Below are 71887 nucleotides of genomic sequence, written 5' to 3'. Positions count from 1 at the left end.
GGCTGGATTTCTGATTTCTCTCCCTCTTAAGGCTATCATAAAAGTTCTTTGAGACAAAATTAAGATCGCTGGGGGTAGGCAAGAGATCTTCCCATAACACAGCCATGGTTCACTGCAAGTATCCATTAATATAGAATAATGTAACCTTCTATAGAAATGATGCATGAAAAAAGCCCCTGCCAAGTGTCTTTTGCTATTACTACAATAGCAATTGCTATTACTAAGTCTGTTTTTTTAGCGCAAAGAAGCTCCTCAGTACTTGTAAAATGCAGGCCAAGATTCTGGTCTTGTGCGGATTTTGTGTTGGAGAATGTGTACTACTTTTAATGGAGTCGTGCTTGATTTGGACTGATGTGAGATCAGAATCCCGTGGAGTTTTGGACTGTTATGACATCATAATAATATAGTTCGCTCTTTAACAGGACACTGGAACGCTTTGTTTAAGGAACGGTTTGGATAAAATTAGAACTAGACTGAATTTTAGCTACAACTTGAACTGAATCTGAACCCAACTCTGTTTAGGGTTTTTGTTGGGTTTTTTTTTTTTTTTTTTAAGTTCAAAAGAGTTCACTGAAGCATTTTGGATTTTTTTTTATCTTGTTCTTTTTCTGCTCTCGCTGCAGCTTTATTTTCTGGTCTGGACTGGAAAGGCCAGAAAGCTGCCAAGGAATCTCTTCTTGCAATATTTCCAGTTCAACTGGAATTGTTCAGACCTACGGTCTCCTGAGAGAACTGGCTCTCTCCAGATCCACAACTCAGCCGTGCAGACAGTTGCAAACAGCTTCACTCTAACCCAGTTCTTACTTGAAAGCTTTATAGAGCTTCTACCTAAAGCAATCTGCTAGTGAGATGATCATGAGTGGGTGGGAGGATGGGTCTCCAGTCTTTTGCCACCTGTCAGATTTGGGCCTATGGATGAGTGCAGGGGTTCCTGATCCTCTTCCATGCAGGAAAGGATCACAATTTTCTCCACCCCCTTCTGAGAAAGGGCAGAATAAAGGGATGGGTTGTGGATTTAATAATACAGTATATGGGGAAAGCCCCACTCACCTTAAAATCATTGTGAGCAAAATGAGCAGACTTTGACCACTGCTCTGTTAGCTGTACAGTGTCCTGGACACATTCCTGCAAGTGTCTTACCTACTTTTGACCTGACAAATTCTGTGCATATTTCTTGCTTTGAAGGAAACGTTTGTCCTGTTCAGAGCTTAAAAGCTAATTAAAATAGTTGGTCAAATCCTGCTGTCAGCGACACTTGTTCTATACCTGCAACAGCTCCACTGATGTTGCTGGAGTGATTCCAGTTTCAAACCAGAGTGACTGTGAAAGGAGTTTTGGCTCGGGGTAGTTGTCCATGTCGGGGTAAAGTAGTATTTTGTAGCAAACAGTCCAAATGTAGCACCAGTCCTGCTAAGCCTTAGGGCCATGTCGCACAGGATGTGTGTTTTATCTGAGATCATAGTAAGTATAACCGTGCTGTATTAAAAGTTAGAACAGGTTCTGATCAGTCACATGGCGATGCTTTCAGTGATCACAAATGGTCGGTCTCAGCCTCCACACCACACTTGGACCCAGCCCTACAATGAGCTGCTTGTCAGTCCCAGCCTCTGCACTTCACCTGAGTTTTGAATGGTGCTGGGCAAGGATGACAATCAAGTGACTTTCAGTCCCAGCCCTGGAGACAGATCAAGACTGTGATCAGTGGCCCAACCCCAGCATTGCCTGACAGCCAGCTGGACTCTCTGGTGTGGTGCCAGGGTTTGGACCAAAAATCAGCTGATTTTCCATCTTAGCCACAAAACTGCACCGCAGCCAGTTCAACACGCCCATGCAATCCTGGACCTGGGACCTCCAATCAACAGATTACGGGTCCCACCCCCAGGACCGCAGTTGATCATATTATGTCCATGGAGCAGTCCTGTGTGTTAGCTCCTCGCTGAAAAAGGCAATGACTTTGTGAGTCCTCTTGTATCATTTGTATTGTAGCAATGTGTTGTCCTGTTTGAACATGTGGACACTGGTGCTTTAAGTGCATTTGCATGTTCTGAATGTCCCATGTAATATGGCCATTAGACCTTAGCAGGAAGTAACGGGTAACTAAGAATCACTTTTGGATGTTCAAAATCATTCCTAAGAATTGTGGTCAAAAAGGACCGTGTTGTGTCCCCATAATGGTATAATACTGCCAATGCCGAGCACTGTTTAAAGCCCAGTCTTTTGTCACTGTGACAAGTGGTGTAACAAAATCAAGAAAGAGCACAGATCTGGGGTAAAAAGCTTTCCATCTCTGTACATGGGCAGACAGATAGGTAGTACATATATCTATTGAAAAACATATCTTAGGTGAATGTGAAGCTATGAATTGCCACATGGCCTGGACATGACTTTAATTTTCTGGTATCTGGGACACCCCAGAAAGTTGCATCCTTGAATTAGCTTCTTTCTTGAGAAATCTTGAGACTTCTTTCTTGAAGCCTTCAGCCTCATCTCTTCCCTTTCATTCAGCCCTTTGGCTGGAAACTTTTTGGCTTCCCCTGACATCTTTGGTAGCAATTTTCAACTCCCTTTCTTCCAAGCTCACACTGAGTACTCTAGGTCCCTCTCCTGGTCCCCCTAATGCAGTTGTCCTGTTCTCAGCAGAGTTCTTCCAAGGTGCACAATGAGAGAGAGGGGCCGTCGAGGAGGAGACAGCCTTGCGGGATCTCAAGAGCCAAACTGTATAAGCAGTATGTGAGGATGGACAACAGTCTGGTAGGCCTCATTCCCACTACAAATAAAACCACGACTTTATAGCCAGTCCAATCCTCTCAACCACACAGGCAACATGGCTGAGTTCATGCCATCTACCATGGCTCTCTTGCACGGCATCCTGATGCAGGTTAAAAGCCATGGGAGCCCTATGGCCAGCCATGCTTCAGTAGCCTCCTATCTTGCCACTGTTCTGTGATGGCTGGAATAGGAGCAGCCTCATCCCTTGTTTTATGAAGGACTGAGCCTTTTCTCAAGGACTGAGCTCCCACAAAACAGGGAAAGGAAGCTGCTGCTGTAGGCTCTCAAACTGGAGAAGTTTGAACTGGACTGGGGAGCCTATGCTATGATGGGATTCTCATATAAATTAATCTAGCCCTTTAAGGAATCCAGCCCTTACCTAATCAAAGTTATAGCCCCTATTAAATAATTAAAGTAAAGGAAGAAAATAATTAAAATCTGGTTAACTGTTACAGTGTTAACAATAATAGTAGATGGGAAATTAGCATACAGTGGGATGTTTCCTGTTCTCAGCCCACTCCTACTTGGTGACTTTACTGACGATCTGGAAGATACATAATATAAAGATATAAAATATAAAATCATCTTCTAATAAGAAATGGGTGGAGGGTCACAAAAACTGGAGGATCAAACAGTCGTGAAGACAGGCCAGTTATCCAAGCCTGTTTTGCATGGAGATATCGCATGGCTCCTTTTGAATAACATGAGTTTTAGTACAGCCAAATGCTTGGTTGTGAAAATTAGGACATAGCGTAACAGTTATAGTGATAGTAAAAGAGGAGGAGGAAAAAGACGTAGCAGAAGATTTTCCTGAGGTGCCTGCCTCTGTCCCAGTTGCTTTCACACCCCAAAGCAAGGCCCTGCTTGCTCAGGGTTAGCAGCTAACAAGGGCATCTTGGTGCTGTCATCATCTTCCTGTTCTCCCAACATCTGGCTCTGATAACGGTGTGGAATGAGAAGAGAAGCCACTTGCTGATTATTTATGTTTCGTTTCACTCATCGCAGGTTGCGTGTTGTGACAGGTATAACTCGCAGTATTTCCTTTAGTGGGTGATTTGCGACTCCCTCGAGAGAGAAGCCTGCGTCTGGAAGAGAGATGAAATGGCAGCAGCTGCTGCAGCAGGGATGATGGTACATGGAGTGCACAACAGGTAAGCGAGGTGATGGATGGGGCTGCGGTTTCATCTGCGGGGGCTGGATGAAGTTGTCACGCTCAGGGAATTTAGGTAACCCTGGTTGGGGACAGTACTATCTTATGGCGGGGTCATTAACTGTGATTAAACACATGTGAAATGCTGACCACAGGCATAAATTGTGCCTGGTCAGCCCAGAGCGGGCGGCCAGGCTCCTGCCTGCTGCCTAGCCACGTGGCTCCACACTTTTAACACCCTTGTGCTCCAGCCAGCCCGCCACTGCCACCCGGAGCCAGGGCTGACCTTCTACCCCCAGCCCTGGTGTAAACAGCTCCATCCTGGCTCAAATTGCTGCTGTTCCCAGTGCACATGTATACATACTACACTGGGGAGCAGTTTACTCCGGGTCCAACTGCCCCAGAGTTTATCGCTTCACATGAATTGCTCATGTAGATGTACCCAGGGAGGATGTGAGACTTAGCTGGTGGCACACCTGCCAAAACAGTTGGCTCCCAGAGCACAGGGTGCCTGGTGCTGAACAAAGCTCCTGGGTGCACAGTGTTCCTCCTGGGAACGATGCGTCTCTCTCCTGCCCCGGTGCCTTGGTGGCAGAGCTCAGAACTCAATCCAGGGCTGTAACCACAACTCTTAGACACGTTATGTGCTTCACAGCACGATCTCGTTGGCCTCCACAGCCAACAAAACGCTGCTTGATACCAGAAATATGCCATGCTAAACGTATGAGTTGCATTTAGCTCAGCCGCATTCTCACTCCACCTTCACAGCGAGCTGAGTTTGCTGGTCATGAATGTTACCAAAGCAGCGCTCCTAGAAAATGAACTGCTCTCTTTATCTGCTATGCAGCACAGGCCAGGAGAAATGCCCATCAAAGGATTTTTACTGTGACAATGAAGGGCTACTTTTTAGTATAAGAGAACAGCAAAATATCCCTGCCCATCCAGCCTTTCCTTGTCTACTGAGGATGTCAGCAGGTGGATCAATGACTCCTAACGGGCAACCACTCCTGATGATCTGTGATGCTGTTTTTTTGCAACAGCACTGGGTTATTCATGCAGTATCAAAATATGCTCCACCAAATTCATTTTACACAATCGGTTTAAAGGCCACAAGACAGTAATAACATTTCAGTCCCTACTGACCCGGCCTGGGTTGAAATCAACCACCAAGAACGGAAAGGAGCTGCAAAACATTTGTTTTCACCCCAACAACAAAATCTGAGCAGGGTCTGATTTGGCCTTTTCCACGTAACTCTGACCACTCGGCCGATGGGTCGTCCCCATTTGGGCTAGGAATGTGATTTGCTGTTTGTGCCGCCCCGTTGCATTTGCACATTTCTAACCTAACCCTTAATGCACTTTTAAAGAGACTGTCAGCCATGCCTCATTTCCTATGAGTTTTACTAGAGATGCATTTCTCAGAGACCAGAATTTGTCGTCCAGGAAAAGATGTGAAACTTACAGCTTGGTTGGTTCACCTCCTAAATTACCCAACAATTATTAGAAAGCTGACTGAAAGGGACGCTCTAATGTTAACAAAGGGGACTGTGGCAGTAATAGCACCGTTAGGGAATACACGTGACAAAGCAGACTCATTTCCTGCAGTCAGAGACACTGGGGGAAAGATCCTTCTGAAGCTGCCTCCTAACTATGACACATTTCCCAACAATTTCAAGACCACTGGGAAATGCGTGTAATGTTGTGCCCACACAACTTCCCCATACGGTTTCTTCCCTGAGTCTGTCATTCTGCTCAGGGCAATAAACACAAATAATGTCCCTGATTCGGGATGTCAGTTGGTGGGATTTTCACAAGTGCCCAGGTCCTACTTTCAGAAGTGGTTTATGGCTTGTCTACACCATCTCTTGCCAAGCCCAGGGACACTGTGGAGGGCACACTGTCCTCTCACCCCTACTTTGCACAGGCCAAATCCTGGAATAAGGTAGGGCGGTGCCCAGCCACTGCTCTCAGGCACTCTGCCTCGGGCACTTACTGCCACGTTCTCCGTGCCGCTCCAAGGCTATGTACTTGACTCATTGCCAGGTTTTTACATGCGTCATGTGGGAGGTTCATGTGTACTGCCAGGCATGGCATGGAAACAGGGGACACAAGCCCTCAGACACCAAGAGACCTAAGGATTGGCTGACGCACCAATTTTGTACCGTATGGCCCCAACCATTAGGCATGGGATTTTTGTTCCCAATAGAGCTACACCGACATAACCCATAGCATGTATAAATTGTGTCAAGATACCTTATAAATTATTCTCCTTCCCATACAGGAGTAAACTATACCAGTATAAGCATATTTATGTCTATTAACTCCATCTATAGCAAATAGCAATGTAGTTAACACAATAAAACTGATGAGTGTAACAAACCCTAGCACATAAGTCTTTCCAGCTTGTGCCCCTAAGTCATCAAGAGGCTTTTGCAATTCCTACCCCATAAAAGCTGCAGATGCTCAGGATGTGGGAAAATCAGACTAGCTGGCAGTGATTTCCTATAATGAGCTGGTGACAAAACTCAGGAGTCATGGTGCTGAACTGATGTCAACCAAGAGATTTGCATGCCCCTCTGGTTGTTCACACTCTTGCCCTGGCCACTGGGCAAGCTCCACCCTTACCACTTGGGCTGACCTAAGTTTTGGGAGTAGGGTAATTTCCTCTCCAGCTCATGCAAAATCCTGGCATATGAAATTATTTTGGCTTGGGTTTATCACTTCACGTAGCCTCCACACAGCTCCCATCTCATAGGTGCTTCAGCTGATAATGAAGGGGCTGCATGCCTGTGCATCTGCAAGGGAGGTTCGTGTCTGCCCTAGATCGGTATCATTGACACACACGGTTATTTTATTATTCTCGCTGTGTTTTTTCCTGGCCTCGTTGCTCTGGCTGATCGGATTTCCAATGGTAACCCAAATAGATGTGTTGCTCTGAGGAGTTCAGGCCAGTACATGAGCAACAGTCTGCAAGTTTCTCTGCTAGGTGCATTATGTAGAGCTCAAAGCTGAGTGCATGGGAGCTGTAGCTTTAAACGAGGGCATCTCTCAGCCTTCCTGTTCATTGCGTCGCCCATGACTGTTTCCCAGGGTCGCCACAGGTTGCCGAGGTCTCTCTCTCTTTTGTTGTGCCTTGGAGGTGTCAGATATGATCTCGGTGTTTGCTGGCCCACATCCAGCTCACTGATTCTTGGTCTGTTTTGCAAGCAGAGGAGGAACCCTGTGCTGCAGAGGGCTTTATCTCTCTGATCTCAGCCTTCTCCGCGTCTGCGAGTTGTTTCTAGGAGTCCTGGCCCAAGAGCTCCGTTTCCAGGAAACGACATGATGTTATCAGCCACCCTCATCGGAGGCTCCATTTTGAGCAGCGAGACGTTGCAGCGACCTCGGTCTAGAAGCACATGTTTCAAATCCAATTTCTAGTGGAAGCAGATAACAGGGAGGAAGGAGATAAGGACAAGCCGGCCAATTCAGCTGGCCCAGCTGCCTCGCTCTGTTCAGCTGGACTCCTTGGAAGGGCCAGACTCCAGCAGGAAGAGTGAGTTTGGGGGACACCCAGACAGCTGGTTCCTAATCAACCGTCTATCAGTGGCTCAAAGTAAAGTCTCTTCCATTTCCTGCCAAGCATATTCGATGCATCCGATGTGCACTTCTGTGCTCATCTTCAGCTTTCTTTGTGGAGCGAGGCAGAGAAACTGGAACTGGGGTGTCAGTCACCCCATGCTTGCACCCCATGAACGTGAATAGGCACATGCCATTGTGTGTCCAGGGTTTAATTCCCCCTGCGTAGTACTAGTGCTATCAGGTCTTTCTTCTCCTTCTTACTCAGGCTTTCTGGTTAGCAAGCTTCCGGATAGCTATGTCCATAGAGATGAGAGGCTTGTCCAATTCAACCTCTGTTCCTCATGTCTCCCCCACCCTGGACCAAAGGGCAATTAATAATAATAACCCTTTGCATATTCAGTGTACTGCAGCAATATTTGCCTGTGGCAAGTAGAGAAGCTTGAAGATTGAATAGACAGGGGGTCATGACTCTGGTCTCCTCTTCAAGCAGAAGAGCACTTAGCCAGGGGGGTTGATACTGAAGATACAAAATGATATACTGGAGTCGATTTGAACTCCAGGCACTGGAAAGGAATAAGCTTTTGAAGAAGAATTCTTATTATTGTTCACACATCCCCCCTGTTAATTTACTCTTTTGCCTCTGATCTCCCTGTGAAATGAAGTCTTCCTCCAGAACAAGGAGCCCTTATCAGCAAAAGACACTGCCATGACTGACTGTCTGAAAAAAATCCCTATTTGTACGGGCTTTGGAGACCTGGTAACCTTTAACTCTAGTGGGAGAATGGTTTGCATTGAGCTCACAGGCCTGAACTTGGATCTCCACCCTGAACCTGATCCAAAATCATGTGAAAAAAGTCCCACTGACATCCCAAAAGCCCTCTACCAACTCCTGCACACTCTTGGGCAAGTCACTCAGTGATGTCCTGCTTCCACGTGCCTCTCTAAGGCTAATGCAATTTTTCCCCACCTTCCGGGATATGAGTTTTTGGACGCTGACTTAATAGAGAGCTCTGAGATCCCATCACAAAAGTTGAAAGGGAACACAAATGCTGAGTAGAAGAGGTTCTTCCAGCTCAGCCCTGAAGCGCAGGTCCCAGCGCAGCTCGGGGAATTGCAGACTGCTCGCTGCCGATTCTGTGTCAGATCTGGGTCTGCACGCGGGCCACGCAACTCCAGACCTACCATAGTGCCTTATACAATCCCTTTCTACAGGAATAAACCACTCTGCAAGTTCAAGTGTGAGAATTATATTGGCTACTTTGAAAAGGGTAATTCCCAAAAAAGAGGAAGATTTAAGACTCCCTTTGCCTAGTTCTGGACTGATGTGGGTTGGATGCAGGCAAATGGCCAAGACGTTTCTGATTAATGTAATAAATCTGATACACTGACTACAACAGCGGAAAAAATGGATTAATCTGTCACAAAAGTATCTGGACATGAAGGTTATAGACTTCTCATTTAGTCCAACAGCTAACAGGGACAGGAGAGAAATCCAGCCAGTAACAACTGACTCATAAATGCCTTTAATTAAAATTAAATGGTCAAAATTAAAGCTTAGTAAAGATCTCCTGCCCACAAGGCAGGTGCCAAAGAAAATCATTCTGATGGGCTAAAATTTTCAGTGTCATTAAAGAAACCTCCTCCGTATCCCCACAGACTGCCCACAGGCAGATTCATGGACTGGGAGGGAAATCGCCTCTTTTGATCTTTCCTGGTGTAACATCATCCATGCTTGAAGTCATTCAGCAAATGTTCCCTGAAGATGAACTTTATGGGCTTGTTTTCAAAGGCTGTTTCCCTGCCGAAGAAGAGCAGCAGCCTGCGCTCCTTTGCCCCTTTGGATCTACCAAGACAAGGAAAGGTAGAGAGAAAAAATATAGAAATTAGAGGTTTGCAAAAGGAGGGAGGGATTAAGGTTTGCAGAACCTCATCAGCCATTCACTGAGTTTTGCAAAACCAAAGCCAAGGAATGGTTCAAATCCAAGCCCCAAAGTCAAATGTATTTGGACTGTGGTTGTGCACACCATTCTCCCAGGGGTTCAGAGAAAGTCAGACTTTTTGAGAATGCAGGCCACATTTTAATGGCAATTTCTGTCAAGGACTCCTTCCTCCTCTCCGTGGACGGTCTCCCACCGCGCACCCACACAAACAGTCTCCTTAAGGGATTTACACCAGCTGCTCACACAGGAGTGGTATTAGGTCACAGTGCACCTGAGCTTAGAGGAGTGACCCAGCAAGAATGGCAAAGATATTTCAGGTTCGGTAACTGATGGCATGCAAGGGAGTGATGGCACTAGCAGTCATATCCAGCCACCTTTGACTCGGCAGTCTAAGTGAGCAGGTGCCCATTTACACCTGGGCTGCTGGGCAATGACCTTTGGCACAAGTCCAGAGCAAGAGTCTCATTCACACCTCTCGAGCTGTAGCAAGACACTTGAACCACTCTATCACCGCATCCTTATCAAGAAAGCACAGGTGGAACTTGGACTCTTTTTAAGTGTTTTGTCCTGTTGGAAAAAGACGTGATTGGTACAAATCCTTTCTGCTTTCATGTCTCCTCCCCTCCTTAATTTTCTGTCTCGACACTGGAAACATAAGGGAGAGTATGTGCAATATTGCCCAGCCATTGAGAAGTGTCATGTAGCCCGTCAGTGGCCCATGGCACCTCTGATCTAGTGACTGAGGCTAGGCCTGCTCGGAAGTGGCAGGGTGCTTGGCCTCACTGCTACTCCCTCTCCATGCAGTCAACTCGAGAAATCAAGTGATGAGGATGCCCTGAGGACACCTCACTACCTCGTTTGCAAAACTGATGCAAGAAGAGAAGGAAGGTGTGGGCTGAGTTTCTGCCTTGGTGCAGAGACTCTGCTGCCAGCCAGCAGACATAGCCACGTGCCCTTGGGTGACTCCAAGGAAGCAGTGGGTTCTACTCCTGCCTCTTCCTCTGAGCAAGTAACTTAACTCTTCACTTTCAAAGCAAGAGGGCAGGATTTTTTCCCACCTTGGCTTCTGGATGACCCCAGCCTTGGGCTATTGCAAGGGTTAACTGGATTGAATTTGCAAAGTTCTTGGTAATTATATTGCATTGGCATCTAGATGAGGGTCTCATAGTATTTGACACTGAATTTACCCATTGGTAAAGGCATTTCCTACCCCAAAGCACTTACAATCAGAACCAGATCAAGTCTAGGAAGGATTTGCCGGTATCGGTATCCTGCCATAGGTATTCCAGCCAGCTCTCCTAGAAAGGGCACAGCTTATATTGAGAAAGGAGCTTTGCTGCTTTACCTCATTCTGTTTCTCCAAGCAAAATAAGCTGTACCAGCCAAGGCATTTCCATGTTGGTGCAACCACTTGTTCCAGGGCAGAAGGCAATTGGGCTGTCTGGCCCCATTTCCTTAAAGGAGTAACAGACAGAAAGCCAGTGCCCATATCCCAGGAGGGACAAGGCAGAACCCGGTTTCGCTGCCTATCTGGGCTTTTGACAAACAATGGCACCGCTCCCCTAACCCCAAAAAGTAACTAATACAGACCTGGGCCTACATAAAAACAGCCACTGCACTTTATAACCTTTGACTGAAATTGGGATCTGTCTATAAGTGTCCTGTAGGCTGAACGCCCCATTTCAGGAACAGGGAGTATCTGTCCTTGCTGTTGTCCCGCAACTTTTGCTGAAATTGCAGAGGGCGATGGCATTGGGCTAACTACAGAAGCTGGTTAAACATTGGTGATTGCCTGTTTAAGGCCTTGTTACCCTTTATGCTTAGCATGTGTTACATTTAGACTGTAGTAAGCATTGATACGACTCAAAAAGGTTTCTGAGCAGTCACACATTACTACTGACTATAATCTAAATCTAGATGGTAATATCATGCAAGTCTTGAACCAACTCCCATAGGATCCCGGATGATTCAGCTGATTTCTGGTCTCAACCTGGGGACCCGCTGGAGCTGGCTGGGGACTCCCATGCAGTCCTGGGGCTGGGACACCACAATCAATGGATCCCTGCCCCGGTACCACGACTGATCATATTCTCTCCAGAGAGCTGTCCTACGTTAAGGCAACACATATTACCTAACATGACTGGCAGATACCTTTCCTTCAAAAAGGTGTAACTGTACTATGATATGAGAGGACTTGGCATGTGTTATCCTGCATGACACTAGCCTTGTGAGTGCACTTAATGTGTGCTAAATGTAATGAGTAACAATCCCTTGAGATGCGGCTCAGAGTTGGGTGCTGCTCCCAACAAACCAGTATGTTCAAGTCTGAGCCCCAGGTGGGATGTTAACCAACCTAAGGAGTTTCTGGTGGGACACTTGGATGACTTGATGAGGCTGATCTGAAAGCCCCTCTTTTAGATCAAAGGGAACCAGCGGTCATAAAAGAAAGACAGTGGAAGACAATGTGAGCATGAGCATCATTCCAGGAGCAGAAACAGAAATCTGGTTGCAGAAAGGAGAACCTGGACGCAAGAGGAACCTGCCAAAGAAGTGAAGATTTTCTCTCTGTATATATTTCTTGGGTCAGCTGAAGTAAAGAGCGATTGTTTTCTGGAATCCTTACAAGTCTGCGCGCCTGTTTGCTTCCACTATCACGTCCCTAAATAGGTCAGCTGTGTGCTAACAAACCTGACGCCCTGATAAAGTCTGTGCTATCATACAGAGAGTAGGGATCCAGTACTTGAGCCAGGGTCTAGGTGCTGGGACCAGGGAGTCCTGTCTCCATGAGGGGGCTGCAAACAAAGAGCCTGTGCCCAGGAAGCGTGCTACGGAAAGAGTCAATGCTGCCGCCGTCTCAGACTAGGGGAAGGTTCAGAGCACGTTGATAGGACCCAAACCTGGCCGCCTGATGGGGGTCAGCTGTAGGAGTTGTTACCAAGGCTTTGCAACCTTATGGGTTAAAATTCTTCCAATATATCGTTCCATTTTCTCTGTCTCTGGACTCTGACGGAGATGGGTCCTTCCTCTCTCTTTTTTGTTACTGTCCCTCAAATATTTTTAGACTCTTATCACTTGTGTCCCCTCTTTGGCGCCTCTTTCCCAGGCGGTGCATATCCATTTCCTTCACTTGCTCTTTGTAGGACATGCCCTCTAACTCTTCTGTCTTTTTCTCTGCCCTTCTACGGACTTTCTCAGGAGTTTATCTGCCTTGTGCTGGCAGGAGTCATGAATTACACACAGGACCAATTGTGCTCTTTATGAAGACTGTCTCAACGTTATCTCCTCCCGAGCATTTCAAATGATACCTCCAGATACCTACTTCTGACTGTGTGTGCAACACTATCACACTTCCCAGGGACAGCTCATTTGCTAGCTCCTGCCATCCCTTGTACTGCTGCCTTCTACAGGCACGAGACCCATTCCTACCCTCAGCTTGCTTTTCTTTCCTTCCTAGAGCCGGTTATTTCCATTTTTACACCTCTCACTTCATCTTCTTGGCTTTAATTTTGTCTGTGAAAACTCACGGCTCAATCTTGTGCCCCTTAAGTTCAGGGCTAGCTTTTATTCATTGAACTTGATGAGAAGAGAAGCAGACTTTCGTATTTCAGAGCTCCCCCCTTACGACTTGAAGGCAAAGAATGGAAGCATTGGAGGGATCTGTAGGTTTTCATACTGGCACGAAAGCTGATGAAATTGGTGGTGCCTCTTTCTGAAGCTGTGGGTCGGAGAGAAGGTAGATCCCGGTCCTGACCAGATGAAGCTCTTGGCTGGTGTGATCCTGTAGCCCAGTCCTTCTCCTTCAGGGGGCACTTACTGTTCCTCCTGCTAAATGCACTCAAACAACTGCTGCTCTCACTTTACACCAGGAAATCCCTTTTTGTTATGGAAGTAACCAGCTTTAGGCCCTGTCCTCAGTAGAAGAGGTCTCACTGGTGCGCCAGAGCTGCGTCAATCTTTCTCCCGGGTGAACAATTGACCAAAAAAAATCATTTTGGGTTGACCCAAAACCTTTCCTTTGATCCAAAACAAAATATTTGGTTTAGTTTTAAGTGAGAATCCTCCCCCCCCACCCCCGTTTTGTTGGACTAAAACCCAAAACAGTCATTTAGCCATCTCTGTCATTTAGCCCAACTTTTAAATCAGTCATTTAGCCCAATTAATTTTGACACAGTCGTTTAGCCCACCTAATTTTGACATGAAAAATATTCAAAAAACAACAAATAGAATTTCCTTTAGAAAATATTGTCTTGACTTTTTAAAATAATTTTCCCCATTTTTACCTGAAACTAGCTACTGAATTTGATGTACATTCACAAACAGCTCCCTTCCCAACCCCCAACACTTTATTTTTTAGCTGAATTTGTTATTCAGGGGGAAAAAAAAGCCACGTCAGTGTGACTTCTTCCAGTAATTTATCAGGGAATATTAATATAGTGCATCCACATACAGTTTTGACCTTGAGAAATACAGATTTATGCTCTGTCTGAAGAAGAACTTAAAGCTGTGGCTTGAGTTCATAGCAGGGAGCTTCATCAGATATTACCGAACACCTTAACCGAGGCAAGGTGAGTTGTATTTTGGCATGTACTGAACTGGCTGAGTTAAAACCTGAAGTGACAAAGATGATCTTCACCAAAAAACAAAACAAAACCCCACCAAAAAAACCCTTCAAACCCTGCTGTTTATGGAGAAATTATCAAAGCTAATGAGCTGCAGCAAAAAGTAGTATTTTTTTTCTAAATATTTGCCTGCCATTCAGAAATCCTTAATGGAAACAAGCTGCCTGTGCACAATTAGTACTGCCAGATTTTGAAGATTCGGGGCCATACTGACTGCAACCAAACCGCCACTTTATACCAGCTGAGGACCTGGTCGTTCTTCTATAGCACAGTCAGTCCAGATATAGTTAATGGAAATATATGTTATGCAGATGACTTGATTATTTCATCTGTGACTCTCTGTCTACACTGGAGGTAACTTGACTGTTAATGGGGCTCTATCATATGCAAAGAACTAGTATCTATCAAAACATAAAGCACTTTCTCTTTTTCCAAAAATCTATCCGATCCACCCCCATTTTTTTCCTGACTTACAAAACGTTTTACGCATGAGAAGTACTGCTCAGCCCCCCACCACCTCCCCCCACTTTAAACCCAACCAGGCTGTCCTTTTGTGCAATGGGATAGTAAAATAAATAAATAAATGCCAACGAGCTCTGAGAGCAATAATACCAACGTTATTGGCCTCAGGGGAATTAATGGCTCCCAAGATTCTGCATGGTTTTATGCACCATGTTGGGAACTAATTTTTTCCCCGTGGCATTTCATAGGTTTAATAGATTTTAAGGCCAGATGAGACCATTCTGATTATCTAGTCTGCCTGCCTGCATAACAAAAGCCATCATATTTCCCCCAACAATTCTCACATGGGGCCCAGCAATATGTGGTTGAATAAGTGCATCTCTCTTAAAAGAGCCAGGTGATCAATGTTACGCAGATATTGCTCCCTGGGAAAATGGAGACGAGAGTGTGAGCCAGGGGGACAACAGCTGGACACTAGAGTAGGTTGCATGCTTTGATTTGATTTGATTGAATTGTGGAACGTAATAAAATATTTGCAAAGGTTTTTCTCCTCTCTTCCTTATTCACTGGTCCATGTGTGTAACCAGCATCTGTTCTTCTGCAGCAGGGCTATAATAACCCCTGTGAACAGCAGTGGGACATACTTGCTCCAGTGCAAAAGCAGGCCATAAGGGAGGCTGCAGTAAAGGAATATTGGCCAAACCCCACCAGGCAAACCTCTGCTCCCGCTGTGCCAATCGCAGCGATGTGATCAGCCACCACTGCAGCCTCATGCTGATGGACTAAGGCACCTATGCCTCTGAGAAAGGTAGGAAACGCTGTCCTCCACATTTCCTTCTGAGGAAGACCTTGGTGGAAGACCTTGTCTGTGAATGCTGCCAGGCCTCAGGTATGAGATAGACAGCCAGGTGTTTGGACTGGCAAGACAGGCTTGCTTCTGGGAGCACCCAGAAGCAGCATTTCAAATGCCTGGGAAACTTAATCATCATGAGAAACTGAAGCTCTGATTGTTAGGAGCCTCCACAGTTAGGTGACAGCTTACTGGGGCTTCAGAGGATCAAAATGTTGGACTTCAGGTGTTAGAGTCCCACCTGAATTCTACTGCAAATCTAACCCGACCAGCCCCTGTTGCTTTTCACTTGGCCTCAGTTTCCTGCCTCCTAATTGGGATCATAAGGTAGGATATGTAATAGGAAAATAATTAGGTAAATAAGGTATGAAAAATAATAGGAAATCTTACTATACAGGAGAAATGTAAGGAGGAATGTCTTAAAGAGTGGGAGGCACAAGGTACCAGATTAATAGTGTCCATATAAATACCCCAAAGAGTTTCTGTTGCAGCAATGTGCTTGCCCTAATCTTGAACCAGAACGCCAGTGTTAGGATCTATCTAAACACAGAGTAACAAGACAATTCCTTCATCATCCTCTCCCCCAGCATCCAAAAGCTAACAAACAAAATCCATTGAAACCTGTGGGAATACTTTGGATGTTAAGAGATCTATCCATATTATCAGGGAGCAGGATGGGAAAACCTGTGCTTCAGAGATGTCTGGGTACATACCATGCCAGCCTTGTATGGTTAAGTTCTCCCCGTGTTTCGACTTGTCAGTGGGGCTGTGTAGAGCGATGACATAATTACAGGTTCAATTATGGATTAATAAGAAGTGGTTCTAGCAAACTGAGGCAAGTCTGCACTAGAAGCGCATTTCACCTCCCCTTTGCCTGCTAGCAAAGGGTGCCACAATCTGTCTGATGTCTGGAAGAACACCTGTTTTCCAATTAGCAGCAGTAGCAACACCAATACTATAATAATAATAATCCTGCTGAGCATATTACTCCCATTGGGCAGTCACTCAGCTTTTGCCTTTGATGGACTGTTGGGCACCGGGTGTATAAATGGGACGTCTCATGATCTCCCTGCCACTTGCACTGGCAGGAGGGGTGATTTCCATTTGCTATGAGAAGTACCCATACTTTGCTCAGATGAAGCATGCAGTGACAACTGCCACTGGGTAATAGGAGCATGGGCCGAGAACGAGCTTCCTGAGCCCGCTACATTTTCAGGCACCCATCTCTGCAACGGATCCATCCACTCTGACCCTCCTCGCACAGAACAGTCACCAAGCAGTGTATTCAGAACAAGCACAACACCCCAACACCGAGCAATAAAAAAAGGAGAGACAAGAGGTTTTGCTTTGTGTGGAAGTGGCAGGGAGTTTGTTAGGTTAATTAGTGCTCAGATCCTAGGAAGAGGACCAGGGCAGAGGAAGCCAAAACCCCTATAGCCTTTGCCAATCCACCCGGGGCATTGAGGGACAGGGGCACCTATACACGTGCCAGATGTCTGCTCCAACACATGCTCATAAGCATCCGTCACAGCAGACTCGATTAAGCAAGTCTTCCAGAGCATGCTAATGAGCAAGCTCCAGCAGCCTCTGTGTCACATCTATTCATGTTTCAAAAAGGGGGGGGGGGGCGCTTTAACCAAAACTTGTCAAATGAGCTTTAGTTAAAGTGTTCCACCACCATTTTGAAGCATGCGATGCTGAATACATGTGATATTGTGGGTGCTTTAATTAGAGCAGCGTTTTCAGGCCGCTCTAATTAAAGTGCCCCCCCACAACCCCAGTGCATGTGTATAGACAGCGAGGGAGAGCAGTGCAGTATGTCTGAAGGTGCTAGTGTTGCCACAGTAGGTCCACCACGTAGACAAGGCCCATGTGGACTATGGTGGTCCGGCTCTGGGTTTACATATTGTGTTTAAGGCAGGAATCATTATTTCCAAGGCAGCCCACCTGCTAAACACCACCGCTGCTACACAGACGGTCAGGCTTCTCACCTGTCTCAGGTAAGGCACAGGATTGCCTTCCTTTGTAAATTTGTCTCACTGTTTATGTCTGAAAAAATTTACTCTCTAGGCTGTAAGCCCAGGAATCAATGATGCTTCATTTGTTTGGTGGATTAAAGTGCTCAGGTCCACTAATGAAGCACATCACTAACAGTATAAGCTTGTAGGTAACAAAGGAACCTAACTGGATCTTCCATGCCTCCTTCATGTGACATTCGGCAGGGCTTCAATCTGCTGCTCTCAGTTACTTCAGCTTGACACCAATATCATTCCACTGGTTCCTGAGTTTTGCCTGGCTTGCGCCAGCAAAAGAAAAGTGTTTTTTTCAGTATCCCCCTAACCAGAGGGACACCATGGCCCCAGTGAAAGCAACAGTGTCCTGCTGACTCAGGTAGACAGAGGGGTTCAGTTCTACCCGCCGTGGCTAAATCCAGCATCCAGGCTCCAAGACTGAAGGATAGCAGGGGAGTGGTTGGGAGAGGGCAACCTGCCTCTGTGGAGAAATCCCTGTATCCTGACATGCCTCTTCTACTTTGCAGATGGGATGAGGTCATGAAAAGGAAAGGGGCGACAGCATCGTACTGCTAAACAGCCAGGCAATTCATATGCAGACCGGCTACTGTTCCTACCTTCCTGTTGAGTTCTTTGCATAATGACATGGGGCACTTCGATACAGACAAAATTATTGATCTGGACAAGATTAGCTTCTAGTGACTGTCTGGCTGCCGAAAGAAAACATTAAAGACCTGTGGGAGATGGGAACAGAAGAAATGTCTCTCCTTTCACAATTGACTACAGTTGTGCATGGAATGAAGTCAAGGGCTGTCCATCTGACTGCCCCATGTTTGCCCAAGAAGCTCATCTGCTTGTGAACGCTTGTTTAGGAGTTTCTGCTGCTGGGCCCCAAACTGATGTGCACTGTTAGCATCCTGCCCATGTGATAAAACAGTCCCGAGAGGCTTCCTACCAGGCCACGAGGAGAAACTGCCAGTCATGTCAGTCTCTCAGCTTATAGAAGAGAGAGGGCTGGGTCCTTGCAAGGCCCTTCCAGTGGCCGAGCATGCTGGCCAGCCCCCCCTCACCTCGCCACTCAGCAATCAGCTGTCAGCAGGGCCCTAGTACCATCGTCCCTTGGATTTCCTGCTCTTCCTGAGAGGTCAGCACAAGATTGTAATTACCCTATGTCAGGGATGTCAAACTCACCCAGACCCGGACCATGAGGTTCCTCCGCAGCCTACATCTGGTGGTGGCAGCAAGGGTCCAGGGGCAGCAGTGGGGTCTGGCAGTGGAGGGGGGGCAGGGACATGTGCAGGGTCAACAGGTGGCAGTGAGGGTTTAGCACTGGCGGAGGTACAGCAGCATCAGTAGGGGTCCAGTGACTGCAGTGTATCTCACTCAACCCCTGCCACCAACAGACCCACAGAGACCCAGGGCCCTGTATTCGGTGGCAGGCCGTGCCCCCTAGCCTTGCCCCCCCCCTGCCCGTAACCCAGTAGGCTGTTTGCAACAGCACCACAGGTTGGATCTGGCTCACGGGCCATACGTTTCACACTGCTGCCCTATTCTTCCTGAAAGAGGAGAAGGAGGAGGAGGATGCTGGTGAAGTAAACCCTCAGGTTCCTTACAGCATCCTGGAGCAGGAAGGCATGGAGAAAGGAGATGGGAGATTCCCCAGGAAGAGGGATTCAGATGAAAACACTTGCCGAGACAGGCTGCTTAAGTAATTGAGGGAATAGTGAGGCAAAAACGAAAAGTCAGGCTCGTTCAGCCTAGGAAAACAAGGGCGCAGAGGGCATATGGCTGCTTTCCATAAGTATCCAGAAAGAGAGAAGAGACTTTTAAACTAAAGGGCAATCATGGCACACCAGTAAATGGGTATGTACCAACCACAAGTAAATTTGGGCTGGAATTTAGGTGAAGGCTTCCAACCATCATCTCAGTGTGATTTTTTAGCAGTCTCCCAATAGGAGCAGCAAAGGCAACTGGACTAGCAGTTTTAAAGATGGAGTTTGATCAGTTTATTAAAGTAATTATAGGATGTGTAGGCTGTGACAGCACAGGACTGGACATGATGACCTCCTAGTCCTGTGTTCTGATGGTATTCTGGCCTCAGTAGCAAAACTATTGACTTCAATGGGGTTTGAATTTCACCCCCGGGAGGCTACATATTGGGTGCATCTACATGTACAATTAATGAGACTGAATTAACTCCAGTGCAATTTGAGCCACAGTAAACTAATCCTTATATCACCATGTATGTGTGCTTCTAAGTGCAGTAATTTACTCCACCATTAGATAGCACCTGGGCCTGACCGAACAATCCAAGGGTGCTGTAAACTCATCTACACTGGCATGTGTAGACAGTGACACTTTACTATACAGTAAATTAGTCTATTGTGCAGTAAAGTACAAATGTAGATGTGCCCAGTATGTACAAATAAAGCAGCATATCTGAGGCCTGGTCCTTCCCCAAATGGTGCACAGGGGTGGGGTGGAAATAGCCTGCTAACCAGGCTCTTGCAGAGACGGGCATATCCCTGGGTGCACAACACAAAGCCAACCCTGAACCCCCCAAGCACAGATCCTGCCCCCTGTACATTGTGGGGCTCTCTCCTCTCCTTCTGCCCCGGGATGGCCCTCTATCAACAGTCAAAGTGCTTCTGTCTCAAGGGCGTGTTGTAGTCTCATGCTTGTGCTCTCTCTATTTTTACAGCTCATACTGGGGAACTAGCAAGTCAAGTGATACAAACCCTTCTCTCCCAGCTGAAGGCCTCAGTCAGTTGGTTCCCGTTGGCCTGTTTCTTTTAACCATCTACTTGTGTGTTTAACAAAAACAGGACACAGAAGGAACCCTTCTCTCCCATCAAGTAAATCATCTGCTTGAGAGGGGCTGTGCAACGGGCAATCCAATGGTAGAGCTGCTTGAATCACAGCACTGGGCAGGACGCTGTGGAGGGTCAGACTCCTGTGGCCTTTGCAAGAAAAAAAATGGACAACAAAAAAATTGACATTGTGACCTATGCTGTAGTTGTATTGCTCAGGCCTCCCCTCCCCTGCTTCAGTGCCCAACCTTTGTGAGTAAATATGGACCAGTCTCTGAGGGCTGGGCTGCTTTACAAGAAACTGGCTTGTTGGAAGAATGAACTAAACTTGGTCCAATGTTGTTTTTTTTAAACATGATACCGGGCATTGCTCTGGATTGCTTGTTAAGAGCTGACAATGCGATCCATGCTATATGAGACAGAAATGCAGTTGGCCAGTCCCACCCTGTCCCTGCAGAAAGCTGGAGCACAGACCTGGGAGTCGGGACACAGGAGTCTGTTCTTGGCTCTGCTACTGACTTGCTCTGTGATCCTGGGCAGGTCACTTCACCCCTCTCAGCCTCTCTTTGCTTTCCCTGCCCCGGTCTGTCTTGCCTTTTAATACTGCAAGTTCATCAGGTCAGGGACCATCTTTATTTGGGTGTGTGCTGCACCTAACACGGTGGGGACACTAGGTGCTATCATAATGTTGGTAACAAATGTTGATGTCCTGCCGTTTTCAAAAGTTACTAGAATTCTGGGTGCTCGACTTAAGACCAGGTTGCCATGTGCTGTTTGATAATTTCTTGTTACTTTTGAACAAGCATGTGGCAGAGGGTGGCAGAGTGAATAGGAGGCACTGGGAAGCCCTGAGCAGCGACACATGGATTACTACTGGGCTTTGCAGCAGTAATGAGACTACATGAGGGCAATGGAGGAGGAAACTCAGCTTGGTCTTTTGCTAGGTTCACCGCAGACGCATGGTGCAGCGTGGAAGTAGATTTGGAGATGGTTATAGGCCAGGTAGACCAGAATGGTTGACGGAGCGGAGGTGGTGGGGAGAGGACAGGAAGAAAGGCCCTATCAGAAGTGCTGTCCAGTGAAGGATTAGGTAAGACCCCAAAGGAAGGACATGCACATCAGTGCACCCTGGCCTACCTGTCACTCTCCTCTCTTGTACAGTAATGTACTGCCTGGCTCGAGGAAGGTGTTCTTCTCCAGGGCCCCAATCCTGCCAGCACGGGCAAACCTTTGTGCCCATCCAGCACCCCACAAAGGCTATGTGAGTGCTATGTGAGGCACAGGGACCTGCCTGCACTGACTGGCTTGCAGAATTAGTCCTCAGGCCATCCAGCAAGCGTGTGAGGAAACCTGTGAGCAGCTAGCCAAACAAGGAAGCTGTGGAGACGTGCTAGGCTATTCCGAAATAGTTCGAATAGCCGGCAAATCACTCCTCAGATGCCACGGATGCTTTGGGCCTTGCACCCTGGGGCGGTTTGGCATGGACTTGATGCCAGGTATCCAGTGTGAGAACCTGCTTTAGATGCCAGGCCCCCATGCTGGGTTATGTAATGCAACACCATGCAGGAGCACGGGCTGAATCAGGAAATGGGGGTGGGTGGGCCATGCGCCAGTCAGGGGGATTTTAGTCTGAGGTGCTCTTGGATGACCTCTTTGTCCTTTAAAGGCCGGATCCTGCCAGCCTTGTTCCGGCAATGCTCCTGTTGGCTTCAGGGGGAGACTGCCCTGAGTTAGGCCCCTCCAGAATCAAGTCATCATTGGACCCAAGAGCGCAGCACCAAGAGCTGCTGGCAGATCTCTGCTCCGCTGTGTGCAGTTGTGCAGGAGATCAGGGAGGAGACCCCCTCCAACAGCTGTATGCTTTTGTCCTGTGTCTTCAGACAGTGGTGCTCAGGTGTTTGGCCCCATGGGCCACATGAGTGGCATGAGGCCAGTCCCAGATCGAGCCCTGAATGCCAGGATTGAACCCAGCACTGGGGGTACAACCACTCCCCCAGTGCCGAATTCCCAGACCTGTGGGGAGCCCCATGGGCCCGAGGACATGGCACCAAGGACCAGATCTGGCTCACAAGTCGCCAGCCCTGGCCTAAAGCGTTAGCTTTTTGAGGCAGGGGCTACCTGTTCATTATGTGTCTGCCACAAAAGGACTCTGGTCCCTGGCAGCAGAAGCAAACAACGCCAAATTGCCCTTTCCCTTCAACAGCACAGGAGCTGAGGGGCCGGTTCGGTTAAATCAGTGCCACACTCTGTGTAGACATGCCTCTTGGGGCTGAAGAAGCCCTTATATTGATTCAGCCTAAGCCCATTAGTTTAGAAGTCAACCTAACTCCCAAGAAGCCAAGATCAGGGTGACTACACAGGGCTTTGCATTCATGTCATTAAATTGTTATTCACATCTGTTTAAACTGGAATGGTGCAACTTTCTTGAATACCAAGATCTCAGCTAATAATGAATCATATAATGTAATTATTTTAATAGCCATTAGTCCTTTGACTTGAGATACCTCCAAGGAGCCAGTCTAAGCCCCCACTGTGCTAAATGTGTGCAAATACAGAAGGCTCCGTCCTCAAGGTGCTTCCAGTATAAGGCAAAAGACATCAGGTGGCCACAAACCAAGAGGGGATCTCCACTAAAAATAGTGCTCAATGCTTACTCAGACAGGGCCTGTTTTGTGATTTCGCTGCAGTCTCAAACTGCTCAAGCTGGGACAATAGGGTCATGAGGGAGCTCTCTAGAGGGGAGCCCGGTTGTGGAAAGACCCCCGCGCCCCACGTAAGAACCATAACACAAGTAGTTAGGTCTTCATTTTGGTGTCTTCTCTGAATAACAGTTCTGCCCACAGCACCCCCTGCCCTGCCCTGCCATGGTAGACAATGAAATCAATATGTGACTCCAAGGGAAAGGCAACAATAAAGAGCAGTCCTTGCAGTCCTTGCTTCTAACTTGGAAGTTTTCCATCCAAGACCCAAATTGGCTTAGCATGTGAGATTTGCTAGGTGCATAGCACCAGGCTTAAAATAAAGTTAAATAGCAATAGCACTTTCTCTTCAGCCCACCTCTATCCCTTGCAGTACATGAAACATTATAGACCCTATTCTATTATCAGCAGCTGACAGTTCACATATGATTTATCAGCAAAAAGTTACATGGTTTGTATCTACTTTATTGTGCTCTTCAATTATTGCTCAGCAGAGCTACACTGAAAAAGCCCCAACTGTGCTATAATTTACTGTGTCACAGTATATCATTAGAAGATTTAGTACTGATTATACTGGAGTCTTGGTACAAAGCAAGATTACAGTTAGCAACAGGAAAAGATTGATGTCAGGGATCCCAAATTTCCAGTGAAATCATTTTACAGGAGCAGTGTACATTGCTGTCACAGATTTTAATGCTATCTATAGCTAAACCTGGCGATGTCTGAGCGTCTTAACACTATGACATTTTGGTACAGCAGGATGCACTGTGGCTTCTGGGGATGGGGATGGGGAACGAAGACAGTGAATGAAGTGCAAACCATAGGAGCACATGGATACTCTTAGAGGTATATCTATTTTCATGTCTACCCTATAAAGTGCTTGATCCTCATGTGTCATGCTAGGGCTGCCATCCAGGACATTAAAGAGATGTTGGGAGCAGGTATGCCACAGACAGCCAAGTCATACCAGACAGCCATGGCTGGGCAGCACTAGCCTAGCACCTTCCTTAGAGCCCTTGCAGATTCGGTCCTGCTCAGCACGTCTCGCCCTATCCGCACGGCATGCAGTAGCTGCTCTAGGCAGGAGCAATAGGAATGATCCCCCGGGTGAGCTCCCGTCCCGCCCAGGTCTTACCACCAGAAGGAGATTCGTGCCACTGTCTTCAGTGAATCCTTCAATTGTGACTGGAGTTGGGCTGTCTTCACTTGGACCCGTGGCAGGTTGTGTGCCTTGGGCACACGGGGATGTAGGTATTTCAGTCTTACTTTCATATTAGCTTTGTTAAGCATGAATCCATGTGGCAGTGGGACATGGAGAAAGGCTTGGTTCCGCTAAGGCTTGGAACAACCATGGATGTACTGCTTATTTCCCCACTCCTACAGCTAGGTTGTGATTTAGCCCCATCCTTTAGTTTGACCCAAGGCTGCAAATTAACCTTCAGGATGTGCCTTTGCGGCTTATGCTTACTGCTCAAATCAAGCATCCAAAGCTTGGCCACAGGGTAGGTGAAGGCAAACCAATGTAGGCACCCAAACCATTCCAAGCAAACCCATTACAAATCCTCTCGGGGGGTCTCTGCAAACCCCTGGCTTCACCCTGCAGACCTGACCCTACAGTTCAGCCCTATCTCACGCTCACTGCCCTTTTGTACATTCAGGCTTGCGGGGACAAAAAAAATTGTGGATGCAGGTGCTGATAACTCGCTTTGCAGACAAAAAAAATGAGCTAGTTCCATGCTAGTAATGGAGCTCGCTGCTGTTTTGGAGTGCGCTGCCAGAAGGAAGTGTGAGAAATCTGGCCCTCATGATGAGAGACAGACAGACAGACAGCTGGGAAGTGAACACAGGCTCCTGAGTCAGGAGCTCCTGAGAGCTAATGCTGGGTCGGCCACGGGCCTGCTCTGTCGTTTTTTTGCAAACACTTTAACTTTTCTGTTCATTCCCCTCCACTGTAAAAAAAAGGCTATCATCCACCTAGAAATCTGGTGTGAGGCTTAGATAACTAAATTGTCTGTGATACTTTGCCCATGAACAAACTAAACAAGCAGTAATAAATTAACCCTCAGGAACAGGTAAAAAAACATATGCCCTACTTTCTAGAAAAGTAAACTGAGGCATGGAGCAAGTTAAGTAGCTGAGCCAAATTCTACAGGTGGAGGGCGAAAGAGCAAGAGAGCGAGCGAGAGAGCGCGATATCAAGCAAGTTCAAGAACTGGAAACAATTCTTGGGGCTCCTGATGCCCCAGCGTATGCTTTAACCACTGAGATAAGCTGCTTCTCTCTCTAAAAGTAGCAACATTGTATATGTCCTTACTAACTGGCACCGTTAGGGCCAGATGTTGCAGTAGGTCCTGGCTGCTTTGTGCCACCGTGAGGGTGCAACCCTGCCCTGAAGATACTGAAGGACTCTTCCTGCATAGAGGACCTTCTTCTAAAGGCATAGCTCGGCAGCTTCATGCCCAGGCAGCCAGGATGTGGTAGCATGCTGCTGTAGGAGCAACCATTTCCTGCCCCCCCACCCACACATACATACACAGAGGTTGCCCCAGTTGTCTCCAAGACTGCTCTGGCTTATGATGGGAACTAACCTGATGACGCCTAAAGGAACCAAACACCTTTTAACCCCAGACTGTTATTGTCTGTACTGGGCTACTCCTCAAGCTGTTAAATGCTAAGACAATTCAATGTGATAAGCGGAAAGCTTTGCTTTAAGATGTTCTGTCTTAATATTTCTCTTTGATGGCATGTTACTTGTGTGATATGCTTAGACCTAGGCAGAAATGTAGTTAGGTTTATGCCTCTAGTACAAACCATGATGGTCATCATCAGAGCTCAAGGCATCCCAAGGTGCCTCGGCCCCCCACTTGAGACGACATTGAACTAGTTGTAAGCAAAAGGTTAATTTTTAATGCCTTTTTAAAAAAAAAAAAAAAAAAAAGCTACGAGGTTGATTCTTACAACATGTCCCTATGGCCTGAAGAAAACTCAGCTCACAACTCAGCCTCTTCTGGGCTAAGATCAAGTATAGTCTGCACTGGTCTGATACCCAAGCCAAGATGGATTTAAAATGGCACTGTGTAATGGGGGGGTTCACCCTGGGCCAAATGCAGACAGGCCTCCCTCCAGACATGACCAATTGCCTACCCTGGAAATCTTCAAGAGGAGACTGGACAGTCACCTCCCTGGGGTCACTTGACCCCACTTGTCTTTCCCGCCTGGTGCAGGGGGCTGAACCTGATGATCTTCCAAGGGCCCTTCCAGCCCCTACCATCTATGAATCTGTGCATCATCGGGCTGACCATTGGGCCATGGAAAAGCTGTGATGTGATTACTGAATATTCAGAGTCTGCTGGCGGAGCACACTAAGAAAACAAACTGAATTATAGCCTGGCTCAAGTTTCCACAACATTTGACCTCTGAGACACTGCTTAAGAGCGTATCAAGCAAGACAGCCTGAGTAATAGTATTAGCAACTGAAGAACCGCTGATTTTGATGGTGCGAGCCTGAGGCTGGTATAATGGGCTAGAGAGTGTCTTGTGCCTTGCTCTACAATTGAAAGCCAGCTTATGACCAAAAGCAGCATTGCGGCTAGGGCAAAATAAGGCCCAATGTGGGAACACACAGTTCTTACTGTCCATTCCTCCTAGCCCCCAAATGTTAGTGCTGTATGCAATGCTACAGCGCCTAGACATTTCCTCCAGGGCCATAGGTCCATTGTCATGGAGGCTCTTCAAACGCATAGCAAGGCACAGCTCCTGCCATGAAGGGATGTCCTCCACCAGCCTAGGCATCTATAAAGGACCGCATCATAAAATATGATCTCAGCTAGCACTGCCTAAGCAAAAGAAAAAACTGGGGTTGAAAGTACTCCCATTCCCCAAGCCCAGGCCCAGGGACCAACACACATCAGTAGTCTGTTGGGTCCTAAGCTGTACCTGTTTGAGGCCAGCTTGCTCTCTAGGACTTTTCCATTTGAATTCTCTGTCATAGAAAGGTGGGGACTTGAATCATTCGTAGATTAGCTTCAGTTTGAGAGAGCCAGTTCAAAAGCCATCTGTGATAGTTACTTTTACTGCCCAAGCCAGCAAAACAGTGCCTGCCAAGCTGCGGGGCACACTGGTGTCCCTACAGGGAAGACGAGGTAACCCCCACCCCAACAGGGGCTGGGAGAGGAAGCAGTAGTTTAAAAAGACTAGTGGTGAGAGCCCTCGCATCCTAAGACTCCATTTTCATGGCCAACCCATGACTGCTTCCTCGGGCTTGATGTCCCAAAACAGGCTTATCCCTAGTTTCCTCGCATCTATAATTGCATCCTTACATGTCCCTCCATGTAACTCTCTCAAAAGGACTCTAAATGCTGATTTCCTCCCCATCATGCCCCCAGCCCCTCTCATCCCAGGTAGCTGTCCAATTGCCTATGCTTGGCAGTACCCCAGGACATGCTGCACAAACCCCGCCCTGCCAGTAGGTCTGGCCAGTCCCTACTCTTAGCCTGCTCGCTGGCACCCCACCCCTCACCGGCTACTCTAGCTGCATGACAGTGGACATGGGCACTGGCTGGGGAACGACGTTGTGCTTATCTAGCCGCATGACGGAAGGCTTGTGGGTGACGGCAGGTGAGCCTGGGCACGTCCCTACCAGACTAGGGGCTCCACGTGCTCCAATTCCCACTTCCCCTGAACCCACCTGGATGCCCCACCTGTAGATCCCCCAGAGCTGCACTGGACACTGGTCAGTCTGGAAAGGGCTGCCTTGTATTGAATGAACTCATCTCCCTAGAAGCACAAATGCTCCTTTCAACCAGTTCTTATCCGGGATTATTTTAATTTTTTTTGGTTAGTTGCCCAATGTTTCATTGTCCCATGATATATCACACCATTTATTAACCCAGAAGCAGCTGTGCAGCCATCTCTACCCAGGCTCTAATGGACAGTGTGAGAAAGAAACAAACCTTTGGAAGTTGTGCCCGATTGCTGTGCGCCTGGTCTGCATGTACAGCCTTGGGGACAGGGAGGGGGGAATCTGAGTCTAGCTATGCGACTCCCACAGTGGCTGAAGGCCTGTTCCCACCCATAGATTTAGGTAGGAGGTAAGATAGAAACAATACCCAACAGCAATGGAGATCAAGGTCAGTACGGCTCCAGAATACAGCTGGCGGTTGTGAGGAGGCAGGTTAAGTGACTTGCCCAGTATCCCAAAAGTTTGCAGCTGAGCAAGCCTGCATCTCCTGAAACCCAAGAAGCAGAAGCCTATAGGAGCATCCCTCGGGACTGCTCATGCCCCCCTCAACCCCAGATATGTGGCAACGTGTGCTGGAAAGGAACGGGTCCTGGACCTCAGAGCTGGATGTTTAAAGCTACTTTAGTTACATCTACCCAGGCCCAGGCACTAACGAAGTCACTCTGCACAGGATCAGATCAAGTGTACATTTTTATTTTTTAATGGAACATAAACTCCTTTAGAAAAAACATTCATCTGGATGATAACACCCATAGAAAAAAACACCAATCTCGTGTTTGTTTGTTTGTTTTTTTAATTTGGCATTTGTTATTTGCATTTATATTAAAGCAAAGTGCATCTTTCTTATTTTTTCTCGTTTATACACATTGCACAATACATAAATAATGATGCTTATAAAACGTCTTTATATTTACAAGTAATAATATATTTATATATAACATAAAATACAATTTTTATTTAATAAATCTCAGGGTTGTTTGTTTTTTTTTTTAGGAGTCCTTTTTTTGTTGTTTTGTTTTATTTCCAAAGCACTACAATGCTAAAGTTCCAATGAGAATGCTCTCTTGTTCATTTAAACCTTTATATTTAGAAAAATAGCTTATGTTAAGGTCTAAACATGCTCATTGAGCTAAGAACAGTGTAAAAGTATCATACGTGCGTATGAATTCAAGACGAAATGAAAGACTGACTGCATTTCTGGATACAAATGGTACCGTTATAACCTGGTCAAGGCAGGTTATGATGGACCAAATATTCTGAATACTTTTTTCCTGTTTGCTTTTGTTTTTTTTAGGCTTATGTTTTCTCACCAAGTCTGCATCTCAGCTCAAATTGAAAAGCGTGGGCCATGCATGTTTTTCTTTTTTTTTTTTTTTCCTGTATCAAGAAACGATAAAAGCACTGAAAGAATGGGCATGCTCCTTCCAAAACCCACGCTCCCACGATGGACTGTCAGCATAACACAGTGGCAAGACGTGATCTTAAATAAACCAACAAGCATACACAAAATAAAATAAAATAAAATAAGAAGGCTAAGTAACTTATTAGCAAGGTTTTCACTTCACTGCGTTCACTCCTGGTGCTGCCTGTGTGCGTGGGCACGTACATTCGTTGCGTGTCAGTGGCAACATGGCGTTGTCACTGTGGGGGCAGTGGGAAAGGGGGGAGAGGGACTCAGTTTGACTTCACATGAGCGAAGTGTGCCATGCTTTGACAAGTAGCATCTGGAATGTGCCACCTCGAGGCAGAAACGAGAGAGAGAGATGGCCCTTGTGTGGGTGAGACAGGGAGAGAAAGAGCGAGGAGAGAGAAAGGGGGCACGTGCACACTCCTCATCACAAAAGGGAAGACGAGATGTCTTGCAGTAGTAGGACTCAGGTCTGTATAAAATCTAGGTATCTTGTTTTGGTATCCGTGAGCGGGAGCTATAAGAAACGGCAAGTAACTCTGAATGCCACTCATCACATAGGGGAATAATTTCAGAGGCATGAAATGATTATCTGATGTAATCCCCTCCCATACCTTCTCCTTCCGAGTTGTTGGTCATTCACACTTTTAAAAAATATATATATATATATTCATCAAAATACCAAGGCAAAAAAAAAAAAAAAAAATCTTTCCATAAGCTATTTCTCAAAACAGAAAAGAAAAACAAAAACAAAAAAACAAAACAAACAAAAAAGTTTGCATGAAAAGCAAGCACTCAGAAGGAAATATTAGCAGCAAAGTAGTTATAAATGTCATGAGTCCACTCTGTCTCGAGTCATCGGTTATTAAAAATAACCTCCAACCAGCACGGGCAACTGCTGATAAACTGTCTTGTGTAGCACTGGCCCCAGCCCTTCACAAAGCTGATCTGAACAGTAAAGCCGGTCCATGGTTGCTGCATGAACTCATGGTCGTTAGGCCTCTGTAAGCTGTACGCCTTCTCATAGTCAAAAGCCTTGATGGAAAATCCTGGAAACACTTTGTGAACCAGCAACGTCCTGGAGTCGGGGTTGTCCAGTGTGGCCGACTTGATAAAGATTGGGTAACTGCTGCGGTTGTATACCCATACGCCGTCCACTTCCTTGGTCAGCTGGATGCCGTAACCAATTTTGCTGCGGACTTTCTGCACCAGCTGGCTTTTGTTGTCTGAATTGAGCTGTCCGAGGCAGAAACCGTTCCCCTGAGGTAGATCATAGAAGATATCCAGGGAGGGCTCTTGGACAGAATACAGCCGACCCACGCGCGTTTTCTCTTCCCAGTATGCCACCACGCACCAGTGTGACCGATCCCCCGGCTCCTGAAGAACTTGGGAATCTAGAGAAAGGGGCAGAAAAAATGTGAAATTTAATAAAGCAGGGAAAATATAATCCAATAAATACACAGCATTGATGGTACACTGCCTCCAGAAAGGTTGTTAAAGTACACAAGAGATCCAAGGAAGAGAGACACACGTCCCCCACTAGAGGAAGACAACCCCCCTCCAAGTCTGTATCCATCTACCTAGGGGGTAAAATTCTTTCCAACTATCCGTAGCCCAGGCTTTCAGAGGTGAATTCTGGATGCCCAACCCAAGACAACCAAAAGGACCCCAATTTTCCAAAAATGCTATCGACTTGTCCACTAGAAGTACAGCTCCTTGAAGTATCTCAGACTGGACCTACAGAAATGGATATGTCCCAAAGAAGTTTGGGACATCTCCCAAATGTGGCAGGGGCCTTTGAGATGATTCTCTCCGTTAGGCTCCGTTTCCCAAAAAGTAACATAGGCTCAGACTCCCATGATGTATTTAGGCACCCATTTGGTGCATATTAGGTGCCTACATGTCTCTGAAGACCTGGGGGCTTCACCCAAGTCACTTGCCCAAAACCACTTAGATAACATTGTCAAGAGCCCAGGCCATAATCCCTCTGAAGCAGATTCCCAAGGGCTCTTCAGGTGCCTCAAGACACAGCAAGGCACCTGGCCAGGTTTTCAGAAGCAATTTAGGCATCTAACTTGATGCCCACCTACTTCAGTGCTAATTGTTTTCAGTGGGAATCAGGCTCCCAATCTGCTTTGGCACCTCAGAAAAACTCCATTAAGTACCTGTCTGCATCTTTAAGCACTTTAACACCTTTGAAAATCTGGCCCTTCAGGCACAGTGCCCAGGAGAGAAAGAGGAAGAGTCAGCACTGTGTGCTCACACACAGACTGTGTTTGCAGCACAACCATTCCAGTCAAGCATGTTTAATAATCAGCCAAACCATGTCTCCACTGTGGGCTTGTATCGCTCTAATGATGCCAATGGGGTTAAAAGTTCCAACTAGCACATTTGGGGCACGGCCTAGTGAAAAGGGACTTTAGGAACTCCTCTGACACACGCCTGCTCCTTCCCATCTCTAGCCTCATTAGCAGCCCTAGAGTGTAGATGAGAACAATGTATGTAGCTGGGGCACCCCAGACAGCAGTTAGTTGATGCCTAGGGATATGTCTTCACTGCACAATGAAACTAAGCTCTTACTTGAATGCTGCACTCAGCTTTCCCCATATCTACAGCGTCTTCATAAAGTCTTGGTGCACAGCTTAAGTTATTAAAGTTTAAAAGTGCACCAGGACTTTATGAAGACCCTGTACGTACAAAACCCTGCGACTCCCAAGCGTGGTGGTACGTTACACCTAGACTTGGCGGCCCACACTGGAGCAAACTAAAGCCCGCGGATGGGGGCCCTGTAACTCAAGCAGGACTTTGTCAAGCGGGCACTCGCATCCCGGCAGGCTACCCCAGGTGCCCATCACCAGACATACTCTGCAGTGAAGACGCTCTCTCTGAAGTCTTCTGAAGCCGAAAACTGCTGAGTGCTGAACCTACGGACTTCTGAACGCAGCAACTGATTCCCTCCTCACCATCAACCCCTAGCTGCAGATAATCAATTTTGGCAACAGTAAATCAGTGCAGATAACGTAATACTGGAGTCGCTAATCAGCTGCAGAAATCTTCTCTATGTGAAGTGTGGGTAAGCCAGGAGGCCAAAGGTACCCACAGTCTCGCATGCATCATACATCACTCTGCTCTGAAAACACTTTCAACCAGATGAGCTTTGCTTCATGTATAATTCCCCCCCACCCCCAAAAGGGGAGCCATAAAAGGAGAGTTAAATATGGCTTAGCAGGAATGGAGGGGATGGCAGATCATCTGCTGTAATTTACTGAGCCTATTTACGCCTATAGCCGGAGCCCTGGTAATAAATGCTATGATTCAGACATCAGATGAACTATAAATCTGCCTGAGCTGCAGTTAAGACTGTGGTTTGTGGTGGCAGGGTGGAGACCGGAAGTCTTGCATTTGTTAACAAAAACGGAAAAAAAACCCTCGGTTCCTTTCGGCCTTCCCTCCTGGCTGCTTCTCTCTCTTTCAACAGTATCACGAGGCCTAAGACACCGGGGTGAAAATGGGGGTGACAGGAGAGAAAGGGAGCGAGCTCTCTCCTCCTCCTTGGTGTGTGGTGTAATGCACCTCGGCTTTGTGCTGCTTTGGTAACAGCTCCTTCCAGCTCTTTTACAGACATGTTAAGACCTGGGAACTATTAATCTCCAAATGCTGAAAGCAAACAAGCTCAGGACTGAAAGTTCACAAAAAAAAATCACACCAATCCCCCCAGATCAACCTGGGGAAGACGGCAACCAGGAGCCAGCAAACCAACAAGCCGGCCACATTCCCCACACCCATCCCGGCGGCCGGGGTTACGGCGCCTGCTATTTCTTCCTCGCAGACCTCCACCCACCGAACAGAGCCCGGGAAAATCCCAAAGCAAGGAGGGTGGAAACACAGTGGTTAAATCAGCGAGTCCATCCGCTCCACTTTCTTAGTGCCTTTTCACCATTAAAAAGTCTCTTCCCCGCTCAACCGTGCATTTTACAGTCCTCCAAGTCTGTTTAGTACAGCGCTGTGCTCTTCAAAAGGAAAAAAAAAAAAAAATCCAGCCACACACTTTTAAATTTCCTCATTTCTATGCCAGCGAGGAAAATATTTCTCCACTTGCTGGAGGCAGCTACTAAAAATGGGCCCCACTGCACATGCTAGAAAACTGGGAAGATAAGCGACTGCTGATCATTGCCCACCACAACCGGGACTGGAGGGGGCCGGGGCGGAGAGGACTGGGAGTCCCGTCGATTTAGGGGGCTCCAGAAAGAGAGAAACTGCCTCCCAGGTTTGCAAGAGTCAATCTGCCTCCTTTTAGGTGTGCCTTGGTTTGTCTTTCAGCCTCCCCCTTCTGGTGCCTCACAATACTTTGTTTCATATAACTCTATCCCACTGAAACCTGGCACCAAATAAGCAGCAAGCAGGGGAAAAAAAGCTGAGTGAGGGAAGGGGAGGGAGGAGAGGAGGTAGTAGTGGGGTTGGGAAGAGACCAAGCCACGATCAAATTACCTTTAACCTAACCTTCTGCAGCTTGCCTCCGCGTACAGTCTTGGGGAAGGAAAGGGGGGAGAGCTCACACTTGACTACGTCCCTGTGTGAGGAGACAGAAAAGGCATTTGCTTCCCTGAAGGAGAAATTAAAAGGGGGGGGAACAATTTTGAGAAAGAGGGGGGGACCCCAAAACCAGGAAGCACAGCTGAACCAAATGCCCTGCCTGTAGCCACCCTATTTTGTGAAAGAAAATCCCTCAGACTGCATTTTTCCCTTTCATCTTTGCAGCCTGCCAGTCCACCCAGCAATTTGCAGAGAGACGTCAGTACAGAGAAGTTTGCAGATTATGTTAATTGCCGAGCCCAGATAAATTGCAGCCCGTGTGCGCACGCGCCTCTCACTCTCCCCCTGCATGGCCTGTAAAACTGTAATCTCATCACACACTGGGGGTTTCCAGACTCTCTGGATCCTGCTTTGCTTTTAAAACAGCCCCTTGCGCGGTGCCCTGGGGGTCAGACCCTGCAGGTCCCCTGCAGGCGGTGGGGACCAAGGTTCATTGCGGAAAGTTAAGAGTTAACACCGGAGCTGGTCCCAGTTACACTGGTGTAACCTGGAGGTGACTGCACCGAAGGCCAGACTGAATCGGGGCTGAAACAGATACGGGTGTAAACCCGTGTGGCGGCAGAACTGGGTTGACTCTGGATTCACGCTGGCAGAGCGCACATGAGAATCAAGCCTGCCACACTCTGGAGCACAGGGAGTTATAAAATGTTATGTGTATGCATCCAAGTTTGTTTTTTTTTTTAAAGATATTTTAACTGGCTGTTTGTTTAAAGAGGCAGGAAAGAAAACCCATGCTGTAAAAAAATTTTTTTAAAAAAAAAGCTAATCAGATGCCTGGAGCTCACATTTTTTTGTTTTACTGCAGTTAAGGGAATTTTGGAACAACCCGCATGGAACATGCTGAATCTCACTGACATTTCTTTAAGTTTTTATTTATTTTCTCTAACATAAAAGCACCCCTTTCAGAGGAGGGTGGCAGGAGGGGGGATTTAAAAAAAAATAAAAAAGCCCATTTCACCTCATGTTTGCACTTGCATTAGAGAAGACCACTTAACAAGCAGCTCATTGCCACTTACAAAGAGATATTTAATTGCCAGCACGCAAAAAAAGCTGCCCTGGCTATGAATGAACAGACCTTTATGGAAGCCGGGAAGTTCATGAATGAATCCCACTAGGCTTTTCAATGACATGGGGTGACCAGACCTCAAGGACAAGTTTTAGGTAATCAGGAATTTTTTTTCAATGAGCTAGTGCCAAAGCACAGTATAAATATGTCAAAGTGCCTTCCGTTCGAGGGGCCGAGCTGTTGACTGGCCGTCTGGTCGTGAAGCCATGAGGATACATGGGGAGGGCTCAGATAAACAGGGTTAGTCCTTGCTGCTGGCCAAGCTACAAAGTCACCAAAGATGCTTTTCGCAATTATTTTTGTCCATCACTATGGGCTGATACTTCCTCCGTTCTCCACACTATCTTGGCACTCCTGCTAAAAGGTCTTGTAAGCCTGTAACGAGCTTGGCTACATCTTTTGACTCGTGTCCGTAAGAGGAAGATTTGACGAGGGGATGAAAATTTTCCACGGTGAACTCTAGGGGAAGCTTCAAAAAGTCACCCAAAGCTTCACCGATTTGTAGTGTTGTTGCCCCTTGCCCCCCCCCCCCCCCCCAGCCAGGCTGTAGCCCCATGCCTTGCAGCTGGTGCAGAAATCTGGGGCAAGGGGGCATGTCCCCCCCCCACACGCGTCCCCCACACTTCGCCTATACAGGCAAGTACAACTGGCCTCAGTTTTACAGAGGCATGGTAGTATTTCAAGATTTGACAGAGACAGCCGAAACTTAGAATCCAGGTGCCCTGCCATACGCACCCAAGGGGCTGCCAACTGCATCGCTGAAGGCCCTTAAAGGCCACATTTGCGGGCTCCACTCCTACTAAGGCACCACAATCATGGACCAGTTTCAACCTGTGCGGTGTTGGGAGCTTTAAAACATCTGGCCCCCACTAGCCAAGCCAGAGCCCTGGGCTCCAAAATACTCCCCGTAACTTCAGGACGTGTCAGGATCCCGATTCAGCCTTTGCAGCACAGGCACCATTAGCATGAACCTGGCAAATGCAGTTACATGACTGCACCAAGTAACTCACCCCCAGAGATGCTTCCTTCAGTAACAAATTGGTGTAGGTTGCAGCACCTCTCCCTCTGCAGATATTCCTGCCACAAATTCAAAGAGGACAGAGGTGCCAGCAACCTAATAGCAGGCTCACCCACCATCCAGCCTCATCCACAAACTCCCCCTCCTGCCAGCCAGGGTGCTTTTATGCAGTGTCTGCTTCCCCACTGTCAGTTGTATCCGAGGTCTGCAACGCATAAATGGCTGAGACATGCTATAGGATCCTCATTCAGAATTAAAAGCACTCCATCCCAGCACCTTTCTTAAACGCCTGGAAAGCTCCCAACCCATTCTGGGACCTAGCATAATCCACCAAACAATGCTACTTAATAATACAAACATGTGTAGCGTTATTATTTTGTTATTAAGCACCCTTCAATTTTCTGCCATCGTGGATGATTATTATTTTTTATGGTCTGCATTATAGCATGCCCAGCGGCTCAGTCAAGATTAAGGGCCATGCTTTGCTGGGTATTTTGCAAAGCTATGGTAAAAAGGCAGTATTTGCCCCAGGAGCTTCCATACTAGCATCGTGCATAGATATAATTATTCGGAGCACTCCTATAGAAGTTTTCATCCCAAATACACGCAGAAGGGAGACAGATATCTAAAGACATATTGCTTTAGCCACACCTAAAGCACAAAGCTAAGTTGAAACGGCAATGTTTCTCATCCTCTTCATGGTCGCTCTCATAATCCTTCTTGTTATGCACAAAGTTATCAGCTTGCTTGATAAAGCCCAAAGCCAGGGCTTCTCTAGCTACTACTAGAGATTATTGACAACATCCTTAGTACTACATAAGGCTTGGAAGTTCAGCTGGGCTCTTGCGACGGGGAAAAAATGTCACCTCACTTTTCATCAAGCCTTACATTCAGAGAGAGGAAACCCAAAAGAGCTGGGAAGAAAACCAGAAGTGATAGTCCAGAGAAATCAGAAGCTGTAGAAACCAAGCAAGTTAGAATGAAAATGCATGGGGGAGTCTTCAATCAAGACAATGCCCAACCTTCACGGGAAGACTGAAACACTAGAATTTCTTGCTCAGATCGATAAATACACGCCTGTGTTGGGTTTTCCCCAGGGCTCTGACGAGGAGGACTTGCACGTAAGAGTATAAGTAATCTCTAGAGCTGGGGCTATGCTATTTCTGCTCTCAAAATAATTGACAAAAATGAAAAGGTTTTGTTGGCATCTACAATCAAAAGTTTTTCTACAACTGAAAACGTGAAAAAACAAGTTTTTTCAGACACTGAAACATTTTGGCCAAAAAGCCCAAACATTTTTGCTTTTCTTTTGGGCAGGGTGGGGTTCCTTTCACAAAAAAGCTAAGGAAATCTGAGATTTGGCATCAAAATTTCCCTTTTCATGAACACAGCCATTTTTGCGGGGGGAGAGGGGGAGACGAAGTGTTGAAAAAATTCTGACCAGTCACACTAATTTTTAAAAGAAAATTCTAAATTTTCAGTTGCTCCCACCTAAAGCTAAGTCTTTTCACACCCTAGTAAAGGATGCTGCGTGTGTACCTAATGGAGTATGCTGCAGCTTGGAAAAGTTCATGCATTTCTGATTCACATCGCTCTAGAAGGTGTAACTCTACCCTGCCTTCTGTGTACTCTCAGCCAGGACCAGCACACTCACCAGGAGGAAGGAAGGTCTTTTATTCAAGTCACTGGCCTGGGTTCATGAATTCCACTTCACACCTGGCTTTGCCACAGGCTTGCTGAATGACCTGGGGCAAGTCAGGTTATTCTCGGTGCCTCCATTCCCCGGCTCTCCAAGCTGGACAGTATCCGCTCCTTTCCCCCACCCGCATTTGTCTATTGAGACCTCGAACTTTGGGCAAGAACTAACCCGTCTTATGTGCATGTACAGTGGGACTCCAAGCACTCCTATTAAAAAATCAAACAGGAATCGGTAATAATTGTTCATTTCTATTAATACCTTTTGTTTGGGGTGGGAAAAAGAAATAACCTTTAGTCCCAAAACAAGAGTCAATATATATCCACTAGAGAAGCCAAAGAAATGCTCGATGTGATTGGAAATCGTACCTTCAGCTGTTGAGCCCTGGATTGTGTTTTTTACGCAAACTCCACAAACATGGGAAAAAACTGACAAAGCTACGCCTTTTCCTCTGTAGTAAAAACAGCATTTAAAGAAAATGCCGAGTCTTGTATGGAGGACAAGGTACCTCCTCATTTGAGTCTAAATCTATAAAAAATATTATCAATTTCTGCATAAATAACCATTCTGGTCTGAAATCAGCTATATGACTTCGCTTGTGATGGTTTCAACTGGATTTTTCACTGCCAATGGCACTGCACTCTTTAGTACATGACCAGTTGTTTTTAACTTCTTTTTAAAGTTATATTGTGACCCAAAGTATTTAGATGACGTTTTTCTAAATCTTTATGGCTCTACTTAGTTTTTCCTTCCTTTCTCTTCAATACTGTGGTTGGATTTTACACTGGAGTATTTTTTAAATATTTCTTATGAAGTAACATATCCTGAGATGATAAATAAAATGCCAGCAAGGAAAGACTCTGAGTTCTGCCGTGTCCTACATGAATCACTGCTCTGTGGACATCAAGCACACCCGTGCAAGCACAGGTGTAACACCGGGGACCAGGTGTTAGAAAATAGCATGCAAAACAGCTAAATGAGCAGCCATAAGTCACCAGTAGACTCAGGCTGAGGAGTCCTGACTTCCTGGACTTTCTTCTCAGCCACAGGTGACAGTCATGGAGAAGTAGCCCAGAAAAGAGAAGGCTGAGGAAGGACTTGATAACAGTCTTCAGATACCTGAAGGGTGATTATACAGAGGATGGAAATGGACTTTTGTCTGTAGCTCTTGGGGACAGGACTAGGAACAATGACCACAAGCTGCAACCGGGAAAAAACTTGGGCAGGAGCTATGAGTGGTCAGGCATTGGAGCAGGATGCCCAGAGAAGCATTGGATTTTCCGTGCTTGGAAACTTTCAAAAGCAGGTTAGACAGACACTCGGGTGGGACGGTTTATTCAGGGAGGCCCCTGCCTTGAGCCAGGGGTTGGAGTGGATGACCCTCTGAGGTTCCTTCCAGCCCCACTTTGCAATGATTCCTACATTTCAAGGGATTGTGGTTCCCTTCCCTTGTTATATGGCTATTTGGAAGACAAATCTGAAATTTATCTGTTGTAAACTGAGGCTAAGGCATACAGAAAACTTGGAGAACAAAACCATTAAATGATGCTCATTCTCTTATCAGCATATGGCAAGCTAATCTGAGGTTTAAAAAAGCAGCTGGACTACAGTAATTGCAATATATTGCTTCCCCAGGGGACCCAAAACAGACTAAACGCAGACCGCTACCCAACAGGCTGGGAAAAACTCAAGTAACCCCTTTGGTCTGACCTTAAGTGGTTGGTCAAGTGCTCTGGACAGAGCCACAACCCCCATTTTTAACTGGCTATAAGGATGGACACATTCAACACACAAACCACAGACAGAGATGGAAAGGAGATCAAGATCTAACAGATTTCTCCCCCTCTGGACAAGAAGTCCACACAAAAAATCCTACTGGAACTACTTATTCCAACGCACACACATGTTCTTCTTCCCCGCACGCACAAATATCTTCCACGAACAGCCTTGTCAAATAGAAGGCAACATGAATTCATTGAAATTAATGTACTGTGAAATAGTCCACCTTCCCCAGAGAGCAGCCTTTTAAAAAAAAAAAAAAAAAGCATCTAAGGGGTTTTTTAGACTCTTCAGCTGTGTTTATACATAAGGATCTTTCAGGAAGGCCAGAGGACAACCTTGTCAAACACACCTGCCTGCTGCCTCTTCGCTTTCGGTTTTGTTGCTGTTACTGGTAAAGAACCTTTTGCAGATTCTGGCAGAAAATCATGCGCGTGAGCTCCTGCTGGAGAGCTGCACAGACACAGCGCATTTGTCATCGTGGTGGGAACGCAGGATAGGAAGTGCACCTCACCATCCACAAATGAGAACTGAGTATTTGCAACGTAAATAAATAGGAAGATCAGAGAGAACGTTGTTCTGTTCTCTCTAAAGCTTCTCGTAATTTGAAGAAGCTAAAGAAGAAAAAAAAAAAAAAAAAATCAGATTTCCCAGGGCAAGGGTGCTCCCTTTAAACACGTGCTCTGGACGCAGGACAGCCAAAAGGCAATCCAGAGTAAAAGAGAAATTCCACTCTAAGCATGATACACTGGTCCCTCCCAATGAAGACATCTGGATCCAAGAGCAGGGTTTGCCTCTAAAGGCTTGCCTCTCAAACTTTTATACTCCTCACTATACCCCAGGGCAGGGCAGTAGCTCTAAATCAGGGGTGGGCAATTATTTTGGGCGGAGGGCCGCTTACTGAGTTTTGGCAAGCCATGGAGGGCCACATGACAGGCAGCCAGGGGCAGATAAATATTAATTTTCTAAACTTTTAGGGGCCCCACGGGCCAGGTAGAATGGCCTGGCGGGCTGCATGCAGCCCGTGGGCCACATTTTGCCCACCCCTGCTCTAAATGCAACGTTTCCACGCTCCTTCCGGTTCAGATCGTTTGAGACCTGTGTTCTGTTGTCGTTGCTGTTTCCACAGAAGACTTTTAAAAAATTAAAAAGAAAGCTACATCTTTATATAGCTAGATTTCGGCTCCCAAACCGCATCACAAGGGAAGTGTCATGAAGACGAAGCAGCTGCAGTTCTTTCACTGGGACTGTCCAGAACTGACCAGACGCCAAAGAGCTCCTATCGTCTGTTGTGTCAATGCCTACTTAGGGAGCCCTTAATCTGTGAATTATTGACACGATAGAGCACAGCATCTCTTTAGGAGCTATAATAGCCCTTCATGTCAGTGGACACTTATGGAGGCCTTAATCCATGGATTGACAGGCTAGACCATAAATTTGTGTCCACATCTAATTAGACAGATCTTATTACGCAGCATAGACAGTAGCACTACAAATTTAAGAGCCTGAACTATTGTCTTAACTATATTAATAAGTTGCCCATCCAATGAAGTCGCATATGTCCAGCCCAAGCAAATAAACTGTTTTTCTTTTTGGTCTTCATGAACCTAAAATCTCTCACCTTCTTCCTCCCAGTGACACTCTGGGCCTGAAATTCCTAGTCAAGCAAAACCAACTTTTGCTGTTACTTAAGGAAGATGTCTTATGCCAGAGGAAGGAGTTTAGGATTTTTATTACCAGAATATCAAAAATTAACAGTAGTTGCTCTCGGTATGTGGAACATGAGTCAAGTCTACACTGAGACCTGAAGCCTGAGCGGGACACGTTCAGATGAAGCTTTCCTTCAAGCTATTATGAAAGAAGAGGCCAGGCACAATGTGACGAGTTGGACAGGCACTTCCCCCAATGTACAGAGGCTCTGGTTCATGACTCTTATTCGACGTTTGCCGGTTATGTGCCAAAAGAGCCCCCAAAATCTTGCCAAACAAAACGAGATGAACTCTGCTCAGTTCGGGAGGTTGTTGCAATCCTGAAACCATGTTTAGTGAAGCCACCATGGTTAGTGAAGTCAACATCCTCTTTCTTGTGAAGTCTCAGGCAAACTTCAGGCAAAGCTGTGCCGATTTCCAAGCACAATTGGGCCGAGATACGATATTAGGGAGAAGGTGTTGGGCATGCCCTGGGGTTCTCCAAGGTCTCTCCACCAAATCTGGTGCAACGTGATGGTCTGGGGCGAATCCCCCTTTCTTTCTGAGTTCTTGGCACCAAAATCAAACCCCAAACTCTATTAAGTCATGATGAGGCTGGGCTGACACTCGCAGCAAACACATTCACCCGAGGGCAGCTGGGAATGAGGTCCTTGGAGCTCTGGCTAAGACCCCTGGAGAGCAAGATCTCATCCTAGAAACACCGAGACAGTCTGGACCAGACCAGGGTTATCACACCGGCTGCTCTTGCATCACTGACTTCTCTAGGACTTCAACCCTAGGAAGACTAGGCCTGGAAGGAAATTAAAGCCTCCGCAACACAGCATATTTAAAACACATCTGTATATACTACACATGTGTGTACACACACACACACACACACACACACACACACACACACACAGATGTCCTAGGTCAAATTCTGACCTACTTTCTTAACATTAGTTTACTGATCTATTTTTTCAATGTACAAATTAAAGAAAAGGGAGGGGAAAAAAAGAAACTGAAACTGTAAAATCTGCACAGTTCAGACTCCACTGCACAAGAAACTGGATTCAGAAATGTCCCATGAGTTATTGCTCTTGCCCAATTATGATGATTAATCAATTACCAGCACTAAAAATTACCCAAGAAAAAAATGACAAGCCCTTCTTACACCCAGTTAAATTGTCTTTAACAAGTTAGTAAGCAGTAGCCACCAACCCTCAAGCAAATGTGCCTGCAGCTAAAAGACGCCCCCCCCCCCACATAGGCCTGTCTGCCTGTCTCCAGTGATTAGAGAGGAGCCAGCTGACTCCAGCTTCCTCTGTCCCAGGCTTTGGGCCTCATCAGCCATGCAAATTACAGAGTACTGTGCTGTCTGAATTTCAACTTAGCTCAGAGAAAAGCCTTAGAGGAAGGGTGGAGAAGCAAAAGTCAGCCAAATCCATTCATAATATTTACAGTAAATGGGCCTCTTTGCTGTTGTTTAGTATACAGCCAGGCTAATTATTTTTGAAGTTTTAATTTTAAGAACTCTTCCCCCTTCACCCCTATTTGTCTCCTTTTCCATTCCCCAAAGGTGCAGGAAACTTCCCTCCCCCCCCCAGTATTTTGCTTTTTAACTCCAGAATGAAGGTTGTAGGTAGGAACCTGGCTCCCACCAGAAGTGAACCCTCCTAGCAATATTTTGCAAACTTTAGAAGCACTCCTAGCAATATTTTGCCAAAAGAAAACAACCATTCACAGTCTCGGGCTAACTTATTATACATGTTTGGTGATGGGAGGCGGAGGCGGAGATAAATTTTCAAAGATTAAAAAAAACAAGCGATAGGTTCTCAGACACCTGAAGAGAGGCTTCCCCCCCATTACACACCTGGGCACTGCCGCGTGCAAACTCTTGTGCCCATCACACTGCTGGCTGGCAAAGCAGACCAGCAACAAGAGCTGGGAGTAGAAGCGCCCGCTGCAAAGTCCTGCTAGCAATTGTTCTACGCTGTCTGAAGGGAAAACCCACGAAGCCAAAGCTGTTCTAGTTGCAGCAAGTGTCTTTATTTCATGCCCCGTCAAAGAAGCATCAGAAATGACACACACCTTCACTTTTTTCCAATGCCATTCTGCTTTCCAAAAAGTATTTTTGCTCCAAACGATCTGATCCCTGTCGTTGTGTAGCGACCAGCTTACCAGTTTCAAGCCTGGTTGCTCATTTACATCTATGCACTCCCATTTACACGCACAGACCAGATGCATGCGCACATGCACCGGATGCCTGGCCAGAGTTGTTAAAGGCTGCAGCTGCCCCAATCAGGTAGACACAGCCTCTTTTCTCCTGCGCCGTCTCCCTTGCTCGTGTTTCCTCTCCGGAGATCTCTCAGCTTCCCACCCGCTCGCCCCTTGTGTTTCTCCCCCTCGCCCTGTCCTTCTCCTCCTGCACTGCTCTGCACTACACTGTGCTAGTGTGGTAGCTTTCCAGGTAATTTCCTGTTAATCCTCCAAATCCATTTTGGACATGTGGTTTTATTCCGAGAGAACAATAATCTTCTTTTCCAAAAAGAGCCCAGCTCACCCTAGCTTTGCTTGGCCGGAAACTGTCAGTCCCACCTTCTTGCCCCTGCCCTGGGCTTTTCAGTTTGTCTTGCTATTAGTACAACCTGATGTTGTTTCATTTTAATGAGAATCAGCAAGATTTCAGTGGTTTCCCCTGAAAACACAGGGAACCCGAGCCAGCATTAATGAGCGCGCGGCTGTGTGACCGCCAAACGACTCATATCTAGTATCAGCACAGAAAGACCCAAGGAGGGAGGCATGTAGCTTAGTGCCTCATTTGCATGAGGAGCCCATGTCCCCTGGGACACGTCCATCTTCAACCTAATCCCAACCCGTATTTGAACCTGAGCTCTTAAGAGCATGGGAGCAGGCACACACATGACTTAGTACCACACAACACAGAGAGCCACACCTGCAGCTGATTTTGCCAAAATGTATGTCCACATGTATAATGTATAATTACTTCTTCTCAGATTCCCATTGATATCAATGGGTCTGAGTCTCCCTTTCAGTCACACCAGGGTAAATCAGAGCCAAAGGAGCTTGTCTGGCATACAACCAACATAAGCAAACTTTATGTCCAAGGATTTCCAGATTATAGTTACTGGGCTAGGGCTTTTGTGGGATGAAGACAAAGCTTTTTCAGTAAAAAAAGAAATAGAAATGGGGGGGGGGGGGGGATCCCAAAGGAAAAATTCCAACCAAAAAATCCAACAATCCAAATCTAGCCAAAAAGCAACGTCGTGCTGGTGCAGCCCGGTCACCTGCGCTCTTTGTTCATTTTGCAGGTTGGTACTTGGAAGTCTGATCTGCGCTTAGTCCCCTAAAGAAAGGCGGGGGAAAGTTGTGGCTCTGAACTTTCTCTCCTTTCTCTTGACAATATGTAGCTATGTACGTTCCATGTTAAAAGGCTTGTAAAGGCCGCCATAAAAATCAATGCATAGCAGTCTAGTATTTCCAAATTGATACCTAATACTCAGATGTGTATTACAATTTTTTCCTGAGTGCATTTCACGCGCGCACACATCCCCTGTAGCTGCACGCCTAATTTTAATATCGAAAAAAAAATCCTCTCCCAGCAGCACACTGACCTACAGTTCTCCCCAAAGTTATTACAAGACCAAAAACAGACATCTACCAAAAAAAAAAAAAAAAAAGGGGGGGGGGGGGAAGAGAAACCACCCTCGATTAAACACTGTTTTCCTAGAGGGTAGGGAAATGTTTCTTATACTGGTATAAAACATGGAAAAATACAGTGGGGAACAAATGCTCTTTTCATTCCCCCCTCGCCCCCCAGCCCCGTTCCATAACAATTATGAAAACTGTTTAGATGGGATGGCATTTTGAACACTTACTGCATTCCAGCCAATAAATTCCATTCCCGGATCTGATGGAAAAAGCACCCCCCTCCTCCTCCCCTCCCTTCCCCTCCCCTCGCTTTCATTCCTTCTGTCTTTCTTTACAACCTAATACCCTGTCGACTCAGGGCCAGGGCCTACTTAGGGGGAAAAACAACACCAAGCGCCAGACAGCATGCAGACTGAAAAAGTTAATCATTACTTCTGTCTGCCTTCATAATCTAATCACTTCTATTCCTAAACACATGCAGCAAAGCTCTCATGCTTGCTTCTCTCTCTCCTGCTTGCACACACGCAGGGCCGGGCCTGCAAAAAACCCCACAAACGCAAAACCCCTTGCTTTCGGGTGGTCTCTCCTGCCACCCCTCCAATGCAACACCAGTCACCCCCTGTTAAGAATAAAGGCGATTAACCAAATGCTTTAGCAAGGGACATTTAAAAATATTTGGGCTGGGCTCACAAACTAGGAGCTGCTTATCTGTCCCCTGTCCCCTGCAACACTCCCGCTCTGCCTCACCGTTTACTCTGAATTACTCATATTGAGCAATTAAACAGCATATTACATTCACTAGCTAATTAATCTTCCCACCATACCCGCAAAGGAGGTACGTGCTGGCACCCCCATTTTGTAGACAGGCACAAAAGCTGACGGGGGATTAAGCAATTTGCCCTAGGCCGCAGACTGAGACAGTGGCAGCGCCTGGATTAGCATTAAGTTCCTGGCTGGCAGCCTCTGCGCCCAGGACCCGCTCAGCCTCCCATGTCTAACCGAGGGAGGGCACCCAGTTTCGCCATGGCTGTCCCTGACCTAGTTACAGCACAATTAAGAGCGGCAGTCTAGACGAGCCCCGCTCACTGCCCTGTAACTGGGTTAAGCCCCGGGGCAGTCCACGGTTTTAGTTCGGTTGCAGGGACGCATTTAGGTGACTGCACCTTCGAAGCACGGTGCGAGTGGGTCAGAGGACAGCTGGATTATCACCGGGCCACCCGCCAGCTTTGGTGGGGGGCGCCGAACCGAGCGCCGCGGTCTGGCACACGAGACTGATGCTTGCTCCCCCGTGCGCCTCACCGATGCGGCAGCTGACAGGCGCTACAAGGTGCCGGCTTTACTTTCTACTTCCCTTCCTTTCCCCGCCCAGCAGCAAAACCACGGACTGGTATTTGTGTCTTCAAACCCACCTCAGCATTTATCTGTCTGTCTGTGACAAAAAGAAAGGCAGAGAAGGGGGAGGAGACCAGCACTCCCGCTATCACAAGTCACCAAGCTCCCTTATGCTAAATCCCCTCCGTGCCAGAGAGACAATTAGACACAAACCATCTTCCAAGGCATTTCTACAGCCTGGCACGGCACATTTTCCTGGGGCTTCCTTCCTACCTCCTCCCATATTCTCTGTACCCATCCCCTCCCTTGTCCCAACAAAAAAGCATTGCTAGCCAAGGTTAGACTATTAAAAACGGTTTCTCGGGGCCTAATCCCCAAGAGATGTCATCGGGGTCTTCTCGTTGCTATAGCTGTACATTTTATTTGGGCAAGTAACTCCCCCCCAGCTTTGGCGGTGATAAGATGTGTTGGGTGGGTGCAAGCGGAGTCGGGTAAGGGATCTCGGACTGAGCCACTGACACCAGAGATGCATTGTCCATACAGCTCTGCAAGCCTGTGATAAAGCCTAGGAACAGTAACGGCTGCTTTGCGCTAAGATTTATGCATTTGTTCCTGGTAACAAGCTAGAAAGTCTCTGCCCGGCTTCCAAAGAAAATTAATTCATCAGTTCAAACCTGGTGATGTAACATCAAGACTCCCGGCTAGTTTTCCAAATAAAACTTCTGCCCTGTGATTCCTGCATTGCTGCTCAAAGTATGATTTTTTATTTTATTTTTTTATGATTATGTATTTACTCTGTCCAGACTGGTGCTGCAGAACTGAAACACCCCTGTCAAACAGGACATTAATCAGCCAGCAGCACTGAACTCTCCTATCAGTAGGGCAAACTCTTTCTGCTTGGGTGGGGTTCCTTTCTTTCATGGTGGGGGAGGTCTTCAACGCCAGTTAAGTGCTGGCCTAAATGCAATCCTCCCACTGCTCCTGCAAGAGGCAGATTAACGCTGCACCCCCCTGCTCTGCAAACCCAGTCACATGTCAAAGTCCAAAGAGAAAAAAAGGTAACCCCCCAAATTTGCCTACTAACTTTGCCTTTAGAGTCTCTACCTCGGAAAGACTGGGAACTTCCACCCTCAGCAGTAATGCTTTGTAATTTGTAGTATCGATACACGGAGGGCATCCCTATCAGCACACAGGCCATTCGCTCTGCAGCCAAGGGAAGCCAACTTTGCCTTTATAAAGTGAAGGATGGTTAAACATTCACCACCTCTCCAGCAATGACATTTGCCAGGTATGAGCAAGATTGCTTCAGAAGCTAATGGACACCTGAGTACAAAACTGGGGAGACCAGCATGTGTGTTTGCATGATCTTAAAAACTAGAAAGGGCTGATCAGATCCCCAGAGATGGGAAGTCTGTCTTAAAAAGCAGGACATGCAAGTCACATGCACCCATGGGAGGCTGGCATAGTGCTCACCTCTAAAAAGGTGATGCTCTACTTAACTTATCTAACCTTAGAAGTTAGTTAATTAAATGTCTTACCTAACTAACTTTAAAAGCGCTCTCCTGGCGCTATTTTGCAAAAAGAAAACAACCATTCACAATCTTGGGCTAACTTCTTATAGGCACCACCTATGCATATATGTGTAAACATATTTTAAACCGTCAACCACTTGAGCAGTTGTGAATTATTGCTCTAAAACAAAAATTTGCTTTCTTCCTACTTAGACAAATTAGCAAAAACTCAAAAGATCAGTGCAAGCGTTCTGGGGGCCTGCAAGTCATCAGCTCACAACACAGACATAAAGGTTTCTCAGGACATGCCTGATTAAATCATTTACCATGATCTAGCACAATGCTGGATATGCCACTTTGTACAGGAGACCTAATGAGAACGACTACAGGCACAAGGGACTATTTTTACATGTGCACACACACTGCCTCAACCAAGAGGGCAGACAGCTTGCGAAATGAAGTTGAAGGTGGCATTTTGAAATTGTAACAGCAGATCAAAAAGAGAAAAAAAGAGTAGCAAGCCTCGCCTACAAGACTCCTCCAGCCTGCATTCACCCTACCTGCATCACCCTGCTCTGGCGCCACGGTGTATTTTGCCAAGTCACCCTTGCTGCTTCACACACTGGCAATTACAACCGGAGGCTCTCACCGCGTTATGAAAACACAACGCAACAGCAGCAGACGAATAAACTCTGTGCTGTCTCCTGTAATAGCCACTCTCTGAATAACGATAAGGTTACTCAGCTAGGTGGCTGTTTTGTGTACATGTAATCAGGGAAGTGATGCTGAGCCTCCCAGCGAATCCTGCTGGTGCATACAAACCCTGGGGAAGTGGTGAAATCAGGCCGAGAGCGGTCTTGCTCTCAGCAATGTCTAATCCCAACCAGGCCATGCCATCTGCTCTATGTACATATGAAGGCCTTGGTTCTGCAAACCACTGGTGCCAAAGTCTTACTGGTGTAAGTACACCACAAAAAGTTTTAAATGGGACAGGGAGCATGCTGAGCATCAAGAAGAAGCAGCAAGGCTCAAGTCCTCAAAGGTATCTTGATATCCAATTCCTGATACCAATGGGACTCCAGTGAGTCCAGACATTTCAGTACCTTAGAGGGTCTGGGCCCGAAAGACTGATCAGGATGGGGATGGTGGCTCTTAAAATCGTGTCTCTTCACACATGCCTACATCCCATCCTTTGTACCTTGAGCATTAGCAAGTTAAAGCAGAAAACAAGCTAGGAAACCTATTACCACACTCTTTGACAGACTATACTTAGCACTTAACCATACCTGTTCCTCCACTGATGCTTTGGATGATAATAATCCAAGGAACTGCACGATCAAAGCCAAAATATCATTAGGCCCAAATGAGGTGTTCCTATATTAATAAATACAGAAACACATCCTAAATATAGGTGTTCCTATATTTATTACTATAGGAGCACCTCATACTCCCATAGGTGTTCCTATATTAATAAATATAGGAACATCCCCTGCTCTTTCCTGCTCAGGGCAGGGGGTACCTCCATCACCTATAAATTCACGTTCAATTTTAATGTAAGGCCCAACTCATAGTCAGACAACAACTGACATCAAATCTACCAAGGCAGTTCTAAAAGGTATTTTTTTTTCATCCCGATGAATGCACTGGATCTCAGAAAGGACTTCCAAGGAACATCTGAAAACAGGCTAATGACTTAATGTTATTTGGAAAAAACCCAAAACAGCAGGGGGACATGAAGCACAAGCACTAAGGAGGTGGCATTTGGGGAGCTGGAGCTACACTGCTTTTTGAACAGCCAGGTTAAAAGGGTAAGGAAGGGCTGAGCAAACTCTTACAAAGCTTCTCAGGTTTTTTTGCAAGTTAAAACCAAGATAATGACACTGGGTGGGGACCAATTTTGAGGGCTGAGCAGCCAAACCAAAATTAGCCTCCAAGCCAAGAGCTTCCCTGGCCTCCCAGTTTGGGGAAGGAAGCTGAGAGCAGTCATGAAAAGATCCTTCAGTGCGCTGAGAAACAGGCTGAGTGCAGCGCTCCAGCAAAGGTGACCCTGCTAGTAAAATATTTTTCAACATAATACAAATAAAATAAAAGTGCTCAACCAGCCCCTCTCTGAAAAATCAGGCCTCATGAGAACTTCGGATCAAGGGAAGGAAAAAGGCTCTTTTCTTTTCCCCCCTTCCCCTGCTCCCTCTTTCCTCCTTTTTACTAATAGCTATGTTTTCTTTTCTTTTTAACTTAGCCCTTTTCTCATAAAGAAGTGATGTAATTTCCTGTCTTGTCCCAATGTTTCCTGTTAATTAACACGGTGAAAGTTATCATCACGTATTTAAAAGGCTACCCCCCCCCCCACAAAAAAAAAAATGAAGAAAATAGTTCTCTGTTAATAAGCATTGCATCATACAACGCGTGCACGTGTTTGCGTGTGCCCATGTGCGCACACAGATCCAAAAATGTTTTTTAAGCGATGGAGCTGGTCCAGCCCTTCAGGCAGCACACCCGTGGGGCTCGAGCAACCAGAGCTGGCACGCAGTGGTGCGAGCTATGCCCGCCTTCGTCAGCCTTGCCCTCCAACGGGAATCCGCCCCCAGGGTCTTTGTGCTTCTGCAGCTTGCTCCCTCGGGAGACACCCTACCGCTGGGAACATGAGATTCCCCTGCCAGCCTAGACCTGGGGCCGCTCACTGGAACAGGCATTTTGCCTGGCAGAGGACCGGCACGCGTATGCCCGCCACCACCTTACCTACAATGCACTACGTGCATGCACAAGTATGTTTTGAGCAAAAACACTCAGGGGCACAACTCCGCTCTCATGAAAGCGCCGTGCAAGCTTCGCTGTCCATCCAGCAGAAAAGGATTATTTTAAAGGTGTCACCCCCAGAGCCCTTTCCTCTGAAAGCTCTCCCAATAGACTCCACTTGCCGGCTTCAGAAGAACAAAATATTGGGTCAACACCAACACGAGTGGAACCAGCCTTCCTGTGGAGCACGTTAGGCAGGCATGGGGAAGAGTCCTTCCAGACACCAGACATCCCCTCCACCTGAGACGAGCTAAAGGAAATCTTGCATCCTCCATGATCGCATGACCTGCCCTCCTCTGCTCCTTCTTTGTGCTGCCCGGGCCCGCCCGAGGCGAGGGAGCAGAGTCGGGGGAGCGGGATGCTCTCTGTCCATCCCTTCCACTCTCCCATCCCAGCAAAATTAGCTAGACAAGCTACTACTGAACGAACTGCTGCAGTCCCGTTGCGTCCTCCGTTTGCCAGGGCCAGCCGAGACTGCTGCACCCCAGAAGTGCAGAAGACAGTTGCCCAGGCTCGGCGCTGCTGAAGGGGCTCAGGGGCTTCACCCCCGTATCCCACCAGTCCCCAAGGGTGTACCACACCAAAGGAGTGGGAATCCCAAGCCAGCAGAGCTGTTCTCTCCTGGACAACCGCGGAAGATCCCCGGCCAAGGAACCCAAGGAGAGGATTTCTTGCAGACGGTTGTGCTCCTGCAGGAGACAGCCTGGCAGCTGCCAATGAGGTCACTCCACCATCGCTCGAGGTCGGGAGCCAACAACGTTCGAAGAATACATCCAAGACGTTAACACTCGTTTTTTCTTTAAGCAACATCAACAATAATAATAAAAATAAAGGCGAACAAAAGCCAGGAGCCGGAAATCCTGAGGCATCCAGCGCCCTCCATTCCCACTGACCTCAGCACCAGGCAGGATCAGGCCATGTTCTTGTTTCTACTACGCAGTTCCTCGCTCGCAGTCACGATATCACCTATTCCCCAGTTTCACGTTAAACAAGCCCAAGGCAAATGGCCCTTACACAAAGGAGGGTGTGTGGGGAAAGGGGAGGAGGGTGGTTGCAAGGAGGGGAACAAATTTAGGTAAAAAGTGAAGCCGTACGCTTGAACTTTACTTTCTTTGTGTGTTACGGCTAAGTCGAGACCGTGTATCAGCAGTTAATAATATCTTGGAGCTCAAAATAAACTGTAAAGGAAGCTACTTTGTGACAGTAGGCAGGCAGCCAGGCTGCTCTGTGGGTCATTCAATCCTGCTCAAGAAAGATGGTACTGCTGGCAGTGACCTCCGCGTGGCCTGTTACAGTATTATTTTACACGGCTCACGCAGAGGTCACTACAAGCCGGCACCAGCAGGAATGCCATGTTCATCTTTTGAAACCACCCAGTCACACAGCTGATAAGACTGACCCGTCTCCCATTTGGTCAAAGGGAGAGAGAGGTCATTATCAGCGTCTCTCCCGAGTCCTCGGGAGTCCTAGAGGCTTTGGAGATGGGACCCGATAGGCACGGGCTGATAACCCTGCAACAACCTTAGTTAATAGTCAAGCGGCTGGCGGACAGGAGCAGGTCACGCTGCGTGGGCACAAGCGGGGCAGTCTGAGACACGGGCTGAAGGGGTGGTAAGGTCAGCAGGGGCTGTCTGCCCCGCAGCGGTCACCACAGGACATTTTCCTTTGCTGACCACTCTTGAAGAAAGCCCGCATGACTAATATGCTTGCATCGCAATTCAGGAATATCCACAAATTCCAGCCGCTTCTGCTTTGGGGCAGCCCGGCACGAGACGGTGGGCTTGCTACAAGCGCTCTTTCCTGCCCAGGGCAGGGGGTCGGGCTCAATAGTCTATGCAGGTCCCTTCTGACCCTAACGACTATGAAACTATGAAGAGGGAGGTGCTGGTGGTCCATGCTTCTGCAAAACTTGGCCCCTGGTTTCTTGAGCTGGAAATCCAGAAAGCAAAAGAGGTCTAAAGCTAGTGCCCAATTTTGAAAATGTAGGTTGTGACTTCTCTTCTCAGGCCTAAATCCCACCTCGTTCCCTATGAGCCATCCCACCAACACTACCGAGAAAGAGGAAGCAGCTATGAAAAGAAAGCTGAGAGCCCAACACGGGACACATGAATCTACCACCATCAGCAGGCATTTAAGATCTCCCTTTGGCTGCAGTCTCAGCCTCCGCTTGCAGAAGCAGTTTCAACCCCTTTTCCTACTCCCATTATCAGACAAATGCACATGGCAAACGCTATTTGTTCCTGTACTGTAACTGATACAGGCTCATGGAAATCATAGATTTAAGCCCATCTCCCTGCCAACATGGGCTTGTTTCTTATGATACAGTTACTAATATTTTTGTCCTCTCTAATTTTAAATGTCCCAAGTGATTGCATTTTTTTCTGCCACTTTCATTGGGTACATTTTAGTTGGCAGGTAGATACCATTCTGAATCAGACCAAGGCAAACAAGCAGATAAACACATGCATGTTACTGGGGCTAAACTGACTTTAAAATCAATTTTTCTATTTATTCTTCTCCAAATTGTTAGGTTGCTGTAGAAAAAATAATAGCTTAGAAACCTATTTGCCAGCAGCAGTGAAAAGACTAATATACAATAGCCTTGCAAAAATAATGCTACAGTTGGAAGCTGGTTGTATTAGAAATCATTGTGGCATATAATACTAATGTGTTCTTCTGCTTTGCAGAAATTAAAGTAGATTTTGCTCATCAAAGGGAAGTTTTGACAGAGGAAATGCTTTTCCCCATCCACCAGAAAAAGCCCCTCGTGGCAGCCTCTCTTTTGTGCTTTGCTGTCAATTGTTTTCAAGGCAGGATTTCTTGGGAACAATCCTGTAGATTTTAATAGAGATGAAGTGAATAGGGTTTGGGCATGATTACTACAAAAACTATTGAATTTAAATATTGAATCCTTGCCTACAAGCTGTTGTTTCTGTTCTTTTTTTCCAAGAAAACTATCCTCTTAAAACCTTTGAGGGATATCATTATTATATTCTACAGGATGATTGAAATAACCCTATGAAAAGAACCATGTTTTCCATTATATGCTATACATGCTGGAAGTTGGTTCAGTTCCAACACCAGGGCTGTACATATGTATTCAAAACACAAGTACACTGACCACACACACACACGCGCGCGCGCACACACACACACACACACACACACACACACACTCTCTCTCTCTCCCCCCTAACCTTTGCCAGTCAGGTCTGTCCCCACTCCTTTGCCTTTTGAGATTCCTCCTTAAAAAGCCCACCCTGCTCCTGGAAGAAAGTCTAAGACAAGGAGGAGCTAGAATGGGGAAGCAGAGGCCAAAAGCTACAGGGAGTCCTTGCCAAGTCCCAGTCTCTACTTCACTGGCCTGGCTACACTCTGCCATGGTCAGATGATGTGCGAGGGAGCTGCAAGGCTCCTAGCCTGGCAGGCAGCCTGGTTTGCTCCAAAGACTTCAATGCTGTCATCTCAGTGTTAACCCCTGATAACCTTGTCCTTTCGAGGGTGGGACTGAATTTTTAGGTAAGCTATTTAACACACGTGAATACAAGCGAATGCTGCGTATGACCTGTTCTTTTGCAGGGCTAAGAAAGAAAATTTGCGATACAACATGAACATAATAATAAAAAAAAATAACAGTAATAAAAAAAGGCATGTGCTCATGTAAACTAAGTATAAAGGACTACTTAAAAAAAAAAAAAAAAGTTATCTATTGTTTATCCCACAGACAAATATACAACCCTAGTTGCACCGGAAGATTTCCCAATTCCAGATTATAATAGGATGTCGATTTGTAAATACAGGCATTTTGCAGGCGGTTATAAACTCTGTATTGGAGGGAGGGGAATGAGAAAACATCGTTAGGATTTCTTGGGAGCAACCTTTCCGATTCCTGCTTCTGTCCGATTTGCTGGGGGAATTGGGGCTGAGGGGGAACCTGTAAGTCGAGCCAAAAAAACCCCCCAAAAAAACTGTGCTTCTATTGTGAATAGTTCCAGATTTATTTTTTTTTAAAAAGGTGCTTCCCCCGGGTGGACACAGATACCAGCAGGGATCAAAGACATAGTGAAACATTCCAGGCCTGCCCGCTATTTCATAATGAAATGTCAGTCAGCTGCACATCGGAGCTTTTGTAGTAAAGATGAATCAAACTGGAATTAAAGTGCTCCATTAAGTAAGCTGAGGTTTGTTTGGAGGGAAAGGCAGAGGGAGCAGGGACAGAAAGCACCGCCGACATCTCTTCAGACTCTTAAGTGGCTTCCTATCTTTGCAGTCCCTGTCTTCAAAAGAAATCCAAAGTGTTAACCCTGAATGACATGGGAGCTAGAGCTTGTAGGCGCGCAACGCTGCTGTGGCTCAGACATTTCAGGAACGTCTGGCGAAGCTTGGAAGAACAGAGCGGCTCAACCTGCTGAGTTTGCACCCAGAAAGGCCTCGATACAACGGCCCGGGACAAAACTATGAAAAGACTCTTATGGACTTCAATGGGCTTTGCAGCGAGTCCAAAATGAGCGTCTGTCACCAGTGACACCCCTCATTGAGACTGAAATCTGTGATGGGTCTGATATCCCGCTAACAACCCCGTCATAAAAAGTAAGGATGATCAGGATCTGAATCAGCTCAACTTGTTTCCAACTTGCCAGGCAGCTCTGAGTCTCGGAGGACTCCTCCTGGGAAGCAGAGGCTGAGCTGCCCATATACCGCATGGGACTGCAGCTAACGGGCAAGACACTTGGACTCAACCCTCATCGATTCATCTTCTAAGAAAGAGTCAAATTAAAACGTGTTTAAAAATGGTTGCCTCTCCAATACGTGGGGTAAAAGTAGGATCAAGAACCAAATGAACAAAAAAAGACGACAGTTCCCTACTAGCTGGGCAGGGACACCTGTTGATTTGGTGGCAGATTTCTTGAGTGTGAAGTCCTACTAAACTAAGCCGGAGAGAGAGCAGTAAAAAAGAGAGCAGGGCAGAAAAAAAAAAGGGAACAAAATGAATGCAAGGCAGAGATTATGGAAGGAGGTGGGAGAGAGAGAAGAAAGAGGGAGGACTGGAAAGTTTTCCCTCTGGAGTAAAGGATTAACTGATACTGCATTAAAATTGAGCCAAGCCGCATGTTGACTTCATGGGCTCCTCTGTTCAGATTTTAACCTTTGGAAAGATTTTTTTTTTAAAAAAAAAGAAAGTTAACCAGGTCCCGGCAGGTCAGGAGGGCTGTGCTGTCAGGGTTCCCCTCCCTTCCTCTTTGCCCAAACTTCCTTGCCCTCCCACCCGCACTTCACTTCGTCTCACTCCTTTTAAAAGTGCCACAGACAACATGAAAGGGCAGCTCCAGTGAATTAAAGGTCACCTCTGTGCATTTCAGGAGGAACCAGTTCCTTTGTGAGGACCCCCACGGGATTACGTTTTCACATTCAGCTCCCTTTTTTTTTCTTCTTCCCTTGCCAAAAGAATCAAGCCCCTGGCTCCAGGCTCCCGACCTTCCTCCCACCCTGAACTGAGCCCCATTCATTAAGCTGGCTCACTGCAGTGCAGGCCAGGCCAGGAAGAAAAACAGAAAACAGAGCAAGTGAAAGACAGGCTCAGATTGGTTATTTCGAGGGGGAAACACTTGCAGGAGCTCGCTCTATATTACCCACATCGTTCCACGCCGGTCTCCTCTCGATGCTATCCCGGGACCTCTGCCATTCAGCAGTGAACTTGCCCTCAAGAGCAATCAAGAGCAATATAATATTAGTAGCTGAACCTGAGGCTCTTAAAGAAAGGATCCAGCCTGGAGGAGGAATAGTAGTGTGCTGCTTCTTGTTTTAAGCCACTGCTTCCCTTTTTCTATCGCAACGTCTTTGCTCCTACGGGCCCTACCGCACTTCTCCTGTAGGACTAGGAATGTTACGCCCAGCGTCCTGGCCCGCTTCCCAAATCCCCATACATGGCCATCGCACTCTGCCGGACCGTCTCCAACCCTGCCAGCCTCCGCGGACACGCCGCCGTCGCCCCGCTGCCCAGACAGCAGCACGCAGTGCCGGACACCTGGCGGTGGCTGCTGGTGGCCAAAGAGATTCCTCGAGGGAAGGCGGCACGTAGCTCTTTAAAGGGAACCCCAGGTACAGCCACGATCCACCTGATCCCAGCGCTGCCCTGCACTTGCCATCCGCTCAGCTTTCAGATCTCCGGCAACCTGGGGCTCGTGCAGCCCCGTGGTACGAAAGCGTTGAGCCAGAGTCCACACAACTCGCTGGCCCTATGAGAGGCTGCACTCTGCCTGGCACTGGTGAACCACTGTCTGTTCGAACTCAGAGGAGACGGGGCTTTTCCCAAGGACGCCAAGTGCCCCCTTGAACAGCTCATGAAAGCCCCAGTCAATACCTCGTTGTACTACCCGAAGGATGTAAAAAAAAAAAAAAAGAGAGAGAGAGAGAGAGAGAGAGAGAGAGAGAGAAAGTCGGCTTCAGAGAACTGCTGCAAACCCCATTTCTTTGCCCGGGTCTCTCCGGTTGGGATTTGCAGAGCCGCACTCCCGTGCGCGCGGAGAGGAGCTGCCAGTAAATCAGACCAAATTCAAAACAAATGCTCTTTCATGTGGAGGCATTCAGCTTTGTTTCAGGGCTTGTGTAGCTAACCGTATCCCTTCATGAGTCAACACTCCTATCAGCTCCTCATTAAACTAAATGGCTACAATTACACTGGGGAGGAAAAAGGGTGGTTAATGATCGTAAATGGTTCCCCCTGTTTGAAGGGGTTTGGAAAACCTTTGATAAGCAAGACAACCCCCCCCCCCCCCAAAAAAAAAAAAAAAAAAAAAAACAACCCATGCTCCAAAGGAACCAGTGCCGTCTTCTGGGGGCTGGGCAGGAGATTAATAAAACCGTCTCGTTTGGGCCACCTCCACCGGTTCTTGATGTGCTGCGAGACCGAACTACCCCGGTGAGCCCCTTAAGAAAGCATTCATAGGCAAGCCATGTTATTTCCTGCAGCCCAAACCCCCACCTCCCTCCCCCCAGGACCAGACCAGACAGACGAGATGTTATCAATAACGCAAACCTTTCAAAAAGCCCCCTTTTAAAAGCGAGTACTTCCTCTGCTTATTTCATGTGGTATCCTGGGGAACTCGGCTCTCCCCCCTGCTCCACCCCACATATTTCACGGCAAAAAAAACCACGATCTAACAACATCCTTATTGTGTTGTTTTACCTCGTGCTCCTTTGCAGCCTCCCTCTGCCACCCCCTTTCTGCCCCAGACTGGGGGGGGGGGGGGACCAACCACAAGCTCCCCCTCTTCCTTCATTTGATTAATTCTCATTAGGGCCTTTGAACAAACAATATGCTCCCCTCTCGAATAACAGGCAGGGTATATATTACACTGCAAGAAAAACAAACAAGGCTCACTTAAAGACATCCACACCAAATGCAATTCCTGGAGAGAAAGGGGGGAGGAGGGCGGAGGGGGAAGACGCATGCAAAGCAGCAGCCTCCAGATTTCTAAAATGCCAGTCACAGGGCAGCAAACGGAGAAAATGTTCCACAAATCGTAAATCAGCGAGACGCTCTGACAAGGGGCAGCATCTCCCAACACGGACTAGTAGGCAGGGCCCAGCTACGCCTCCTGAAAGCATGATGGACCAGGGAAATGGAAAGGGGACTGGAAGCACTGCACCCCCTGAAAGGCCCACTCTCACTGGAGCTGAGAAGAGCCGTGAGGACGCAGCCCCTCCAGAAAAAAATAAAGCCAATAATGTCTCCTATACGCGGCATACAGCAGATAGGTAAGTTCCCTTTCAGGCACCTGCACACCAGATGCAGTCAGCTGCTCTCCGCACACCCCGCACGCCTGCCAGCTGGACCTTTCACACCATCATGCCCAGCTCTTTCCTGGTCCAAGTCCACACCATACAGTTCCTGGCCCCCAAGTACATCTCTCTGTACCAGTCCCATATAGCTGGAGATGTAATTTAGACCTCAAGTATGTAAAATGCACGTGCACTTGAATGGTTCTCACCTAACTGCTCACCTGCTATAGCTAGTTTGCCTCTCTCAGACAAGACCCCAAGAGTTGGGAATGGAGAACACTTAGTAGCCAAGATGTCCCTGAGCAAGGCCATTATGTCTACTGATGCTATTATTTATTGACTGTACTGTAGCCAGAAAGGTGAACAGACACTAGCTGCATTAAATAACAAAAACCCAGAAGGACTCGAGACCCATGGTCAGACACGGCTCGCCTTACCGACAGAATCAGCTGCGCTTAAGGGTACTTACTACCCGAATCAAGGCAAGGAGCGTTTGACATGCACCTGTCTCCGAGGGTGCAGTTGCAATTTGCCTGCTTAATTAATCTACTTGTAGTGAATTAGCAACAACATTCAACTTTCTCCCCACTGATGTATCCATCCCCAGGCACCAAACCTACTCCACGGGAAGATAGGTCTGTCTCACTGACTTTCAGTGGATGGATTACTTAGACTTGGGCCTCCAACCACACTGAAAAGAATCAGGTGCTCCACTCTCACCGTCAGGGACAGCAATTCTCCTTTTGACATCCCAGCCTAATTGACAGAAAATCTTACAAAGCCTCAGCATCATTCTTACTTCACCCAGAGTCGGGAAATAAAAGGCACTTCAGGTGTAACAAGGAGGAAAGGGACCCGAATGAGTTGATTATACAAGAGCAAATGTAATGAAATGCGTCTTACCTGAAAGCCCCCCAGGGGCTAGACAATTAGTTCCCCCTGTTTCAGTGGAGGAAGGCACAGAGTCTGGACAATCTGCTGCAGCAGGGGGAAAGAGTGAGAAATAGAGAGATATTAGTTCCTTAACACGCTGTAAACAAGGTCAAGAGCAGAAGACACATTCCACAGGGTTTAACAGGAAACTATTACTAATTGTCTGCCCAGTTCATGGTGATACTTCCACCCTAACTCATCACCCTTGTGTAGGCTCCACGCTACCACTTAATCATCAGTCAGGGCATGCAAAAATTATATACTGACTGGAATCTTTTTGTCCCAGTCACTGGGTAATTAGCTGAAGTCTGCCATTCTTGTGCAACTGATTGAACTCCAGAAAGTTGAAACACCGTCTTACACCTTGACCATAGCACAGAACTATATTAGCAAAGTAGAAGTACTAAACCGGAAAATATAAAAACACTTTCTGTCACCGACGGGCTAATGAGGGCTTTGCTCTCTTGCTTACATTTTTGGAGGCCCTTTTTTTTTTTTTGGCCAATTTCAATTACTCAAACACTGAGCCTGCCATTCATGGGAATTTACTTTGCTTTCCATTGTCTTATGTGTACATCAGTGGACTCTAACTGGCTGACTGGACTGAATTCCCTCCATCCACCACTGCAGGGAATTTTTACAAGGAAAAATAAGAAAAAAATAAAGTGTCTCATTAACCATCCCTCTGACCAGATCACAACTTTTTGGTTCAGAGAGGGACAAAGTCTGAAACACTGAAACTATCTTCCCTCTCTACATAACTGTAGCATGAGTTCCACGCTGATCAACCTAGTATTGCTTGTAAACTTGCACTTTTGTTAATCTTCTGTCAAGGGAAATGTAAACATAGAAACACCGGGGTCTCGGTGCATTTAAAAAGTCAGGCGAGCACTCTCCGCGTACACCCAACGCACAGGTTCCTGGCATGCTGACAAGACGACCCTTCTTGTCACCGAATTTGGACATTCCAAATTGTATCTTTTCAGCTATGGTTTTCTCTCAGAGCCAGCCAGGGCCACCGCTACTAGGGCTGAGTTTTCTGTTACAAGATGTTTCCCCCCCTCAGCCAAGCGCTCGCTTCTGAAAACTAGTGAAAAAACATGTGTATGTGTAATCTCATTTTATCAGAGTCAAGTATAACCCATAACAGGAATATACAGTTTAACAGGATACACTTAATCAAACTGAAAACAATAGGGGCGACAGGAAATAGACTTACTTGTGAAATACTGTATACTATACACTTTCTAAATGCCCTGTAGGGTTTTCTACGTTCCAGGAAAAGTTGCTTTTTTTTTTAACCCCTTTCTACTTTCCAATCTAAAATAGAAGATTATCTTGTCCCTTTCCCTTAAGATTGCTTCAAATGAATTTGCTAATTGCTTTCCCTCTGCCCGTGCTTTCCTGAACTGCAGGTTGGATTGTGCTACAGAGCAATGTCCCCTCTTGAGCTCTGATCTGCCCCTACTTGCATATCATGCTCCCGCATGGAAGTCAGCGTAAGCCTTGTGCCATACATCAAAGGACATAATTTGCCCCTTGCATGTCATCTTGCTCTAGGGTCAAATATAACCAGGTCCTCTGTTAGTACACCAGACATTTTTAAGTAACTTAGGTTCTCTCTCTCAAGACAGCCAGAGACAGTTATAGCAATATGTCAACTTCTTGTGACTTAAAAAGACATACCCTTAACCATAAGACCGCTCTGGAGTTAGAGTAATCTTATTACAAGGCAAACTCAAATACAAATACCATCTCTGTGTTTCTCCAGACCCCTGCCCCAAAAGCCTGGACCTTCCTGACTGTGGCTCTGCATCAGGATATCATGGTGCAACCCAGTATACTTTCACTTGGTCGCTCTCTGGACTTCAATTCCTTCCCAATATCCAACATTAAGTTTCCTTTACTGTTTCATTACACACACAAAAAGAAACCTGACCAAGAACAGCACATTTCAGAACTGGGAGAAGTGCAATGCCCAGGTACGGCCTATGTAACTGGTGTGATCCACCTACGTTCTTTACGTTAAACTTGGCTAATTTAGCCACGCATTTCCCTTTATCCCTGCCCTCCGGCTGGTATGGAGTATTTTGGCATCTTTTCCTAAGACTGGATCCCTCTAAGACTTGAGAGGTTCATCCAGAGTGACTAGATGTGTATCCCTTCATGCCTCAAGTCAGTTATCACCCAAAAGGAGCCATTTCAAGGCAAAGTGAAACTGCAAAGATAAGGAGCCCAGCTCAGTGAGGTGCTGAATGTTTTCTGCAAGTTGCTAAACTTTCAACCCCCGTTCAAATGTGCAACCCTTGAGGACACGCAGCATGCTGCTACACTGAGTTAGGTTTTCTGCATCCTGATGACAAACAGAGGATATTTAAATCTACCTGGGAAACAGAATCCAGCGGACTAGCCACCCACCCAGGCTAGCTCCTCCGCCACATCCTCAGTCACTCAGGGCTTGGAGTTTGAACCCAGAGGCCAACTGCTCCTAGGGTTACTTTCTACTTATCCCTGGAAGGAACTGGGGTCAAAGCACCTCCACTTGCTCTTGTTAGACCTCCTCTGGCCATGGGTGGCAGTGACTGCCTCCAGAGGAGACAAGTCCAGCCGGACCCAGCCAGTACAGACTGATGCTAACCAGGCTGATGCAAAACCAGTGTGCAGCCACCTGGAAATAAGGAAACCAGAAGTCCAGCAGAACCCCTTGGAAGCTAAACCACAGGCTCAGCCACGTTCAAGAAGTCACAGGCCTGCACGGGAACACAAGCATCCTTCTGGCCCAGCCCAGTCAGAAACGGGAGCTACTGAAAAGGAGGCAGGATTGCCCAGGCCATTTACACCATCACACAGAAAGAGCTCGTCGATATGGAACAGCAAGACACACGTGGCAAACATCAATCCTCTGGATCATGGTGTATGCGCAGGAGATCTATGCGACCATCACACCAAGGCCTTCATCTAGGCAAGAGTATGGCGAAGTGGAGTCTGCCCTAGACCTACCATCCCCTCCTTGGGCCACAGAGTCCCAAAAGGTCAGACCAAGTCCAGACACTCAGTGCCTTGATGGCTGTTGCTGCTGCCAGAGACCAACAGATTAGAGCTGCTGCTGACTGCCTAGCGCTTCAGTGTGGGCACATTTCTGCCAGGGTGATGTCCCTCAACCTTTCTCCAGCCAAGGAGTACCCTCAAGGCAGCGGGGTTAGGGTTTTGAGGAGCCCTATACTTGCCTTACTCTGGAGGATGCAACACTGTGGTATTTTATAGGAGCCCCACCACATTGCCACCAGACCCTCCAGTTGGATGCAATTTATGGTCATACCCAGGACAGAACGATGGACTTACTAGTTAAACGGCCCCTCTACTTCTGACTTCATTGTACTGACCCCCACCCACCCCAGACTCTGTGAAGGTTCATATCCACAAGGAGTTGGGGTCATATTATATCAAGAGCACAATTCCCTTGGAGCCCACATCCGCAGTCCTTCCAGAGGTGATGACTATCACTGACATTAATGAGAACAATAAGAGCGGCAGGTTCAAGCTCTTGAATGAGGATGGAACAGCCCTTTGCTTTTACCAAAGCTGTAAAGTCACCACAAAATATACTTCAGTTACGTCCGAATTTTGGGGAGTCTACTCTCAGCTTTGCCAATGATTTGTTGCGTGTCCCTGTCCAAGGAAACGCTGCTAAATCTCACTTCACCCATCCTGAAAGCTGTTGTAACTACAGTTATTTATTGGCTTTCATTCCCATTTATAAAGGCTGTGGGCTTCATCCTTCAAGCCTTGCTCACACACCAACGCCACTTACTCCAACTCGAGTTCTTCATCAGCTCTTGCATGACTTAACCATAAAGGCTGATATGTTCCTGTTAATAATACCACTGCATTTCATGTCAACATCCTGTGTGAGGTTCCTAGTAGAAACACCAGCCTCTGTAGATAATATTGCTGAACTGACCAAGCGGTTTTCATCATCATCGTAGAAAGGCTCCTCCACTCACTCAGCCTGCTGGACCATCTGCCGCAATCTCTTCCCAAAGATGTGCAACAAAAGCAAGTGGAAGAACAGGAAGGGCAGGACTGTGTCTAAAATCTGCCCAATTTGAACCCCATTCCACTGAAAGCTAATATTTTTTTCACCCAAGTAGCCTCTAACCAAATAATGGTTGGCATAATGCTTTGAAACCTAGAAAAACGCAAGAAAGCACGCTCCCAGCCTGGTTCTGTCTGCAGCAAGAGATAGCAACGCTCCCTACACACAGTGCTTCGTGTGCATGTGCTCTTGCTCTCCACAACAGCCTTGATTAAGGAGACCAAAAATAAAACCTGCCAGAGGTTGTGAAACCACCTGCAATGGCAAACTTATAGATGTCTTTTGTCCTTGTCACTGCCCCATGCACTTCTCTATTCTGAATCCAACTGCCAAATGGATTTTAAAAAAAGCACAAAAAAAACTTTTTTGGTGAGTAACCAGTTGTTTTTGTGTTTCCGATTGGCAGCATTAATCACTTCCTATTGGCCGATATGAAGAACTTTTCCTTTCGAAACAGCACATTCATTTCTGCGGCTTTTCTGTTTACACACATTTTGCTACCTTATGTCAACACTTGCTAATGAATAAATATATCACTCCACTAACTGAAAATGAGGTCCTGGCAAAGGCAGATTGGATGTTTAAACCCTAATAGATTTATCCTAACATCTTTACAGGAAGCTCAAGGCAATCATTAACTCTTCTCTCCTACAGCTTTATGTTAGCAGCTCTCCTCCTCAACTGTCCACGGATCAGTTTGTGTCTTCCCCCAGGGTCATCATTTGGTTAAAAAAAAGCCCTAAGCGTTTGAACGTCCTAAGGAAGCATCGCTCTCTTGATTGTTACAGGCTCTGTCTCAGTGATAATGTTCTTCCTCTAACAATAAAATCCTGTCCTACTCAATGGACCTTTGACTATATTAAGAAACAGTTCCTTAATCAGAACAGCTAGTGAATGCAAGTAACACTTGTTAGGGATGTAAAGCACAACACTGATATCTCCTCATTAAATAATGAACGTTTATCTAGTGTGTTTTTTTAAATACTACGGCAAAATATTACATGCAACCCATTCATTAGTTCAACAGCTGTGCCTGTTTCCACATGGCACAGGGAAACCTGTGTGTTATGAGAAGAGCTTACAATGGGGAAAGAAATGGACCTTGTTATAAGATCCAGGCCTGGAAGTTCCTAAGAACTTAATTTAATCGGAGTTAGTTTTCTAGAGCAAACTTTTTTTGTTTTTTAAGAACTGACCGAGGGAAACTGTGATGTGAAAAGACAAACTTCATCCCCTGGGGGCTGAGAACTGCTTGGACTCCAGCAGGCAGCCAATCCCAAGAAACCAAACAGCAACAATTTCAGAAAAACAGACCTGCCTGAACTGGGTCTTTAGAAAGAGACCTGGTTTTGACTCTCCTTTATAGCAGGCTGCCTTGCGTGACTTTAAGACTCAATCGCAAAGACAATCGTGCTGCAATCAATACTTTAGGTCCATTAATCTTCAGAGAGATATGAAGCGTCTCGGTGGAGTCCTGCCCTTCCCTGACTTCATCCACATTTCCGATTTCCACTAAACCTCTCTCTCCTTCCACAATGCCAGTCCTATTTATCTAACACAGGGTGAGCTTGCCTGCCAACCAGAAGTTTATGCAGACAACCGCAACAGAGCTTGGTGCCAGCCTCAAATGGGCTTCTGCCCTGGCAGTCTGCCATTCAATTACAAGCAACAGGCATGCAGAGCTGTGTTAAAAAACTTTTGATATTCCCTTCCATTTATAAAAAAAAAAAAAAAATCTCATAATGCTGAATGCCGGAGGATTTCAAACATCGAGAAGATCTGCACAAACCACACGTGTCAAAACTGCTCTGTGCCCTTTTTCATCAAAAATTTAAAATTTCCTACGCTCCTCTGCTAATCTTAAATTCATCATCACTCGGAATAGGGTTGAGAACGAGCCTAACACTTTTTTCCCTGTGCCACATAACGTTACCAGCGACACTGGGAAGACTGCCTGAGAAGGTGTTCGCTAGGCAAAGTGGGCAAGACCTCCACATTGACATCACTTTCTGTTCAGATCCATCCCAAAATGTTCAGGTCCCTTGTTGGGAAAAGCCAGCAGTTGCAATCACCGTCCCTACAATGCATCAGCAGTGTAACAAAGGCAAGAAACATTTCCCCTGAGAAAGAGTTGTTTTCCCTTTTTATCTGAAGACAGTAGCCTCTGTTTAAAGGTCTACTTACCAGTTGGTTTGAGAAAATCCATTGGATATCTGGAGTAGGGCGGAGGGGGAGACTCTGGAATTAGAAAAGGACAGAGAAAATAAAGGCAGAGCCATGAGAAAAAAAAGATAGGAACTTATGATAACAGTGGCATTCTTTTAGCAAAACTGTTTGTCTTAGCTCTGGGGGTTGGAGGCAGGGCAGCTAAGCGGCGATTGCCTTGATATTTAGCTGTCAGATAAACAAAAGGGGCCGCCTGGCGCCAGTCTCCCTGCTATCTGCTACTCTGGCTGTCTGATCAGGGCCTCCTTGGCTCAGCTAAAACACTCCAGCTCTGGAAATCACCAACTGATCCCGACTGCCAGATAATCCTTCCTAGCTGCATACACATTTAACATTTCACAGAAAAGGGGAAAAAAAAAAAAAAAAGGAAAGGCTGGGGGGAAGGGGGGGGAAGTGGAAGGAGGAAAATAATAATCAAGGGCTGCCCTTCAGCAATTCCCCACTAGTCAGAAGGGGCCGATTTCTGCTACAGCAGCTAAGCAAAGTTTGCAAGTAATTGCCATGTTTTCCGAAGGAGGAGGGAGCCGGGCCGGGCCGGGCCGGGGGCTCCACGCTGCCCTGAACAGCGGCACCAAAACTACTGCCGGGGGGGCCTCGCTCTTATGCCACTGGCCGGGCAAAGGCACCGCAACTTTGCTTGCTGGGGCTTATTGGAGAGACAAAGCTGAGCCTGGAGGAGGCGGCAGCATGGCTGCGGCTCTCAAATGTTTTCTTGTTGGGGGGCGGGGACCCACTGGCCCCCGGCGCCTGCACATCCCCGGCCGGGCACTCCTGTATGGACGGAGGAGCACGGGGGCCTGTCCCGGGTCCTTCCGCCAAGCCCCCAAGTTCAAGTCCCCTGAATACTTCTCCCAGCCGCCCCCCCCCCGCGGCTCAGCTCCTCTTTCCTTCCCGAAATGTTCTGCTCGTGCAGCCATGCACCCACCCCCATGCACACTCACAAGTGTCCAGCCAGTCCATATGGACACGTGTGTGTGTGTGTGTGTGTGTGTGTGTGCACGCGCGCTCAGCCCATACGGACCATATGTCTGTGTGTAGTCCATGGACTAGATATGCCTTTGTGCAGTCCATACAGACCCCATGCGTGTGCAGCCTGTGTGTGTGCAGTCCGGACAGACATGTGTGCAGTCCATACAGCCCACACGTGTAGTCCATATACACAGCGGTGTGTGCAGCCCATAGACCACACACGCGTCTCGCGTGCGCGCACACGCGTGTGCCCCCCTCCCCCCCACCCCCGTTTTCCGTACCTAGTTCGCAGAGCCTGCTAAGGTGATGGGGATTGCAGCAGACCAGCTCTGGATGAGTTTTTCCATAAGATTCACAGCAACATAACCTCTTGACTTCCGAGCAATGCCTGAGATCGGGCCACCTGAATATTTTACATAGCAGCAAAGGGAGGGAGTACCAATGCTGACCCAGTCTGGAGTCCACCTTGCCGGGCAGCAGGAGGCAGGAGGTCCGGGTGCCCCCTCGGGACTCCACGGCTTGCAAAAGCCCCTCCAGCTGTTTCTCCTTCAGCCTCTTGAGCACGGCGTGGGTCAGCGCCTTCAGCTCCGCCTCGGAGCCCAGCGCCGCCTTGCCGAGCTTGCCCGCCTTGCCCATGCAGCAGCCCCGGCCGCCGCCGGCCCCATGCGCCCGGCTGTCCGCGGCGGCGTCGCCCGCCTCGTCCTCCCCGCCGGGAGCGCGGCTCCTCCAGAGTCGCCGGACGAGCACCGAGCGTTTGGTCCTGAACATGCGGGACGAGGAGCGGGGTGCCCGGCTACAAAACGAGCATGTCGTCCGCAAGTCATGAAGGATCCGGGCTCCGCGTCCAGGCAGCGAGCGCCGGCAGCCCGCGAGCCCCAGCGCGGTGCCACATGCGCCAGGCTCGCTCCGCGGGGCCCCCGCTAGCCGGCGGGACGCGGCGCGGGGCTCCCGCGGGGCTCCGCGCCCGGCATCGAGCCGCGCCCGGATCAGATCAGCACCGACCCCCAAACAAGGGCCCCCCGCCCCCCGCACAGACCTTCCTCGCGGGAAAAAGAAGAGGACCAAAAAAACAGAAAAGTCGCGGTATCCTCCGGATTAAAACATCCACCGATTCCAGCCCAGGGGAAGTTTGGGGGGGAGGGAGAAATTAAATCTGCACGACGTGGGGAGGGGGGAGGGGGTTGGCGGTTTCAAGCTCAGTTCAAGTCATCGTAAAAAAACTGAAATGTGTCAAAAAGGTACAAAAGAATCACCCCCTCGCCTCCAGAAGCAACAAATCACATCCGAGGGTGGGAGCGCCCCCCGTCTCGTGTCCGCTCTCCTCGCCGGAGCCGTGCGGGGTCCGGGCGGGCGGATTTGTCCCCAAACTCTCCTCCCACCGCGCCCGGGCGGAGACGGGAAGGGGGCGCGGAGCAGGCGGCGGCCGGTGCGAGGTGCCCGGGAGGATCCTCTCGCTACCGACGGTCCCCAGCCCCGAGGGCTCGGCTCCGGCTCCGGCTCAGCCCTGCGCGCTGCCTGCGGCTGCCTCCTCCCCGCATCGGCTCCCGACACGCAGCGAAGAGGCGGGGGGAAGAAGCAGCTCCTCCGGCTCGGCTCGGCTCGGCTCTTCTTCCTGGCTTCTCCCTCTCTCCCCGCCGCTGCCTCCTTCCTTCCCGGGGAGCAGAGCCTGTCCCCCGCCGCCGCCGCCTCCCCCGGCTTCGCCTCGGCGCTCGCAGTGCGCAGTGGCGCTGCCCAGCCCCGGCCCCAATCACGTGGGCGTCTAGACACCCTGTCGCTTTAAAAAAAAAAAAAAAAAAAAAGTGATTGTGTTGCGCAAACAAGAGATCGGGTTGCTAAAATCTATTTTTTTTTATTCCTGAAGTCGAGACAGAGAGCGGAGCAGGGTAGGGATCCGAGCCCGCAGGCTCTTCCCCCAGCCCCGCAGAAGAAAGGGAGGCGACATGGTGCAGCCGGGTCGCCCCGAGGCAAGGCTGAGCCCCGGGGGGCGGCACGAGAGCTCCGCAGCCGGGCTTGGCGGAGCCCAAGGGCGAGCTCGGCTGCAGGCGGGTGCCGGAGCCAGGGCAGGTGGGGGCCAGGAAACGCCCTGACGTGGGAGCCCCAGAGCTTGCAGGCTCGTGGCTCGCCTGGGTCCTCCGTGCCTGGAGGAGCAGCCAGGCCTGGGAGTGTTAAGAAATACGATTTGCCATAGTGGATTGCAAATATAGACATGTGCATGCACACGCACATGCACATACATATACAAAATATGCATACATGTGTATGTGTGTATATATGTATGTACATGTGTGGGGATATATAGGCATGTGCATGTATATCTGTGTGTATATATACATATATGTGTGCATATATGTATATACATATACAAAATATGCATGGATGTGTGTATATATGTATATACATGTCTAGCTATAGGCGTGCATGTATGCGTGTGTATATATACATATATGTGTGCATATATGTATGTGTGTGTGTGTCTACATATGCATGTATGAGGTACGCATTTCTCTCAGGACAGGCTGTTTTGTGCATTCAAAGAGATTATGGAATGCAAGAAATAATAATCATACCTTACGCTCATCCTGCATTGTAAAGTATTTTGCAATCATGGATATTATCCCCCCCCCCCTTTTTTTTTAACAGATAAGGAAGGTGATGCACCGATATTAATAGAGCACTGTAATCCTTTTATTGGCACTCTGTAGCACTCAGCGTCAAAGCGTCTCGGGTGTTAATTATTTAAGCCTGTCACCACTCCTGTCAGGTCCTCTTGTGCCCATTTTGAAGAAAGGTAAATCAAGTCAGGTCAGGGAAATTGTATATAGTGGTGTCTCGATGTGTAAAAGAGCTGGGAAGCCAGCGCTGAGCTCCTAGCACTGTGTTTTAAGCCCAAGGGTCCCCGTCTTGCTGACATTAACACAGGTGACTAGTCTCCTAGAATGAATGGGCTAGTCCTATAAATAAGTATTGTGAGGGTCAGAGCCAAGAGCAACTATTAAATTGCCTAAGGTCACACAGTAGGTCAGCGGCAGAGTTGGAAATAGAACCCGAGACTCCTAAATCATACGTTCTAAAATCTGGCTGCAATAAACAAATCTAATTCCAAAATAATTGCTATGAAATAAACAGGACAACACCCAGCAAACACAGACAGCACAAAAGTTATTTTTCTATAAAGTTCCAGACCGTGCATACTGGAAATGCTTTATGCTTCTGGGATTGACTTCCCCAGATGCTTTGCATGCAGAAAGGACTATAGGTTCAAATGTGGACCCCCAATCCTGTAAAGACACACAGGTGCAAAGAGACTACTCACAAGCATCTAGTCCTCTGTTGGCGCAGCTACACGTGCACTTTAATGCGCAGTAGACTATTTTACTGTGTATTAAAGCATCACATGAAAAAAATGACATTACACTAATGCGCAGTAAAAGTCTACTAGTAGTAAAAGTCTTTTTTAATAATCATTTAAAATTTAAAAAATGCAAATTCTCTACTGTGCACTAGCACAGCCTAATGCTCATTAATTTAGTACCTCACACTGGAGGTATTAAATTTGCTGCGCATTAGAAAAGGCGCATCAATCCATGTGTAGGCGTGCCCTGTATTAATGCAAGATCAAGGCCTAAACTTGATAAGCCTGGCCTTCTGGGCAGCCCAGTTCAATTACCATTAAAATATGCCAGCTAAGGCACAAAATCTTTGCCTTCATGATCACCAGCAATGAAAAGCCATATATTTTACTTGCTCATTTTTTTAAAAAATCTATTTTCTCAGGGGATGTGCGTGAAGAATTTTGCCAGGCAAATTATGGGGGGGGGGCAGGTCTGAATAAAGGAGCACACATCTGAAATCTGACTCCCCAAATTAGGTGGTAAATCAAAATGCAGGTATAAAGGTAAACTGTATTATATTTAGTCCATCATAATTTTCACTTCCTGAAAAGCTGCAGCCCTGAGTAGAATGCATCGTAGCAATCTACCCTTGACGTAACAAAGGTTTAGGTGTCTATACAGAACAAGCAGGGTGTCGCCACAATTAGGTTTGTGTTTCTGTTTAAATGCTTTGGAGGCTTATAAAATGGACAACTATTTATATTTCTTCTTCTCAACATTGATTTCACAAACCTTGGATGGGTCCTTATTTTTTCCATCTGTTTCCTGATTTTTTCTTAGGAATGTACAGAATCTCCAAGACTTTTTTCATTCTGATGCACACGGTAACTAAGATCATGAAAGAGCTCCTTTCCCTTGCTTCATCTGGCACAAAGAAACAGATTAGACCAGGACACACCTATTACCACGTGCAGCATATTATTTAAATAAGAAAACCCAAACAGGTTTCCATATTGTTATACATGAGATTCATTTAAATATTGTGAGTTGTGCTGTTTGTTGTGGACATGAAATTAAAAAAAATCTTTGCAGTTAACACTATCTGTTATGGCAAATCACTTTGTCAGTGGCTTCAGCTCTTTTGCACTTAAATTCCTCCCCTCCCATCTGTAAAATGGGGATAATATGTAATACTTTGTCCTCTATAAAGTACTTTGAGTTCTGCAGACGCAAATGTGATACTCTGCAGGTATGTAGTCCCAGGGAAAACATCTGATTCACCCTGTGAAGTTTAATTAAATGTCTAGGGAAGAAATTTAATTCGATGAGCAATGTTAAACATTGGAAACATACATACTGCATTTGTATTTACTATCTGAAAACCAGGCTTTTCTCAAAAGTTGGGCCCTTCCTGACGAATTGCACTCTACTGATTTTGAAACCTAGGTATGTGCCTATAGCAATAGGTACTCGTAAGAAATGAAAGGGGCAAAAATCTATGTTATCTTTTTCTGGAACATTTACTAAAAAAAAGCTAATGAAAGCCAAGGTAGATGTTAATGTTGACAGTGTCCCTGTCAGGGGTGTAGGTAGGTGCAAGCCAGACGTTCTTACAGCTGCTGGGGTCAGTCTAGAAGCAGGAACACTGATACCGAAATCTGGGGAGATTAACATTCAAATCATGGGAGCATAGTATTTTATTTTCAAAGACAGAAATTAGATCCTGCTCAGGATGGGGGTGGTTCTATCAGGTGCTGTTAGTTTGTGGTGGAACTCCAGGAAATGTGTCCTGTGGACTTTAAATGGGTCTTTTTTGTGCGGCTGAAGGGTTTGGCCTTTGAAAAAGACCTTCCTCAACAGTGTAAATTGGAGGTGACTTTTTGTCTGCTTCCCCACCTCTATTTTTTAGAAAGGGAAAAAACCCTATATGTGCACATGTACTAAATGTATTAACACAAATATGTACATATATACATTATCACATGTAAGTAATATCAATCCAATCTAAATGGTATGCCATCTTTTTCAGACGCCATTCATATGGGGGAGTTCTGGAGGCCCTTCTGTAACCTAGTTGTCTTTGAAGAGTTAAAGGTGAGCAATAAAGTGAAGTTAATTTGCATTGCAATTCAGCATTTGACAGACAGTTGGAGCCAGGACACTGTTAACCTAATTGTTTTACTAACAGCACCAGGGTGTGAGACACAGTAAAGGCACATACACAAAAGATAAAATGAAGCTTGGAAAAAAACCTTTTTCCTGGCATTATTACCAAGAAAAATGAGCCCTTTCACTTCTGTGCTAGGGTCGAAAACATACATTCTGATTGGGGAACTGTTTTTTCTGGAATATTTTTATGATAACAGTTAAAAATCAT

General features: G+C 47.0%; 1 protein-coding gene across 2 annotated transcripts; it reads right to left on the bottom strand.

Moving 5' to 3' along the window:
* Nucleotides 1-28290: 28290 nt before the first annotated feature.
* On the bottom strand, nucleotides 28291-67120 carry SMAD7 (SMAD family member 7). 2 transcript variants are annotated; one of them, XM_019531782.1, is made up of 4 exons: nucleotides 66460-67120; nucleotides 65168-65221; nucleotides 58858-58929; nucleotides 28291-30415 (listed from the first exon to the last, which is right to left on the bottom strand). In XM_019531782.1, exons 1-4 carry the CDS (start codon nucleotides 66944-66946, stop codon nucleotides 29877-29879), a joined length of 1152 nt encoding a protein of 383 aa, XP_019387327.1. In that variant the 5' UTR covers nucleotides 66947-67120; the 3' UTR covers nucleotides 28291-29876. The 2 variants fall into 2 exon arrangements, with proteins under 2 accessions (XP_019387327.1, XP_019387326.1); XM_019531781.1 differs by having other exon boundaries at nucleotides 58858-58932; nucleotides 66460-67118.
* Between the last annotated feature and the right edge of the window lie 4767 nt (nucleotides 67121-71887).

Source organism: Crocodylus porosus, unplaced genomic scaffold (genome assembly GCF_001723895.1).
Source record: "Crocodylus porosus isolate Cpor-Errol unplaced genomic scaffold, CroPor_comp1, whole genome shotgun sequence".
Taxonomy (NCBI): Eukaryota; Metazoa; Chordata; order Crocodylia; family Crocodylidae; genus Crocodylus; species Crocodylus porosus.
This window is presented reverse-complemented; position numbering and strand designations above follow the sequence as displayed.

Bases quoted from the DNA above. Each gene is read 5' to 3' on its own strand.
- SMAD7 (XM_019531781.1), bottom strand. From the start codon at position 66,946: ATGTTCAGGACCAAACGCTCGGTGCTCGTCCGGCGACTCTGGAGGAGC. The intron at 65,222-66,459 runs GTACGGAAAACG...TTCTAATTCCAG, and splicing joins TAGCAGGCTCTGCGAACTAG to AGTCTCCCCCTCCGCCCTAC. The intron at 58,933-65,167 runs GTAAGTAGACCT...CCCCTGCTGCAG, and splicing joins GGATTTTCTCAAACCAACTG to CAGATTGTCCAGACTCTGTG.